The sequence below is a fragment of the Chiloscyllium plagiosum genome, unplaced genomic scaffold (genome assembly GCF_037043375.1).
Source record: "Chiloscyllium plagiosum isolate Xiang-an unplaced genomic scaffold, Cpla_swu_hap1 HiC_scaffold_7, whole genome shotgun sequence".
NCBI classification, from domain to species: Eukaryota; Metazoa; Chordata; class Chondrichthyes; order Orectolobiformes; family Hemiscylliidae; genus Chiloscyllium; species Chiloscyllium plagiosum.
This window is the reverse complement of record NW_028270145.1, coordinates 2,979,183-3,051,271: the sequence shown is the minus strand read 5'-3', so window position 1 is coordinate 3,051,271 and position 72,089 is coordinate 2,979,183. Positions and strand designations below refer to the sequence as shown.

The window sequence follows — 72,089 nt, the reverse complement described above, 5'->3', positions numbered from 1 at the left end:
GCGAGATCATGCAATCAACTTCACTTGAATTTTCCCTACAAGCCACCTCCTGATTTGGACATATCCTTCAAAGTTGTTAGGTCAACATCCTGAAATTCCCCACCTCACAAAGTTTGTGGGTATACCACTGGTTTAAATCTGCAAAAGATTAAGTTGAAGACTTACCTCAACTTCTAAGGCCAAATAGGGATATGAGTTAAATGTAACTTTTTCACAACCCAACTACAAGTAATAAATTCATGGTCCCTATGGAGAGAGAAAACATTAGACAGCAAGTGATTTCAGGCTGTTGTCATGTACTTCCTGAAAATTGTTTCTGAATCATGATTCATGGTTCAGGCCAAAGACCAAAGGAAATTTGAGGAGATGGTTCAAATTTAAATGACTTAAAAGAAAACACCAAGACACAAAATTCAATAAATATTGCATATTTTGAATTGCCACCTTTTATAATGTACTTGAATTGACAATATATACCTAACATTTGTTTCTGATCAAAAGAATTTCAAGGCAAGTAGATGTTGAAGGACAGAAAAAAAGAAAAAACTACCAACTCTCAATTATTTAAGAACATGCAAACATAAGAAATAGGTAAAAAAGTAGGCCCTTGAACTTGCTTCACCAATTATGAAAATAGTTCATTATCAACCTGAACTTCACTTCCTCTGTTTACATAGGTTGAAAAGTATATAATCTTTGCAAATCTTATTTATAACTATTAATATTTCCTAAATATTGATAACTCAGCTATTGGAAAATAATTTTAAAAACATCATTTTTTAAATTATATTCTTGGACTCCATAAATTCTACATTCCACGAACAGCACCTCATACTGTTAATTACTCACCAAAAGTTCCAGGAGCATGTCCAAACATTCATAGAGGTTTAAGTACTAGCCTGACTTCAGAGTAATTTATTGCACTGAGGACATACCACTTCCTTAGGTATGTCAATTATATCACGGTAACACAAAATATCATTTGAGATCAAGTAATTCAATGTGGCCTTTTTAGCCTGAATGATAATGAAACATTTAAGCAAAAATCTCCGTAAATCTAAGCAACTTTCTGAAAGCATTGAAATCTCCAAGTCCATTCCAATTGTGTTTCCTTAATATATTGCTTACAATTTATTACTGCCCTGCTCTTACATAGAGCAATGTTCCAGCCACTGCCAGAAGTTGTGTTCACTTATGTGCCCTGTCAATGAGCTGCCATGCTGTCATAGAGTCTTAGAATCATAGAATCATAGAGTCATAGAGACATACAGCATGGAAACAGACCCTTCGGTCCAACCCGTTCATGCCAACCAGATATCCCAACACAACCTAGTCCCACCTGCCAGCACGCGGCCCATATCCCTCCAAATCCTTCCTATTCATAGACCCATCCAAATGCCTTTTAAATGTTGCAATTGTACCAGCCTCCACCACTTCCTCTGGCACGTACCACCCTCTGTGTGAAAAAGTTGCCCCTTAGGTCTCTTTTATATCTTTCTCCTCTCACACTAAACCTATGCCCTCTAGTTCTGGACTCTCCACCCCAGGGAAAATACTTTGTCTTTTCATCCTAATCATGTTCCGGGTGGAAATGTTTGATTAAAACAATTTTATTTTAAAACTCAAAAAAGCTTGCTGCTGAGAAGACATACTTTTTTGTTATAAATGCACAGTTGTAGTGTATAGTTTGTAAAGCTTATCTATCTTCAAAATGGACATAAGTAATCTTACAAAATGGCTCCCAGAAACCTCATGACTACATGTGTGCATTCCATTGGTGTTGAAATCTGTACTTAGGGTTGAAAGATTTTACTTAGGTCCAGAAGAATCACAAGAAACCCTTTGAAATCACAGACAGGCATACCCTCAGAGTGATGCTCGAACTACAAATTTGCATGAGCTCATATGTAGCCCTCCTTTAATTTACTAGTGTTTCAATTTGAAAATAACCAGTAGAGTTTTGGGCTTTAAACAAGATTTAGCTTTGCTTATTCTAATTATCAAATTGTGCTTCCATGTGAGGTATTGGGTTAAATCAGCTTCGGAGTACTGATCCATCCATTGTCTTTTAGTTGGAGTAATTAGCCTTTCAGCTGTGCCAGCATTATTTTGGAAGTTCCTCATTCTGTTGCATTTTTGATGAGCTACTTAACCTTCCAGGAAAATCATTGTTATAGAGTTTCTGTTCACTTGTGTCCATTTTGTAGATAAGTGAGCTTGACAAACTATATATTACAACTGTGCATTTATAACAAAACAGTATGTCTTCTCAGCAGCAAGCTTTTTTGCGTTTTAAAGTAAAGTTTATTTTTATCAAAGACTTCCACCTGGGACATCATGGTGGCTCATTGGTACTACTGCTGCCTCACAGCACCAGAGATCCAGATTCCATTCTGCCTTGGATGACTTGTATGGAATTTACACATTCTCCCTGTGTCTTGTGGATTTCTTCCAGTCCAAGATGTGCAGGTTAGAGGATTGGCTATGCTAAATTGCCCTGTAGTGTCCTGGGATGTGCAGGTTAAGTGGATTAGCCGTGGTAAATGTGGGGTTACAGGGATAGGGTAGGGGGTTGGGTCTGGTTGGGATGCTGTTTGTCGGGTCAATGTGGACTGGATGAGCTGAATGGCTGGCTTCCACACTTTAGGGTTTCTAGGATGCTTAAAGTATTAGTCTCATTCACTTGTCTCACACATATGACCATGCACATGAAGCTTGGTTACAGATGAAGGCAAACAATACGAATATCACTAATGATTATCTCAGTCTCTTTTGTGACAAGTATGCAGTTTCTTAGTTGAGTGTTTTAATTGAAGGTGTAAAGCAAGTGTTCTCAATCAGCTGTAGTCTTCTTTGCAGACAGTTGACCCTCAGGTAATTCAAAGTTGGAACAGGATGGGGAAGTACTTCTAATACTTTCAAGTTTTTGTTATGATGGTGGATCAAGCTGCAAAATATTTTGGACATCTTTTATTTTTAATTCCAAAATGTGGAATTAAAGGAGGACAAAATACTGTTGATATAAATTCAGTGACTGTTTGGCAAAGTCCTCTGCAAAGCCAATGGAATGTTGCATATAGAAGTTGTCAGGAGAATTCAAAGAGGGAGACACTTAACAAGAAGGGGTAACAAGGGGACTACCTATCCTCTCATCAGAAAGCTACATTTTGCAGACATATTTTTTGTTGTCCAGGAATGCACAAGAACAATTAATAAAAAGCCAGTTTCAACTCTATGGAAGTAAACTACTGGGTCTAAATACTCTTGTATGTACCAGCCTGCACTCAGATGTTGGAATGCTGTGAAGGTCACACTCAAATGACTACCCTGTGGATACCACAGGTTACAGGTCAGACATTCTCTCACTCTGTGTGCTAAACCAGTAAAGAGGGACTAGAGTAAAGAAGTTTCATTCAACTTACAAAACCAAGAATCTCACAAATATGACTGTTCACCTATCAGTATCAATGCTACTGGTAACTAGCAAAGGACTCAACATTCAACTATCTGTGATTCACGAACAACTCAGAGACTGATCAATATATCTTTATTTTTCTAACTTTTATCTTTTTGGAATCATTCCCTGTTTCTAATCTATGTGTATGTGTGTTGCATTACTAATTCCTCTCACATTTAATAATTAATAAACTCTCTTTGTTAATTCAAGAAAGCCTGGTTAAATTATTTCCTTTTAAAGCATAAGTTTTTTTGAGTCCGAAAGAAAGGTATCTACAAGGGAAAGACTCCTTTTAAATTGATCGAGCTGCAACCAAATGAGGGGGTGGATGAATAAAGAAAGGGAGCCAGTTCATCCCTTTTCAGCTGGCTATCCAATATGTAGTAAATTGGGGAACCTCACTGGGGTCTGTTTGTAACAATATTGCTTTTTCTTATCTTGGCTACTTGGGTGACTTGTAACTGACTTGATGGCCTTCTGTTGCAATTTTGTCTGCAAAACAGTTTCTTGTTGTTTTATAAATAGGCAGAAGAAAATGGTTGTCTCATCATGTGATCTGTTACTAGTGCAAGTTTCTTTTCCTAATAATGTGGATGGTTAGGTTGACTGTATATCCTGTATTGTGAATTTCAGAGTTGAAAGTTTGCATAGTCCATATCTTTGAACCTGAAAACCCCATTCAATTGGTAATAACTTTTACAAATGTTTTCAGAAAAAAGCATGGAGTCACTATTAGTTTGTAGAGATATTGTTTGTTCTTTAGCTTGGTTCCAATCCACAAAAGAAGTAAGATGCCACTAGAGCAGCCATTTTTGTAGTCTTTTGTGGTTAGAGATTTTAAAAATATAAAAATCAATTTGAAGTTCAGAATACACTGAGTCATAACGTTGCAATGTCTTCAATTTAAAAGCCCTTGTATTTGTCTTATGACTAAACTTGTGTAGGGTTGAGATTTTTTCTCAGAATAGGGAAAAATTGGAATATAAGAATATATACAATACAAAAAGACTTGGCAATCCTTCTGACTTGTCAAAAAGAAATGTTTCTGACTCATTGATAAAAATGACCAATTCTCATTTAAATTATTCCTTGCGGTCTACTCATTGTCTACTTGAGCACATTGGTGCAAAAAGGGGAAGAAGGAAGAGCAGTTCTGTCATAAGAGAGACAATTTAATAGTTTTATTTATATTTTCAGATAGAGGTTCTCAGGGACTGGTACTGTGAATATTTTGCATGACACTGTACTTTTGCCTGTAAAACCCTTAACTTCCCACCCTTTTTATGAGAACTTGAAAGAATCCTGTATAACTTCAGATAATCAGTACACCCATATTATATGCTTTTTACCAATTACATTGCTAACAATAATTGTGCAGTAGAACTCATTGTAAGGTTTCAAGTTCAAGGTCAAAAGGCTCTATTCACGTTCATAAAGTCTGTGAAGGACACTTTTTGACGTATCCTATCCATGCCTGTTCTTTGAAAAAGCCATCCAATTTTGACCCATACTCTATAACTCAGAAGTTCATCCTCTTGAAGCAAAATTCAATTGTCTTTGAAATTTCTTATGAAAACTGCTTCCACAACCACTTCAGGTAATGCATTCCAGATTTAAAAAAAGACCAGTGGGAACTAACCTCATATATCTTCCTCAAGGCATTCTAACTCTAACTAAAATATGGTGCTCAGAATTGCAAATAATACTCCAATAAAGGCATATATTCAGTGAATAATAAAAGCTTCGAGGAGAAAGTGAGGTCTGCAGATGCTGGAGATCAAAGTTGAAACTTTATTGCTGGAACAGCACAGCAGGTCAGGCAGCATCCAGGGAACAGGAGATTCGACATTTCGGGCACAGTCCTGAAGAAGGGCCTGTGCCCGAAACGTCGAATCTCCTGTTCCCTGGATGCTGCCTGACCTGCTGTGCTGTTCCAGCAATAAAGTTTCAACAATAATAAAAGCTTGACTTGACTTGTTTACATACTCAGTCTCACCATGAACAAATTTATATATCCCAAATGTTTTCATAATTGCCTCCTTCAAGGGTCTGTCTGCTCTTGTATCCATTCAAAATTGCTCAAATACAGAAAAGGGAACATCCAGCAGCTAGAATGGAGAGAGATACCAAGTTAACAATTCATATTTTCCAATCAAGATCCTATTTCTGAATTAGATTAGGCTAAAAATTGCCCACTACTTGTAAAGGCTATTTTCTGGAATAGAAACCCCCACAGTCGGAACAGTGCTGTCCTCTCCTGGAATCAACATAGACAGGAGTGGAGTGGATTTACTCAGAAACTATGTCCCCTTTGCAGGAATAGTTGTCATATTTCCTAATTTGAGAGATGGTAAGTGTGCAAGACAAGTGAGGATATAAAATGCCAGGTGGGTTAGGGGAAAGAGACTGGTGGGTAGGGAGCCATGTGGTGAGAGTGCAGGGTCTCTGGTGGCTGAAGAGTTAGAATGGCATGTTGTTGGGTGAGGGATTCAAATGTAAGTAATAAGTGAGTACAGGAGTTGAGAGGTCATTTTGCAGCTGTACAGGACATTGGTTAGGCCACTATTGGAATATTGCATGCAATTCTGGTCTCCTTCCTATTGGAAAGATATTGTGAAACTTGAAAGGGTTCAGAAAAGATTTATAAGGATGTTGCCAGGGTTGGAAGATTTAAGCAATAGGGAGAGGCTGAGGGGTGACCTTATAGAGGTTTACAAAATTATGAGGGGCATGGACAGGATAACTAGACAAAATCTTTTCCGTGGGGTGGGGGAGTCCAGAACTAGAGGGCATAGGTTTAGAGTGAAAGGGGAAAGAGATAAAAGAGACCTAAGGGGCAACTTTTTCATGCAGAGGGTGGTACATTTATGGAATGAGCTGCCAGAGGAAGTGGTGGAGGCTAGTACAATTGCAACATATAAGAGGCATCTGGATGGGTATATGAATAGGAAGGGTTTGGAGAGATACAGGCCAGGTGCTGGCTGGTGGGACTAGATTGTGTTGGGACTTTCATTTGGCATGGACGAGTTGGACCGAATGGTCTGTTTCCATGCTATACATCTATATAGCTCTATAACTCTAGTAGATAAAGGTGCATGGTGGATGGAGGATGTATACCAGTTAGGTGGATAGGGGCAGGGAGGCTAGTAGCTGGAGGGGTAGTGTGGCAATGAAGTAGATGAGGGCTATAGGAGTATGTTTGGTATGGGGCATAGGGATTAGAATGGGTCCAACCTGGCGATAGGTTGTGAGCACTGGGAGAAGGGAGGAGAGTTAGGTCAGTGGGTGGAAATTGGGATTATTAAGGTTGTGGGACAGAACTTTGCAGGAATAGGCTTTTTTGATTTTGTGGGTCAGCGTGTGTGTCAGGTCTGAGGGTTTGTGATAGATTGGGAGGCAAATCCAGTGACCTTGGTAGGACCAAGGGATAGGTCTGTAGTGAGTCAGAGCTCAGTTTTATTGTTAGACAGGAGTTGAGCAGATTTCAATTATTTTCATATATCTTGGGTAACTACTAAAATAAGCAAGTTGAAACCCTCTGAACTCTGAGACTCTAATTCAGATTTGGGTATTTCTTTATTTGTTCCAGACGTTGGATATTTGCCCACCGGAAGCTTCAATTTCCTAGGCAAGTACTGAAAAGTCAGCTGCTTCAGGACTTTCCCATGGTCATAATGTGCAATTTCTGTGCACATTGCTTCAAAGATTATCTTCCAGTTGGAAGATCTGGACAAATTAATCAAATTGGTAACCATATTTGTCCAACCATATTTGGAAAAGAGACTATATCTTGTGAAAAATTACATAAGGCAGAAAGAGACAGTAGCAGCAAAAGGAATGGCAGTAATATTGATGTCTTAATAATCAGAGGCTGTAACACTGTAAACTCTGTAAATCTGGTCTATTCTTGGTATGCCAATTCAGCAAACTGACCTCCTAGTAACAAATTTGGAAGGAAGTGATTTGTGATCAGTAGAAAGTCCATCCCTTTGACAGAACCCTAAAATGACTTGGACATACAACTTAAGTTGTTGCATCCACCTAAACTACACTTCAGAAGATTTCATCTTCATCAGGCCTGCAGCATGTATTTCCAAAGCAAGACATTCATAATTTATTATTTTTTTTAAGCAAAAGAAGTGCATTAATGTCTTCAATTGTATTTTCTTTGAGTTTGTTTTTGTGATTGACTTTGTGAATGAGTGCAGCAATGTTAAATTTTGGAGTGAGGTTGCAAACAAATTCTTCTCTTTAACTAAACCCATGAAAAGTTTGCTGCTGTTATTCAAATTATCCACATATTTAGGGCTTAAAAACAATGCATTTTCCTCTCAAAAACTTACTGACTGCAAACAGTTTGAAGGGATAAGCAACTCTCTCTGATCCTGTCTGCAACAAATGGTGATATAGGTGAAGAAGAATGGTAATCCTCATGCAAGAACACAAAAGATGTCTGGAGAAAGTTTGAAGGACATATGAATGTCAATAGCAAAAGATTATCAACAGCTGCCATCCAAAAAAGTGGGAGTAGTAATTATCTTCTGAAATTGTTCAACTTAATGTTGAGTCAGGAAGGTTGTCTATCTGAAAGATAAGTTGTTGTTCGTTGAGCGTCTGTTAAACTTCATTAGTAAAGTGTAGGAGGGCAAGGGCAGAGTGAGTGTGGGAGGAAAAATTAAAACGGCAGAAGTTCAGAAACATACGTACAGAGGAAATGGAGGTGTTTCAAAAAGACATAACTTGATCCGCACACGAAATCCCAAATGTTAAGGAGACCACATTGTGAACATTTAGATTTATTGCTACTACGTTTCGTTTCCTGTAAAGTAGGTAATTTCATAATTAGCCATTAAATTTACTTTTCCACGGGTCTCTTTGCTTCACCTGTATGTCCATGTTCTTCAAATGTCTATTACTATTCTCACTATTTACTTCACTGCAATGTTTTGTCCCATCCACAGATAGTGGACAGCAAAACAGACAATTGCTGCAGTGTTCTGTGTGGGTTAATTGTACATCATCTGGTCAAGAAGAGGGCAGCTTCTCAACTCACTGTTGTCATTAGCAGGGAATAAAGCAGAGACTACCATGGCAGAGTGGGGCTCCTGAGCCAATCCAAATGATGTTTACACTGATTTTCCTTCATTGACCTCATAACTTCATCAAAGGGAAAGAAACAAACCTTGAAATAGTGGAATTCATGGAAAGTTTGCCAAATAATTTCACAGAGATGAAAATAACTACCTGTAAAAAAATTATTTGTTCAGTTATCTGCAATCACAACTTTCTTACAAGTAGAAGAAACTATTTTGTTGCCATTTTTGTTCTCATCAATGATGTCAATAATTATCTCCAAAATCATTGACCAAACAAATGTTTTGGGAGTCGTAGAAAGAGAAATTCATGATTTAGTTATTAAAGACACAAATTCGAATAGAAGCAAAAAAATCAATTAAATTACGCTATGTGTTTGTTGTTAATACACTGCTCACACATACTTTTCTGAAATAATGATTTTTGAATATTGAAATGTATTTTTAATCAATTGGCAGACTATAATGCACAGAAATATTGCTTCATTTCAGTTGTAGTTCATCTTCAAAGAAAAGGTTTTCTCAACGTCAAGCAAACTGTTATACTTTAAACAGGAGGCATTATGAGTCTGCTGTCCATCAGTTGTGTGACTATTGTAACCTCAACTCTTTTTGATTGCTTAGGTGCTAAGCTTCAAAGAAGTTTTGTCGCTCCTCATAAAAGTGTATATGTGTTGACAATCTTACCATCAAAACATCAAAAAGGGTTCATAATTATGATGCAGAAGAAACAGAAATTGATGTTTCATTCTCAAGATGTATTGGTTATAACAACTAATTACTCAAAAGTATCTGAACTTTCAGGATTTACAAACATATGGTGGTGCATTTAATTTTGAGGTTGATTGCATTAACAAGTGCTCCAGAGAGCATAATGAACCATAGTCTTGAAAACAACTTCAGGTTGACCATGTCAGATATACGACTACCAAAATGTTTTGTTCTATCCTACAAATGTAACATTTTAGAATCAATCATGTGTTGAAATCATTTTAAGTTTTGCACTGATATGTGGAATGAAAATAGGAATGTAGATTAGTTAATTGTGCATATTTTCCTTGTCATCTGTTTTGGTTACTTTTAGTACTTTAAACATCTTGTAAAGAATAGTTTTAACTGGATTGAATAATTTAGTTTCATAGACATGGATGAACTTCTGGGGAATTTATTTAAGAGAGCATGGATATGGGGAGGAAAATAGGCATCACTGTCTAGCAGTCCATTCCATGTGTTCAATGGAAAGTTGCATTTCATTGGGGAGCACATACTGAGATCTGATTATTAAAATTTGACACAATTGTACTAAACATATTTTAAACAATGAAATCCAAAACAGTGCCCTGATTTGCTGCAGGCAAAGTTAGAATAAGCTGGCAAAATGAAATAAAACAGCAGTCATTCATCCAGTATTGGTTAGTTTGTTTTCATTTAGTCCACTTAAAGCTCATTTGCTCTGCTTGTGGAAAGAACTAGGTTGTGGAGAAGATCATGAATACTATGTGAAGAAATTGGATTACATTAGATCCCATGTAAGCTTGTAGACATTTTTCTAACAGTAGAATCAGCAGATGACTGACATGGAGAATATTGTTGGAACAAACTGTTCAATTTGATTCATCTGATAGAATTCATAAAAAGGTTTATTAATTTCTTGGCCTGCTCAATATATTTAAATGATGCATAATGACTGGTAGAAGTTGGATTTCTGGCTTGAGAAGATGGTGTTGCCACATTGCCATCTTCTTCAATTCAGGAAAGGTAGAAAACAGCTAGCTCAGATCCTGGAAAGGATACATTAGAGCATGATGACATTGTTCAAAATAGAATGTATTGGCCCCAAATAATGATTGCTCTGTTCTGAAAATTAATATTACATAGATTATAAAATGAAACAGCAACAATGTTCTGTTAACAGTTATATTGATATTCACCTGGTTTCATCCGTGAATAGCCACATCTCAAAAAAGAGAGTTGTGAATGCATGGAATGCGTTGCCAGCTGTGGTGGTGGAAGCAGAGTCATTGGGGACATTTAAGCGACTGCTGTACATGCACATGGATAGCAGTGAGTTGAGGGGTGCTTAGGTTAAGTTACTATATTTTACATTAGGATTTAACAACAGCATCACATCGTGGGCCAAAGGGCCTTACTGTGCTGTACTTTTCTATGTTCTAAAAGCATTTGATCCATAAATGTTAGTTTATTTACGAGTGATAGAAATGTAATCATTGTTCTTTTGTTGGATTTTTGTTCGTAGGTGAGGGACAGAGTAGGTTTTTTTATTTTCACAAGTAGAACGCTACTTCTATTTGATTTGATGGATTTGACTTGATCTATTAAGACATGTGCCTAAGTACAGTGAAAAGCTTTGTTTGTGACTGGTACAGACATATCATAGTAAGCAAGGACATATAGATCATAGGGTGAAAAAAACTTGGACAGAGTAAGGCATATAGGTTGTACCGCACAGGACATACGCGAGGCAAGATCAATATTCATAAGATCAGGATTATTTGAAGATAGAAAGTCCATTCATCAGTCTAAGATGGCAGGGAAGAAACTGTTCTTGAACCTGTTGGTGCATGTGTTCAAGCTTCTGTATTTTCTGCCTGACGGAAGAGGTTGTAGGAGAGCATTACCAGTGTGGGAGGGGTCTTTCATTATGTTCATGATGTTGAGGAGCCGGTGTTGGATTGGGGTGGAAAAGTTAAAAATCACATAACACCAGCTTATAGTCCAACAGGTTTATTTGGAAGCACTAGCTTTTGGAGTGCTGCTCCTTAACCATCTGAAGAATGAGCAGCCTCCGTAAGCTATTGCATCCAAATAAACCTGTTGGACTATAACCTGGCATTGTGTGATTTTTAACTTTGATGACATTGGCAGCCTTTGACAGCAGTGAGACATGTAAATAGAGTCCATGGATGGAAGGTTGGCTTCTATGATGGTCTGGGCTGTGCACATAACCTCTTGTTGTTTCTTACGGTCCTGGGCAGAGCAGTTGCTGTACCAGGCCATTATATACCTGGATAGTACGCTTTCAGTGGTGCATCTGTAAAAGTTGGTGATGTCTCTTATGTGCATGCCAAATTTCCTGAGCTGCCTGAGGAAGAAGAGGCACTGTTGTGCCTTCTTGACGGTCACATTGATATTGGAAGTCCAGGACAGGTTGTCGGTTATTGTTATTCTTGGGAATTTGACTTTCGCTACACTCCCAACCTCCACTCCATTGATGTATATGAGAACATATTCTCCTCCTTTCTTTCTGAAGCCAATTATCAGTTCTTTAGCTTGCCAACACTGAGAGAGAGGTTGTTTAATTTCATTCATTGCACAACGCTGACAGTTCTTGATCAAGAAGACTCAATTTTCTATCGGATGTCTGTATCTCAAATTTCACAAAAAGAATCTCTCATTACAACTCAGCTCTGTATTGTTACCATTACGGCAGACACTGCCCAGTTTGAAATATGTTCTATTCAAAGAAGGGAGGAACAGGGAAACTATTTTCGAAAAATTAAAGCTACTGTATGTCTGCAGGAGATAAAAACACCAGCTGTTAGTCTCAAGAGAGAAATGCATGAATCATTTTGGAAAGTAATGACATTTTGAAGGCTCCATTGGTGTTTGAGCATATTAACCCAATTAGTGCTTGTTTGGATGAGGTTGGAAATGACAGTGAAGATTTCTCTGAGAATACAGAGGATGTTCTGGATGCAGGAAATAAGAAAAAGAGGTGCATTGGAGAACAAATGTAGAAGGAAACCTGCCTAAATTTATTCTATATCAACTAATTATGGGAAATAAAATGGGACTCTTTGCAGGTGTATGTACTAAGTCTCAACATTTACCAATATTTGCTGCACTGAGATTATTCATTGTCCAGGATAATAGTTAAAGAAACATTTGCTTCACAATTTAAAGCTCCTGTGATCAGAATCAACCAAACGTGTTCCCAATATATTCGAAATAGGTAAGTTTTGATTTTGTTTTTCATTTGACACTATGCTTCCTGTGTTGTATGGCCATGGAAGTTGTGCCTTTTAAGTTTGAAATCATTTCCAAAATATCTGGAGATCTCCATTATCAATCAATAATACTAGATTATTTTATTTCAAGTATAACTAAAATAAATAAGTTAAAAATCACACAACACCAGGTTACAGTCCAACAGGTTTAATTGGAAGCACACTAGCTTTCGGAGCGACGCTCCTTCATCAGGTGATAGTGATGACTTTGTACACCCCAGTCCAACACCGACATCTCCAAATCATAAAATAAATAAAGTATTGTATTAGAGCCCAATTACTGAAGTTTTAGAAAATCTTCAAGCGCTATTGGTTGACAGATTTTGAAAAGTTGCAGGTCATTTCTGTCAACATGATGTAATTCATAAGAGTCATAGACATGTTTATCAACGTTGTCTATGTTGAGGTGTCACGTATTTTTAAACACATAAAGATAAAAATTTTGACCAAGCTTTTGCTTTGAAGATCAGAGCAGCATTTTAAACTGATCCAATTACCAATATTCAAAATTAAAGTATGCTTAATTTAAAATTAATAGAAATGTGTTCTTCAAACTTCGAAAGACAATAATGTACAAGTTTAAATCTTACATGCAGTACTTGTAGTAATACATATAAAGACGACAAGAGATCACTTCCCAGATTGTATCCAAACCTCTTCTTTGACATTATATGATTATTCCATTTCCTTCCCACATTCTTATGATACAATTCTGTTAGACAATTGATGTGATAGTGTTCAGAATGTAAGTGATGAATTAGCTCATGTTCAGTAGAATGCTAGTTTGATCTTAAAGCCTTCACAACATAAAATAGAGATTTTTGCTGATGATATACAGAGTTCAGTGCAACAAGACAAGGACAGTATTCAGGCTTGGATTGATAAGTCAGAGTCAATCACCATGTCTAACAAGAGAGTTATAACCATCTCTGATTGGCATTCAATAACATTTTCATTAATGGATCTCTGATCATCCTGAGGGTCACATAGAAACTAACCAGATCAACCATATAAATATTGTGGCTCCAAGAGCAGATCAGAGGCTGGAATTTCTGCAGAGTGTAATTCTCAACCTAACTCCCAAGCCTGTCCACTATCCACAAGGCACAATTTAGGAATCTATTAGAACAGTCTGCATTTACCTAGATGAGCACTACTGCAAGTACATTCAAGGAACTCAACAGTATATCCAGGACAAAGCAGCCTACCCTATCCACCACTCAACAATTAATCACACCATCCTCCACTCTAAGCCAATGCACAGGGGAAGCAGCATGTTCCATGTGCTTGATGCACTTGCAGCAACTCACATTCCTTCAAAAGTACCTACCAACACCTTTACTATCTAGAAAACAAAGGCTGGCAATGCATGGGAACACAACCACCTGTAAGTTCTCCTCCAACCTACACAACATCTTGACTTAATTCCTTTACTGGTACTAGGTTAAAATTCTGCAACTCCCTTCCTAACAGTACTATCCATGTACATGCAGCACATGGACTGCATTGGTTAAGAAAGCAGTTCAATGTCATTATTGCACAATTAAAGATCAGCAAAAAAAGTTGGTATTGTCAGCAATACCTACACCACAGGAATGATTAAAAACAAAGACATAGTGACAATTATCCTGAGCAGTGGAGAAATTATTTCAACATAATGAAGTGTTTCAATGTGACACTCTCCAGTAGAATTGGCTTATTTCTGAATCACATTTGTCTGAGACCTCTTGGTGGATCTGCTTCAATAGCATGCGGTTAAAAAGACAAAATTATATTGATTTAAAATTCGGCCTATTCTTTGCAGCAAATAGATTAGTGCAACTACATATTTAACATTCTGAAAGTAGAGTCTGGCAGAGAAATCGAAGAAGATTTAAACTAATGTTGTTCCAATAATGGAACTTTGTAATCAAAAGGTCTGAACCCAGCATTTCTAACTCATCCCAATCTCAGATGTAGAGAGAAATACAGGGACAGAACTTTCAGAGTTTCTTGCTAGTACAACATCAAGAAGAAAACAGATTTTATTGAGTTAGGTGATTTCAGGTTAGGCATTGAATTCTATATCAGTATTCTATGGTTAAAGAGCAGAAAATTGATCAGTGTTCCAAATCCTGAATTATTACCTAGTCATGTGCTTGCTAGAAATACAAATAGTAATGGGCTATAATGATCTGCCCTGTGAAATAGCTAGTTAACACTCAATATTAAAGGGTCACTAATGCGCAATAAGCTGTGAAGTTCTGAAGGAGTCAACATTCCAGCAGCTTCCTAGAAATGACAAAGAGAAATAACTACTATTTTAATTCCAACTTTCACACCCTTGGGATGAGCAAAAGTGATTAATTATTTTTAAAATGTTGTTACTACTAATAGAGTCAAAGAGATGTACAGCCCAGAAATAGACCCTTTGGTCCAACTTGTCCATGCCGACACAGACGTATGCAAATAATCAAGTCCCATTTGCCAGAATTTGGCCCCTATCCCTCTCTACCTTTCCTATTCATATACCTAAACAGATACTTTTTAGGTGTTGTAATTGTACCAGCCTCCACCAGTTTCTCTAGCTGTTCATTCCATACACGCACATCCTCTGTGTGAGAAAGCCCCCCCTTAGTTTCCCTCTCACCTTAAACCTATGCCCTCTAGTTTTGGACTCCTCTACCGTAGGGAAAAGACCTTGTCTATTTACCTTATCTATGCCCCTCATGATTTTATAAGCCTCTACAATGTTACCCCTCAGCATCAGAAGCTCTGGGGAAAATAGCCCCAGCCTATTCAGCCTTTCCTGATAGCTTAAAACCTCCTATACTGGCAACATCCTTGTAAATCTTTTCTAAACCCTAAATGAATCTTATGAATAGAAAATGGTGTAAATAAATGTAACAATATATTTAGGTGAGAATTTATCGAAGGATTAATGTTGCTCAGTACATTAGGAGAAGTAAGGGTTCTTAAAAAATGCAGCATGAACTCTTCTATATCTGTCTAAAGAGGCACATGAACATTTGTTTAACATTTCATCCAAAAAGATCTCAAAGAAAAAACAAAATAGCATTCACTCAGAACAGTACTGAAACAACAATTTAGATCATTTGGTTGACAATGATGTTCCAATTATTGTAGTGCTTCTGGCCAGAGGCGAGATCAGTGACAATTCCTGAAAGTTTTCATTTACCCATGCAATTCTAAAAATCAGATGGGGCTAGATTTATGATAAAATGCAATGTCTCTGAATTGAAGATTCAATATGAAAATGTTTCAAAAAGGTTTAAAAATAATGTGTGCCCAAACCAATGACCTTCTGACTCAGAGATGAGAATTATATTACTGTACCAAACTGACATCTCCACCGAGCTACATTAAAGGCAACAATATTGGCAAGAAAACAAAAGTGAACTCAACACTCAATTGGAGACTAGAGATCTTGTTTTAACAAGAGTGTGTTTATGATTCTGAGCCATTGAATATGAGAAAGGAGATGGGGACTTTAGTGGGAATGCAAATGGATCTATTCACTGCAATTTTGTCAGAGCTCAGCAGGTTATATTGTCAGGAGATAATATAAATAAGACTTGCATTCCCAAGACATTTGATTCAAATTTTTTGGATTTTGAAAGCTTTTGATAAAGGTAGATTGAGAGAAAATTCTTCTATTGGTGAAGAATCTATTCAGAGACATAACATTAAAGTTTGCACTAGGTCGTGTAGAAGGGATGTTAGGAAACATTTTAAGGTGAGATGGTGGCTTAGTAATGTCACAAGACTAGTAGTTATTAGATTCAGGCTAATGGTCAACCGACATGGGTTCATATCCCATTATGCTTGCTGATTAAATTTAATTTCAGTGACTTAACTGTGGAATTGAAAAGGAATCTCAATAATGGTGTCAGGAAGCTATCAACACTTGTCAAACTGCTTCAGTAATATCCATTATTGAATGAAATCTGCCTTGCTTACCTGGCCTGATTATGTGTAAATCCAAATCCAGAGTAACATTGTTGACTCCTCTCTGCTGTTTGAAATGGCTTATCAACCATTCATTTGTAGAAAAACTGCAACAGATACTAGTATGGCATTGCAGTGGTCTGGGAAGGTGGTTCATCGTCACCTTCTCAAGGGTAAAGTAGGGATGGACAACAAACAGCAGCTTAGCCAGTGATGTTAATATTCCATTTTTAAAAAAAAATAATTTTCATGAAAAGGGTTGTTAAAGTGCGAAACTCATTCCCACAAAAAAAGCAATAATTGTTTCTGTAATTAATCTTTAAATCTGACACGAATAGATTTTTGTTTCTCTAGGATACGCCAAGGTATGAGTCAGAAAGTGTGTTGCTTCTAGGGAAGGCCCACATCTCTTGTTCCACTCTGGCAGTTAATGGACCAGCAGTGGACCTTCCCCCAGGATCAATAACTCCAGTGGCACCTTTCTCGAATGGTAGAGCCACTGGGAATATGGAACCGAACCAAAGGATAAGTAGTCTACCTATGGGCCTCAGATTGGCAGTGGAACTGGCAGGGAATCCAATAGCCTTTCTGCTATTGGATTCTACTGGTGAAGAATCTAATCAGATACATAATATTAATCAGAGTAAAGGTGGAAAGGTGATGGGGTCCTTACCCTTCATGCACCCCCCGTCACCAAATCTATCATGGAGGAGAACAACAAGATTCTACCCATGGAGTCAAGGAAGCAGGAAGAAGTTAAGATACAGTTCAGCCATGGTCTCACTCAACAAACTAAAGGGGATGAATGATCTATTCTCTTTTTCTAATGTTTCTTTTGTAAGTGGCTAAAAGCAGATGTCCTCTGTATGTAGCTGAGTTTACATACTTTAGGCTACATTGTACAGAAATTTATTCTGGCAGGTGAATAACAAAGCATGTAGCAACAAAATGATATATAGTCTTACACAGGAAAATACATTCCAGATGCTGGAAAATCTGAATTAAAAACAGAAAATACTGGAAATTATTAATAGATCAGGCTATAGAGAGAGAAATAATGTCAACGCCTCAGGTTAGTGACTTTAAAGGAAAGCTAAACCATTTGTCCATGATAAACATTCATCTTTTAGATTTAAGGGATTGGAAATGGCACTGCAGAAAGGGAACATCATTAATAAGGTGGAGTCAGGGTTTTACTGGGGACATGGGCATTAGATTTGAAGTTAAGGATGTGAATGAGCAGTTTGGTGATCATGTGAAATATTGTGGCAAATGGCAGAACAAAGCCATTTTATGTCACTTAAGGGAGAGTTTTTCCAGTGCCAAAATGCAGAAGAAGTGATCATAGTCAGTTTTATCTGCAATTGCTGTGAACAAAGAGTCTATGCAGTATGGTGCAACAACACATAATAGCGCAAAAGAGAACATTCAGGAACCTCACACCTAAAGGTAGATCGTGGTGGAAAGAGAGTTCTAGGCCTTGATCTATAAATGAGCTCAATAGCTAGATGCCAGAGGGAAATGAGAGAAGTTCATCACATGATCAGCTCCAATAAGGCCTAGAAAAAAAATGAAGCCAATAGCACCTATGGAAATAGCTCTCCAATGGCTAAAATAATGCCTGACGCACAGAATAATGGTTACTGTTGTCAAAGAACAGTATTCTGCTGCAGACATCACAGTGGGGGTTCCTCAGGAAAATGTTATTTGGCCTAAGCACATTCATCCATGACTGTCAGAGACAAGATATTTGTGACAGGTTCATGCTTCCATTTATAAATTGCCAGATATTGAAGTTGCTAATTGTCTCAGACAATTTTGTAGATTAAACCAAGAGTTAACAGGTAACATTAAAGCTGTGTCTTCACAAGGCAGTCATTATCTCAAATGCCCAGCCACTAACAATCCCTAACAATCAATGACACCAAATTATAGAGTTTCCCATCATCAACATTTTGTGATCGACATTAACCAGAACTTTAACTGGATCAACCCTATCGACACTGTGACACTGTGAATACAAGCAGAGCTGAGTATCCTGTGATCAGCTGTTTACCTCAAGATACCTCAAAGCAAATCCACTATCCATAAAATGCAAGGCAGGCCTTAGATTGATTATACATCATTTTCTGGAGTACTGAGAAGAAATTCAACAGCATTCAGAAGAAAACAATCCACCCAAAACAATCAGCTACTGAACATAGTAATCATTTGCTATGCTATCAGGACATGGTCGCTACAGCATGTTCCATCAGTAGGATATGCTACAGCTCCTTATTTAGGCTAGTTCAACAGCACATCTGAGCCATATAATCTCGATTACTGAGTACGACTAACCCTTGATTCCACTATCTTTGAGAGCTCTATCCAACTCTTTCTTAAATGAATCCAGAGACTGGGCCTCCACTGCCCTCTGGGGCAGAGCATTCCACACAGCCACCACTCTCTGGGTGAAGATGTTTCTCCTCATCTCTGTCCTAAATGGTCTACCCCGTATTTTTAAGCTGTGTCCTCTGGTTCGGCACTCACCTATCAATGGAAACATGTTTCCTGCTGCCAGAGTGTCCAATCCTTTCATAATCTTATATGTCTCAATCAGATCCCCTCTCAGTCTTCGAAACTCAAGGGTATACAAGCCCAGTCGCTTCAGTCTTTCAGTGTAAGGTAATCCCGCCATTCCAGGAATTGACCTCGTGAACCTACGCTGCATTCCCTCAATAGCCAGAATGTCTTTCCTCAAATTTGGAGACCAGAACTGCACACAGTACTCCAGGTGTGGTCTCACCAGGGCCCTGTACAGCTGCAGAAGCACTCTTTGCTTCTATACTCAATTCCTCTTGTCATCACTTGGACATTTGTTGCCAATAATTTACAGATCCTTACCTAAAACTGTTAAGCAACAACGTGAGAGCTACAAGATGGTGATTTACCATGAGTTGCTCAGGGTTACTGGAATTGAATGATAAATGCAGCCTTGTTAGTTTTACCCACCCTCTTATGTAAAAATGTGATCACATGGCAGATGTTAAGAAAACTTTGACCACTGATATAGAATAGTTAATAAAGAAGGCGATATAAAGCAACAATGTCTGTTTCTTTGGTCAATTACTACCTTTGGTCAATTACTCAATTTTGTGGATTAGCTGTGCATCAAAATCGCTACCTGTCCCTGCAAAATCATTTGGTATCTCTTCTCCATTCCAAATCTTTTAATTGTCCAATGAACCTTGGATTACACCTAATATGGCAGATCATATGTCAATGCCATTCTGCAGAAGTCCATCAGCTTGGTAGCAACTGTTTGATTAAAGGCCAGACTTCATGCATCAAACTGACATGAAATCATTTGTTCCTGGAAATATGTTCTGACACTTAAGTTTGAGACCTCCTTTGAAAAATTAGATTCTTTAAGACTGCAGCATGCTGCGGTCAGTCTTTTCTGGTGTTTGACAGCCAAACCAGCCATGTTCAAAAGGAAAGGTAAACTTTTAATATCTTGTTATTCAATTTCTGTGGAGCTAAGCGGAGCTGAATCATTGTTTCTGCTTCCAAATTATACTTGAAGCCTTATATGACTCTTCTAATGATCTTGTCCAACTCCTGAGCCAACAATTAAGGAACTGCTACATTAGCTCCACAGAAATTGGATAACAAGATATTAAAAGTTAACCTTTCCTTTTGAACATGGCTGGTTTGGCTGTCAAACACCAGAAAAGACTGACCGCACCATGCTGCAGTCTTAAAGAATCTAATTTTTCAAAGGAGGTCTCAAAAACTATCAACCCATCATGCTCTTGCTGGATCGTCTAAGGAACAATTCATGACTGACTCCCCTGCCTTACACTCACATCACTGAACACTCGTTTTTAGATATTAGAACATCTATAAATATAGAAAAAAAGATGAAAGGAGGCCACTCTACCCATTGCATCTGCACCAGGCTAAAAACAATCTATGCAGATTACTCCCATTTTCTGGCATTTTGTCAATACAATAAACACGGAGGACTTCAATATGCAAATGGCCTGGGAAAATCAGGCTGACAGCGGATCTCACAAGAAATTTGTAGCATTCTGGAGGTTAAGGATTTGTGGTGGATATCTAGATACTGCTTAAATGAGTTGAGAGTTTCTGCTGCTACTATCTTGTCAGGAATTCCAGTCTCAACCCACCGTGTGGTTGAAAATAAATGTTTAACTTTCCTTCTAATACTTCTAGAAATAATGGTACACCTATCCCCTTTAATCAGTGACCCCTCTGTATCTTTTCACTTATTGTGGATCCCAATGACCTGTTTGATTGCCCCAAACTAGCACCTCACTTCCCTGGGTTGATTACTAGTTACCACTTTTGTTCTTCGCCTGACTGTGTCTTTATTTTTCCAACCAGCGTGCATAATCACACACTTTTCCCACATTGTATTCCATCTACCACTTCTTTGCCCTTCCTTCCAGACTGTCCAAGTCTTACTCTAACCTTTTGCTTAACACTCAATACTACCTGTTCCTCTATCTTTTTGTCATCTGCAATCTTAGCAAAAATATCCTCTGTTCCTTCGTCCAGATCATTAATATATCATGTGAATAGTTGTGATCCTGACACTGACTCCTGCAGATTTCCACCATTAACCAGTGGTCATCCTGAAAAAAGACCCCTTTATCCCTACTCTCTGCCTCCTGCCAGTCAGCCAGTCCTCTATCCATGCCAGTACCTTGCTCCTAACACTGTGGGCTCTTAACGTATTTGGCAACCTCCTGTGCAGTACCTTGTCAAAGACCTTATGGAAATCCAAATAGATCACGCCCAATGGCTCTCCTTTGTTTAACTTGCTTATTACTTCCTCAAAGAAATTCTACAGATTTGTCAGGCTTGACCTCTCCTTGACAAAGCCATGTTGTCTCAGCCCTATTTTAGCTGAAAATGTGTTGCTGGAAAAGCACAGCAGGTCAGGCAGCATCCAAGGAACAGGAGAATCGATGTTTCGGGCATAAGCTCTTCTTCAGGAAAGCCCTCCTTCCTGAAGAAGGGCTTATGCCCGAAACGTCGATTCTCCTGTTCCTTGGATGCTGCCTGACCTGCTGCGCTTTTCCAGCAACACATTTTCAGCTCTGATCTCCAGCATCTGCAGCCCTCACTTTCTCTCAGCCCTATTTTACCATGCATTTCCAAGTACTCTGCAATCTTGTCCTTAATAATGGATTCTAAAATTTTACCAAAATTGAGTCAGGCTAACCTGCCTATAGTTTCTTGTCTTCTGCCTCCCTCCTTTCTTAAACATGGGTATTACCTTTGCCATTTTCTAATGTCTTGGGATCCTCCCTTACTCCATTGATTCCTGAAATATTATCACCACAGCTGAGGAGATTGTGGTCCGGGTGATTCATCCACCTTCAGATCTTTCAACTTCCCCAGCACTTTCTCCTTAATGATGGCCATTACACTCATCTCTGCTCCATGACTGTGTCTTGAAGTTTTGTTATGCTACTGATGTCATCCACTGTAAAGGCTGATGCAAAGTGTCTATTCAGTTCCATCGCCAGTTCTTTGTACCGTATTCCTACTTCTCCAGCCGCATTCTCTAGTGGTTCAATATCCACTCCTGCCTCTCTCATAGCTTTTATATATTTAAAACAAACTCTTACATAAATATTCTTTTATATTACTAGCCAGCTTACCCTCATATTTCATCTTCGTCCCATTATTGCTTTTTCAGTTGTCATCTGGTTTTTAAAATTAATGAGCTATTAATTAATGCACATTAATTTTCACTATATTATAGGTCTTTTCTTTTGCTTTTATGCTGTCCCTGACTTCACTCGTGAGCCATGGTTGCCTCGTCCTCCCCTTCGTGTTTTTACTTCCTTGGGATGAATTTTTGCTGTGTCTCCAAAACTCATGCTATTGCTGCTCCATGATCCTTCCGGCTAGGCTCCCATTCCAAGCAACTCTGACAGCTCCTCCCTCATGTCTTCATAGATACCTTTACTCAATTGTAATACCATTACATCTGATTCAAGCTTCCCCTCTCAAATTGCTGGGTGATTTCTATCATGTTATGGTTACTGCCCCCTAGGGGTTCCTTCACCTTAATCTACCTAATCAAGTCTGCCTCATTACACATCACCAAATCCAGAATTACCTGTTCTCTAGTGGACTTTACCACAAACTGCTCCAAAAAACAATCTTCTAGACATTCTACAAATCCCTCTTGAGATCCGCTATCAACCCGATTTTCCCAGGCCACTTGCATATTGAAGCCCCCATGTTTACTGTAATAGTGTCTTTCTTATATACTTTTTTATATATCTTGATTTGCTTTCTTCCACACATCATTGTGCAAAGAGACCTGTACATAACTCCCATCAGGTCTTTTTTCCTTTGTTGTTTCCTTAGCTCTACCCACACGGATTCCATGTTTTCTGAATCCACATGACTTCTTACTATTGATTTAATTGAATTTCTTACTAACAAGGCAATCCCTGTCCCCCACCTCTGCCTGTCCTTTCTCTCATATCACCTTAAACTTTTGTGTTATAAATATAAAATTTTCTCCATAGTTCACATCATTCTGTTGCTTTTTTTTGTTGACCCTTCCCCTTTATCTTTTTAAATGCAGTCATCAGTGAGCCAGACAGCCTCATTCATTTTGTTTAAACAAAAGTACACCACTATAACACATTTACTCACTATAATACATTTTTAAATCAGTTTTCAGGATAAGGGAGTATCTTATATTGAGCATTGCTGCATTCCCCATGTGCCCTAGCAAAGCATTAGAATTCAGCATATAAGTAATGTTGCCACAGTCTTATGTTATAGAAAAACAATGAAGCCACCCAATGTGCTATCAGATTAATCCATGTCTCATAATGGCATAAGTCAAAAATGTTACAAATCATTATCAAAACCAGAAACATTTGCTTGTACCATTGTCTGCAGAACACAAAGTCTGGACAATGTAGCAAACATTTAACAATAAAACAGTTCCTATGGATATGTGCAAACCCACACTATTGTAGAATATAAATGCCTTCGTGGCTCACATTCAATGTCAAAATGGCTCTCACAAAAGATTAACATTGTATATATCCCCAGCTTAAGCTTACTGAGATGTAATGAATTGTTTTCACTTCCTAACATGCTTCTGGGTTTTTTTATTTGCTTTTTTAAAATTTTTTTTATTTGCTGGAAAATGCACTAGATTAGAGAATATTATCAGAGAAACATGTTGAATTGCATATGTTAACTCTATTGAACTTATTCAGTAGTCTTGATCTTAGACATCAGTTTAGAAATTGTTGAGTTTTATGACTTTTTTACCTTCCTTACAAGGTATGTCGCTTTGCAAGCATTTTTTAAAAAGGTTTTCATGCATTCTGGTAGATAATAAGCACACATCAAAGTCAAAATATTGAATAGTAGAAATATTGGGTAAAATCCTAGAAAGGTCTGAGTGATGTGGGCTATGTTTACATTCATGTCAGAACTGTACAAGAGTCCAGTGAGGCACATCTTGATGTCAGAAGCACCTCACTTCATCTTTTTGATATTTTTCTGATCCATTTGTTCAAAGATGCTATTACACATCCCTAGAGCAGGTGGGACTTGAACTTGGGCCACCTGGCTCAGAGATAGGGATACTACCACTGCACCACAAGAGCCTTTAAAACTTTGATATCATTTCCACATGCTTTCTGTTCAATCTGTTCAGAGATGTTATTACACACCTGTGAAGCAAATGGGGTTTGAACCCAGGCCTCCTGCTTCTGAAGTAGGGGCATGATTCCAAAGTAAATGGTAAGTGAGGAGTTTCTGTATGCAGAGATTTGTAAAGGGACAGACTGTGATGGCTGAGAATTGAACTTAGATGATCTACTCGGAGAGCAGCCATACTCTAAAATAGCACTATTGTGAGAACTTGGTCTTGTAGATATTTTCTAATTAACCTGTTCAAAAATGTTATTACACCCTCTGGAGGAGGGGGGACTTGAACCCAGACTCCAGGATCAGTGGTAGGGACACTACAACTGTGCCACATGAGCCCCACTATTTAATCACTGAGTTTATCATAGAGACATACAGCATGGAAACACACACTTCGGATCAACTTGGCTGCACCAACCAGACATCCTAATCTGACCAAGTCCCATTTGTCAGCATTTGGCCCATATTCCTTTAAACCCTTAGTATTCATATACAGTTGCCTTTTAAATGTTGTAAATGTACCTATTTTCACCATTTCCTTTGGCAGCTCATTCCATACATGCAAATCCCTCTGCACGAAATGTTATCCCTTAAGTCCTTTTTAAATCTTTCCCCTCTGACCTTAAACCTGTGCCCTCTAGTTTGGATTCCCCTACCCTGGGAAAAGGGCATCGGCTATTCATTCTATCCATGCTCCTTATGATTTTATAAACCTCTGTGAGGTGACCCCTCAGCTTCAGGTGCTCAAGAAAAAAAGCCTCAACCAATTCAGCCTCGCCCTATAATGCAAACTTTGCAGTTCTGGCAACATCCTTGTAAATCTTTTCTGCATCCTCTCAAGTTTAATAATATCCTTCCTACAGAAGGGTGACCAGAATTGTACACAGTATTCTAAAGGTGGTCTCATCAATGTCCTGTACAACCATAACATGATGTCCCAACTCCTATACTCTGTGCTCTGACCAATGTGCCAAATGCTTCTTTGTCTGATTCCACTTTCAAGAAACGATGCACCTGCACCCATAGGTTTCTTTGTTTGGGAATACTCCCCAGGGCCATACATTAACTGTGTAAGTCCTGCCTTGGTTTGCCTTACCAAAATGGAACACCTCACATTTTTCTAAGTTAAACTTCATGTCACTCCTCAGCCCAATGGCCCATCTGATCAAGGTCCTGTTGTACTTAGGGATAACCTTTCTCAATGTTCACTGCACCACCTATTTTGGTGTCATCTGCAAACTTATTAGCCGTACCTCCTATATTCACATCCAAATTATTTATATAAATGACAAAAAGCTGTAGTCATTGATCCTTGTGGCACACCACTGGTCTCAGGTCTCCAGTCTGAAAAACAACCTCTGCCATCACCCTGTCTCCTACCCTCAAATCAATTTTGTAGCCAATTGGCTAGATCTTCGTGGATCCCATATGATCTAACCTTACTGATCAGTCTACCATGTGGAACCTTATCAAAAGCTTATTTCCCCAAGTTTGCTACTTTCCATGTCCTTCTTCACAGTAAATACTGATGTGAAATAGTTGTTTAGAGTCTCACTCGTCTCCTGTGGTTCCACACATCGACTCCTATTCTCTCCTTAGTTACTATTTTGCCTCTAAGGTAGCATCTCTTTGGATTCTTCTTAACTCTATTTACCAAAGCTAACTTATGCCCCCTTTTTTCCCTCATTTCCCCCTTGATTATAATCCTACTGCCCCTATACTCCTCCAGGGATTCACTCAATCCCAGCTGTCTGTACCTGATGTGCACGGCCTCCTTTTTCTTGACCATAGCCTCAATTTCTCTAGTCATCCATTATTCGGAAGAACAAACAGAAAGGTCATGGAAATGGATGTATCTCTAATATTTAATGATGACATCAGGGTGGTAGTGAGAGATGTTATAGGCTCTATGGAAAATAAGGTTGAATCCATTTGGATGTAAATTGGAAATTCTAAGAAGAAAATGTCACTGATAGGTGTAGTCTATAGGCCACCAAATAATAACATCACATTGTTTATTGCTCACTCCAAAGAAATAACTAATGCCTGTAAAAATGGTACAGCAATCACGATGGGGGATTTAAATCTGCATACCGATTGGTTGAACCAGCCTTGAGGAGGAGTTCATTTAATGTATCCATGATAGTTTTCTTGAACGGTATGTAATGGAACGGATGACGGAGCAAGCTATCCTAAATCTGGTCCTGTGTAATGAGACAGGAACAATTAATGATCTCATAGTTTGGGATCCTCTTGTAAAGTGTGATTTCAGTATAGTTGAACTTAGAATACGGATGGAAAATGAGAAAATAAAATCCAACACCAGGGTTCTGGAATTAAAAAATGGAGACCACAATATGATGAGGGAGGAATTGGCTAAAGTAGACTGGAAGCAAAGACTTTATGGTGGGACAGTTAAGGAACAGTAGAGGACTTTCACAGCAATTTTTGAAAGTGCTCAGCAAAAGTATATACCAGTGAAAAGGAAGTACTGTAGGAAAAGGGGTCATCAGCCTTGGATATCTAAGGAAATAAGGGAAGCTATCAGATTGAAAGATAAGGCAAAGTGGCAAAGACCAGTGTGAAACTAAAAGATTAGAAAAACTTTAAAGGTGAACAGAAAGCCACAAAAAAGCAATAAAGAGAAGTAAGATAGATTATGAGTGTAAACTAGTTCAGAATATAAAGGCAGATGCAAAAGTTTCTACAATTATATAAAATGAAAGAGTGGCTGAGGTAAACATTCATCCTTTAAAGGATGAGAAGGGGGATTTAAAATGGGAATTGAGAAAATAGCTGAGGCATTGAACAGGTATTTTGTGTCGGTCTTCACAGTGGAGGACACAAATAACATGCCAGTAATTGATGTCAAGAAGACTACGGTAGGTGAGGACCTAAAAAAAATCATTGTCACGAAAGAGGTAGTGTTGGACAAGCTAATGGAGCTAAGGGTAAACAAATCTCCTGACCCTGATGGAATGCATCCCAGGATGCTAAAAGAGATGGCAGGAGAAAAAGCAAATGCGCTGGTGATAATTTTCAAAATTCACTAGATTCTGAGGCAGTTCCAGCAAATTGGGAAATAGCAAATGTGATGCTGCTATTTAAAAAAGAAAATAGACAAAGGATAGGGAATAATAGGCTGTTCAGTTTAACTTCTGTGGTGGGGGAAAATACTTGAATCTATCATCAAGGAAGAAATAACAAGACATCTAGATAGAAATTGTCCCACTGAGCAGACACAGCATGGGTTCATGAAAGGTAGGTCATGCTACATAATTTACTGGAATTCTATAAAGACATTACTAGCACGGTGGAAACCAGGGACCCAGTAGATGTGGTGTATCTTGATTTCCAAAAAGCATTCGACAGGGTGCCACACATAAGGCTTGCTATATAAGATAAAGGTACATGGCATTATGGGCAATGTATTAGCATGGATCGAGGATTGGTTAACTAACAGGAAGCAAAGAATGGGGATAAATGAGTGCTTTTCTAGTTGGCAATCAGTGACTTGTGAAGGGCCTCAGGCATCAGTGTTGGGACCACAATTGTTTACAATTTACGTAGATGATTTGGAGTTGGGGACCACGTGTAGTGTGTCAAAGTCTGCAGATGACACCAAGATGAGTGGTATAGCAAAGTGCGCAGAAGACTCTGAAAGTTTACAGAGGATAATAGTTTAAGTGAGTGGGCAAAGGTCTGGCAGATGGAGTACAATGCTGATAAATGTGAAGTCATCTATTTTAGTAGGAATAATAGTAACAAGGTCTATTATTTGAAAGGTAAAAAGATTGTAACATGCTGCTGTGCAGGCAGACCTGGGTGTCCTTCTGAGTGAATGAAAGAAGGTTGGTTTGCAGGTGCAACAGATAATTAAGACGACAAATAGAATTTTGTCCTTCATTGCTAGAGGGATTAAATTTTAAAGTAGGGAGGTTAAGTTGCAGCTGTATAGAGTGCTGATAAGAGGCTAAACATGGAGCACTGCATGTAGTTTTGGTCTCCTTATTGGAGAAAGGAGATCCACTAGGTTGATTTCAGAGTTGGAGAGGGTTGGTTTATGAGGAGAGATTGAGTAGACTGGGATTATATTCATTGGAATTTAGAAGAATGGGGCGGGGGGGGATCTTATAGAAACATATAAAATTATGAAGGGAACAGGTAAGAAAGAAGCAGTGAAGATGTTTCCACTGGCAGGTGAAACTAGAACAAGAGGGCATAGCCTCAAAATTAGGGGTAGCAAATCTAGGACTGAATTGTGGATGAACTTCTTCACCCAAAGTGTTGTAAATCTGAGGAATTACCTGCCCAGTGAAGTAGTTGAGACTTCCTCATTGAATGTTTTTAAAGCAAAGATAGATAATTTTTTGAACAGTAATTATTGAACAGTGGAGTGGGCTCGAAGGGCCAGATGGCCTACTCCTGCTCCTGGTTCTTATTCCCTACATCTACCAGCCTTGCCTTTCACGCTAACAACAATAACACTCATTATTTCATTTTTAAAGACATCCCACTTCCCAACCATCACTTCCAAGATGGCAGTGGAGTAGCAGCGCAACATGCAGACTCCTCACCCCAGGAGCCTGGAGTTCATCCATTCCATGCACTAAGTTCATCTGCTTTACCTGTCAGGCCTCTTGCATTGAAGTGAATGCAGTTAATCAGTCTTACCTCATTCTCTGCCAAGGTCTTGCCTGCCTCGACTATTTGACTGGGTCCTCTTCTCAACTGTACCAGCCTCAGACATACCTGTTTCAGCACTATCTGTATGGGTCCCACCCTGCCATTTACTAATTTAAAGTCTCCTGAGTAGCACTAGCAAATCTTCCTGCAAGGATGCTGGTCGCCTTCCAATTCAGGTGGAACCTGTTCCTCTTATATAGGTAATTTCTACCCCTGAAGAGATCCCACTGGTCTAAAAGTAGATAGTTTATCAAACAAAAATAAATTGGTTGAGGAACTCAGCAGGTCTTGCAGCATCCCTGGAGAGAAAACAAGAGTTAACATTTCAAGACCTGTGACCCTTCTTTTGAGATCAAGTATCTTCTACACATTAAATAGATCATCTATTTCAGTATTATTGAATTTGAGCAGATTAATCTCAGCAAGTCCAAAGATGTGCAGGTCAGGTGAATTGGCCATTCTAAATTGCCCATCGTGTTAGGTGCATTAGTCAGACAGGAATGGTTCTAGATGGGTTACTCTTCGGAGGGTCGGTGTGAACTTGTTGGAACAGATGGCCTGTTTCCACACTGTAGGGAATCTAATCAAATCTAATCATTAGTTACATTTACAGTAGCACAACAGGATTCAAAGTTCAGAAATAATTAATACTAATCTGCTGTTCTCAAATGTCTAGGAAATGGTGGAAGCTGGTACAAATACAACATTTAAAAGGCATCTGGATGGGTATATAAATAGGAAGGGTTTAGAGGAATACGTGCCAAGTGCTGGCAAATAGGACTAAATTAAGATAATTGGTCAGCATGGATGAGTTGGACCAAAGGGTTTGTTTCCATGTTATACATCTCTGTGACTTTAAATGGAAGTTGTGAGTGAGGCCTGTATGTGATGTGAGTGCTATATGAATGTGCATCTTATATGACGTTTGTATTTAAAATCGGTGTCTGATATCTCTTAATAAAGTCTGGTTAGAACAATTGTGCAATGTTGAGGGCAATTAAATGTTTTAATTTCACGGTTTTGGATCCGCTGTTAGCAAGTCTGATTTGTTCTGGCTTGCTATCCCAGTATTGTAACAGTTCCTTCAGAGATCGGAGACTGCACTGACCTGGGCGGCAACCTTGGACTAGGTTGGCATGGTTTGGTGTTGTAGCCTCCACTGCTTGTCCTAGAAGTAGTGAATGTTCAGTCTCTGCACAACCCTGGCCTGCTGAACCTTCAGGTCCCTGCCCACAAAATAGGCACTAATTTTCTTTTATCTGCCATGTCGCAGCAAATATCAGAAACTGTGCAGGAGAGCTTTGGACCGACAGTATTTGTTTGGGTGCTCATATGCTTTTAAAGTTGCCATGAGTACAAAAGTTGCTGGTGAATTCTGGGAAAACGGCTGAGTGTTGAGTTATCCCTGGGAATGGGACATAGGAAGTTAGAACCAGAATTGGACGTAAGGGATGCTTATTGGGATGGGAAGACAAGTTTGGAAACACATGACGAAGAAACTTGCTAGATCTCACAGTGGAAATTTCTCCAAAAACAAACTCAATGTTACTCAGACTTAGCCGACAAAACTTAAGTTCATCCCATTGTGGGGTTATGTTTCCTATTTGAACATCAGGATAAAATGGATTGCTGGCACTAAGTGGAATGAGCTTTGTGTTACTTTACAGTTGAACTTTGCTGTTGTTCTTTTCGGAATTGATAAAGGACCATAAAATTGCATGTTTACACTTTTCCATCAAAGAAATCTCATCCGAATCATTACAAACATAAAGCATTGACAGATGTCAGATAAGATATCCCAAAATTACTAAAGAACCAAAAGACTCCTGAAGCACAATAAGCCATGGAACACCAAATTAGAACTCCAAAAATATATTTTAATGTTTATATAACAAATTAAATACATTAGTGTTTATTCAAACAATCTAGACTGTATTTTCAGACCACTCAGAATATTTAACACTGGCCCTTTGCCATTTAAGTAGCAATTTCAAACAGTACAGACCACTAGAACAATCTATTCTCCCAGACATCCTCTGACCCTTGTAATGTTCTTTAAACTGAATTCCAAACTGAAACATTAATACTAACATATTATTGGTTACATTATTAGAGTATGTGTACTGTTGATCACCACTTTACAGTTTCTAACATTTTACAGATCAAAAGGGTTGAGGGAGGCACAGTTTAATCTATGTTCTAACATACTTTTGGCTAACGGTCAAGACATACTAAAGACAGTATTATAGCAACATCAGTACATTACAGGTCGAAGTTCAAGAGAACATTTCATGGCAACAAAGTACAACACAGTTTTCAAATTAGTTGAATTGTACCGTAGGGAATTGAGAGCAATTCCCTTTAAGAGCTAATCTGCTACTACAACAGAGTAATACTCTACAGCTATTCTTCAGTTAACTACAGGTAATATAAAAATGATACTCGACTTTGACTAAAATGTAATATGCAGCTAACAAAGTCAAATTACACATTTTGAACAGGAATGTACAATCAGCTATTGGAATCTTCTGTAATAATCAGCATTATTTATGTAATTATTGCATTTTAATCTGGGGTCTCCTCTTTAATGCTGTATTTATAATGAGTTATGGTCTGTCTGTAGTAAAAATACTACAGGGCTTTGGCTGCCTGTATGACCAGATTAAAATATCTGGACTTTAATCAATTAAATTCTCCACAACCAAAATGCAACATGATTTCAGACAGAAGGCACAGTGAACAAAGTAGAAGCAGAAAACAAAGCAAAAAGAAATAGAATTAACAAAGCAAAAAGAAATAGAATTTACAAATCTTTAATGCAGATTTGAATCTCAGCATTATCACTGCTGTATCCAATAGAAACGTTGCAAAGACAACTCTTCTGACTAAAGTCTGTGTCAACTATTTAAAATCAGTACCCCATCACATTTGAAGAAAAGAATGAGATGCAGCAATATTTTGGGAAAAGAATATTAGTATAAACTATGCAGTAATTCAAGTAAATCTAAGTAAAAACTTCAAATGGACAACGTATATGAACAGAAATAACTAATAAGCAATTCTGCATTTTAATTAGAAATGTTACAAGTTATGACCTATCCCCCAGTTTAATTAGGAATGTGAGAATTTCCTGATTTCTAGTCTGCCAACCAACTAAATAAAAATGCAACTTCTTGACATTTATTCTATTTAAGTAAGTGCATAGATACAATGCTCAAAATTTCATCACCACTTCAGATATGTGTGGACAGCTTTAGCAACCGTACCTGAAATATTTGGCAGCATTTGGAGCAACCTTTCATACATTCATTCTTTCCCCTTTCATACATTCATTCTTTCCCCTTTCATTATACTGAGATTCAACAGTTGTACTTTTTTGTGGCCCATATTGGATTACCTCAACAAGATTAGTTCATCAAACCTCAGTTCCTTTATCCAATTCCACCCCACATCCCTTAATAGTGATAAACAAACATGTAAAGTTTTTGATATTATGTGTACTGCATCCCATTTTAGATCTGAATAAAAGTATATAACTATCAATAAGGGTTTATTAAACTATACGCTAGACTAGCTTATAGAGAAAAGCAATACATCATCTTAAGCTGATGCCTATTAAGAATTTTCAAGACTGGGTATCAATTTCTTCATTCCCAATCATTAAATAACATTAAATAGATTATTCATTAAGCTGTTTTTCTCACTGCTAAGACCAGCTGATTTATAGTATTTATTGAACATTTAGTCAACAATGAATTACCAGGTTGGAAATTATGCTGCTGAACTATCAAACCATCGTACACAGTAACTTTGACAAAACAGAAACCACAATAATGGAACACAGACGAGGCAACATTGGTCATTAAGGCTCTTGTTAGGGTGCTTGCTGATGCCATTTTGAGAAACAGACAAATCTGGAGAAGGCTATCTGACATCTTCAGGCTCTATTTTGATAGGTTTGAATGCTTCATTCTTCTTTTCTGTGTGATTTAGGACTGTCTGACAAAACTCCTTCAAGGTGCCTATGTTTTCTGTTAAACAAATAAAAGTTTTTTTAGCAGTCTGGAGATAGATAAGCATCAATTATAATATGCATTTCATACAAGAAATAATGTCTGCTTCCACTGCCATTATCTGTGTAGACTGGTTGTAGCTTTTACTCATAAGTTGACATTTAAATGTTTGTGGTCTAACCACATTTAAAAACTCCCTTTTCTCCCCCCTCACACCACAAGTTATAGAATGTACATAAAATGTTATATTAACATAAACTGTTTATGCCATTATTTTTAGAATGCTAATAAAATGAACAGCAGTGTCTCAATTATGTAACATGCACTTAATTTAAATTTGCATTAGGTGGCTTTGGTGTTGATAATATCAAAATTGATTCAGTTTTGACAGAATTACTGCATGCTCTTTGTTTATTACTGTTTTCTATGCATCAAAATTATTTTTAGGTTAGTCCAGTAATCTCATCTGCTGGAAGATACATCACTTGTCCCTCTTCATCAATATATATTGCTCCTTTAATATTACTGAAAGTATGATTTGCACTGGACTGCTTAGACCATTGGGCAAATACAGCATATAAAGTTGATTCAAAGTTTCATTCACAAATTTGCTGGTGTGAATGGGAGAGCTGAGGTTAATACATACCAGTAGTGTTAAGAGCACATTCCTACCATAAGCAAACAGCTGAGGAGTTGACCTATCCCTGACTGATACCAAAAAGAGGTAATAGGATAAAATGCTCACTCCAAATCATTTTGGAAATACTTTAATTGTGCTTTTGACTCTGGGACATGGAAGACATGGAGTGTCATTTTAGCTGTCATTAGAAAAAAAAAATCATCTCAGTCAGATTAAGATGGTGAAATAGTGGCAATGGCACAGATTGGTAATCCTGAAACACAGACTAGACTGGTGTCATGGGTTCAAATCCCACCACAGCAGCAGATGAAATTTAAAACTAATCAATAGCTTTTTTTAAAAAAAAAATCATTTGTTGTAAAATCCTATCTGGTTCACTAATATCCTTTAGGAAGGAAATCTATCATCCCTACCCAGTCAGATTTGTGTGACTGCAGACCCATAGCAATATTTGATTAGATTAGATTCCCTACAGTATGGAAACAGGCCCTTCAGCCCAACAAGTCCACACTGACCCTCCGAAGAGTAACTCATCCCTACCCTATATTTACCCCTGCCTAATGCACCTAACACTACAGACAAGTTAGCATGGCCAATTTACCTGACGTGCACATCTTTTGGATTGTGGGAGGAAACTGGATTACCCGGAGGAAACCCACGCAGACACGGGGAGAATGTGCAAACTATGGACCCAGTTTCCTTAATTTCTGATCATAGGAGTCCCACCATCGTAGGGTTAGTCTGCTGAATCTACATTGCCCTCCTCCTGTGATAAATATTCTTTTGCACAGCGACCAAAACAATACACAACACTCCACGTACATTATGGCGCTATATAATTGCAACATAACATCTTTACTCATGTACTCAAATCCCCTTGTGCTAAAGCTGAACATACCATTTGTTTTCCTATTTGCTTTCGACAATAGCATTCTAGCTTTAAGTAACTCATGAACAAGGATACTCTGGACCCTTTGAACATGAACATTTCCTAACTTCTCACCATTTAAAAAATACTCTTTTTCCCCCCACCAAAATGGATAATTTCAGTTTCTCACATAATATTCCATCCAAAATGTTCCTGTATGTTTACTTAGCCTCACCAAGTCCCCTTGAATTTTCCTTACAACTTACATTCCCACCCAATTTAATAGCAGCAAACTGGCAATATTACATTTGATTCCCATATATAAATTAATTACATAGATTATAAACAGCTGTGGCCCCAGGGCCAATCCAGTACCACACTAGTAAGAGCCTGTCATCTTGAGAATGATCTGTTTACTTGCTACTCTGTACTCTTTCAGTCTGCTAACCAATTTTCAAAGCATGCCAGCAGATTACCCCCAATCCTTCTGCTCCAATTTTCTTCATTAAATTCCTGTGTTATGAAAAGCCTTCTGAAAGTCCATGTTCACCACAGTTTTGGTTTTTCTTTCTCTATTAAGGCTGAGATCAGCAGTTTTTTTTGGCCTTTCGGAAAATCATGGAATGGAGAGTAGGTGTGAAAGTGGAATTGAAGCCAAAGATCAGCCATGATCATACAGAATGGTGATGCAGGTTTAACAGCATATGGTCCACCCCTGCTCCCATTTCTTATTTTACATCCATTAAATATCAATTAATTAACTGGCATCATATCAGCTTATTTACATTACCTGAAGAGTGAGACTCTCTTGGATTGCTAGAATAAAGTCTGCTTAATTCATTTGACACTTGCTTAGCAAGCTGTAGATCTTCTCTGGATACCATTTGCTGCATTATTTGCCGACTTTGCTGGTCAGCAATCCTGAGGTTCAGTGGTTTTTCAGCTGAAGATAAAAAATAACAATGTTGAGTCAATTAGTTGACCTTATTCTGATGTTGACCTTATTATTGAAAACAATATAACAAAAATGAATTACTATTACTGCTGCAAATCAAATATAGTTTGATTACTATTACTGCTGCAAATCAAATACCTATCCTATTTCGTTTGATAGGTAATCAAATACAACAGGACATAATTAAAAATTAGAGTTAGACTGGGAGTAGAATCAGGAATCACGTTGTCAACAAAAGTGGCAAAAATGTGCAAGTTTTCCCCCAAATAGCCATGGGTAATTGAAGTTTTCAAGACCAAGAGCGAACTAATTTGTCAGATGGAGTTACAAAGAAACAAAAATGCAAAGATGGGTCAATAAAGTTGAAGTGCAACTCAATTGTGATCTACCTGCACAATGAAGCAGCTCAAGGGCCTGAATGACCTACTCTTGTGCCCAGTGTTAACATTAGAACAGTTCTGAAGAATAACAATCAACATGAAACAATGCCTGACAGACGTGTTTCCAGCATTTTCTAGTTTTATTACAATATTTTAGCTGATGTAACCTGCACTTGTTAGGTTATTCCCATGATTTTCATTCTCTACATTGTAAAAACTATATGCTTTGTTAGACAATTAAGATATTTTTCATTATATTTTGCATTTGCAATATCACATCTCTCAGTTCCCAGTTCTCATTACAAACTGCTGCCTCAGCTAAGCAGTCAACTCACCCAGCCACAATGGCTATTGCTTTCTCGCCAATTGAAATAGTAGCAACAGTAGGGTGAGATAGAAAGCTAAGGTAATTAGGATATTTATTTTGAAATTACAAGGCCCTGTTTTTATTTAAAGTTTCTACATGAACTTATGGTAATTTGTTCCTCACATGTATTGATACCAAAATAGCCTAGGAACTCAGTTGGCTAACTCAGTTCTTCAACCACTAATTACCATACATATAGTCACAGTAGGAAGGTCTGAAATGCAAACTTGTCCAATTTTAGGTGTGCCTCCTAAAATGCTAAATGCTATGCCTGTAACCATTTATTCTGATGACACGAGAGGTATAAAATCGTAGGGGCCAGCACAGTGCAACAAGGAACAAGCTGTGCAACACAGCAGTAAGATGCAGGTCACACTTCAGAGTCTCCAGCTGCAATGCAATTGTAACTTATTTTAAGGTGGAGACATGGAAGACAAATACAGTACTTACAAGTGAAATGGCAAAGGTCTTTCGCAAAGTATTCGTAAGGAGGAAACTTCAAAATTACCCATATATACAGTTTTATTTCATGTGTACAACACCTTTAGCAGAACACTGTAAAGCGCTTCAAACAGAAATGGGAAATGGAAAAATTATAGAGTCAGAGAAGGCAGTTTATTGTCAAGGAATTCAAGAGCAATGAAAAAGAAGAGGGTGGATATGGTAGGTGTTTGATGTTCAAGGCAAATCTGATTGTGGAATAACAAACCAGCCATGCAACATATGCAGATGAATATTCAGCTCTCAGGTGTATGAATTTGAAGAGGAAACCTGTACTGTGGAACTGCACAAGTCAGTTAACCACAAGTGATTTGGTAGGAGACAATGATGTTAAAGGTTGACCGAACAAAAAGTCATTTTTTTCCTGAAATGAGGAATTATTCTATTTCAGTTAATGTGTATGTTCTCAACCTCTCCCCTCACTTGAGGCATGGTGATCTTGAGGTTAAATCACTACCAGTGATCTCTCTCTAATGAGAGAGCAGATCTATAATTCAGTAGAGCTATGGTGGCTTTACCTTTTCACCTGACATTGTTTTCACACTAAACCTAAATTGACACTAAATGTTGTCAATTATCTCAAGAGGGTTGGAATATAAAAGCACTGATGTGCTACTGATACTTTATAAAGCTCTGGTTAAGCCCCATTTGGAGTACTGTGTCCAGTTTTGGTCCCCACACCTCAGGAAGGACATACTGGCACTGGAGCGTGTCCAGCGGAGATTCACACGGATGATCCCTGGAATGGTTGGTCTAACATATGAGGAACGGCTGAGGATCCTGGGATTATATTCATTGGAGTTTAGAAGATTAAGGGGAGACCTAATAGAAACTTACAAGATAATACATGGCTTGGAGAGGGTGGACACTAGGAAATTGTTTCCGTTAGGTGAGGAGACTAGGACCTGTGGACACAGTCTTAGAATTAGAGGGGGTAAATTCCGAACAGAAATGCGGAGACATTTCTTCGGCCAGAGAGTGGTGGGCCTGTGGAATTCATTGCCACAGAGTGCAGTGGAGGCTGGGGCGCTGAATGTCTTCAAGGCAGAAATTGATAAATTCTCGATGTCACAAGGAATTAAGGGTTACGGGGAGAATGCGGGTAAGTGGAGTTGAAATGCCCATCATCCATGATTGAATGGCGGAGTGGACTCGATGGGCCGAATAGCCTTACTTCCGCTCCTATGTCTTATGGTCTAAACCTGATAATAAAGTGAAGACCACAGGACTCTGGGTATGTAGGATAAAGCTTCAGAAAATGTTTCCATATTAGATAACATGGACATGAATACACCTTCCTCCTCTATATTTGTTTTTGCAAATTATAGGAGTACAGCTGCAGTGAATTTATCCATTCATTACTCAGTACCCCAAAATTATGGGTGGTGCTAAGGGAAAAATGAGTCACATTTAGATCATAAATCAGAGATTAGAGTTGGGCAAGTATCAGGTTCACTCCGAAGTTTGCTGCTACACCCACAAGCAAATAAAAGAACTAGTATTAAAATTAGTTATTCATTTAATAAAATGTGTATTATTGAGAAAAATCACAATACATTTGGTTTTGATTTAATGCTGGAAAATGTTATTTTCCTATTTCATCAAAAGCATATGGTGTGCAGTTTAGTTTTATGCAGAAGACTTATGTGGTAGTCAGTTAACCAATTAGATTGTGTACCTTGTCCATCCATGGTATCTGCAGGAGGGCTTTTTGAATTCTGCTCTTCAGAATACAACCTACAAGCTGTGGTAGATGGATGTCTCTCAGACACTTGAAACATGTCCCGTCCTGTTTGCTCACGTACAAGCATTATGTACTTTGCAGCTATTGATTCAAGTTGGACCTAAAAGAAATGAAAGAAAGTTTAATGATGTTTTAATATATTTCCTTTGCTTTCTAAACAGCATTTCCTTTTAAAAAACTATCTGTGAACAGAAAAACTAATCCACATCACAATGGATGGTCTCAACTGATTGCCACATTCATTCAAACTGCATTTTGAAAAATATTTTATATGTACTCCTGACACTGAGACATTTCTCATTCCCAAAGTATGCATAGAGTCAGAGTTATACAGCACAGAAACCAACCCTTCAGTCCAACTCTTCCATGCCAACCAGGTTTCCAATACTAAAAATTTTCAACTTACATATTTCACAATAGCATGATCAAATACTGAGCTCATTAATTGCTTATCCTTCTTACTAGGTATAATGTATTCTACTCAAGACAAAATAATTGTGTAGGTGGTATTACGACTTGTTCCGTCAGTACAGTCTATTCTTGGAGCAGAAAATTGCCAGGATGTTTTTGGCAAATAAATTGTCCTTCAGAACAAAAATTGGTGACGAGCCGGGCTGAGAGTTGGAGGGGAAGCATTTCCCACAGCCATTGTGTACTGTGTACAAGCTAAAGTAGTGCAGAGTGCAACTTCTGCATCTAAGAGGAAGTAGCAGCCTCTAGAATTGTTGGCTGCAGCTCCAACAATCCCAGCACACCAATGTTCTATTGGGCACTGCCATAATTGTAGGCAGCCCATGCAAGAAGCCTGATGGATCCTGCAGTGAAATAAGTCAGCGGTCTGTGGCCAAGGATTAGGAAGTTAGGAAGAGTAGCAAGGTAGGCATTTTTAAAGTACATGGAAGAGGATACTGTCTTCTCATGGCGTTTCCAATGGGAAAAGGTCACCTTCCGAATTAGTACCTTTCTCCTTCCTGCCACTTTAAACACATTTCTGAAAAAAAAGAATCCCATTCCTGCTTGCAATCAACTTTTTTTTATGGGCTGGGCACTGGGTCAAATGAACTTTAAACAAGTTCAATTGTTCCTTAAGTTATTCAGTTGCATATAGTTTCAGGCAGCCAATTTCAGTGCCTGTTCACTCTCTATGATGAGGGCAAGCACAGGGGTGAGTAGGAAGTTGGTGGGATGCTTAACTGTCTATAATACATGGCCCCACCAAGAACACATCAAGTTGGGTCATGCAATATCCAACCCTTAGAACAGGACCTCAGGTAGGTTTTAAGGTTCCAGTTTTTATATACCAAGTGCAGATGGAAAGAATATTAAAGTTTATATGAAGGAAGAAAGGAGGGTGGTGTCTTTTGCACAGTGAAGTGCCAAGCCTCCTCCATGCCTTCCTCAATGCTTGGCCTTTAGAATCTACTCCATTATCCCCCATGACTTAACTGGGTCCATTTGCACTTAGTTGAACTCAACAAAATAGACGACAACTATTCGCTGGCTCATTTCTTACCGCTATACCTTGACTTGAGTTAACCTGCCTGGTTTAAAATTTGAACAAAGCCTGCACTTAACTGGTGCATCCTCCAGTGCAATGCCTCAATCAGAGTTCACATGCCAACCAATCAACACTCTTCTTGCATAAAGTATAAATTATAGTTTTCCCCTTAAATTGTATTTGGATAAATTGTCCCAATGAGTGTAATATCAAAAGCTTTGGAAAAACATTTTTTTCAGTGACTCCGTCAAATGCCGATTTACAGTTTGAAAATTAAAACCAAGTGGATGCATTTGTAACTAAAACAAAATATGGACACACTCGACAGATCAGGAGGCAACTGTAAGAGAAAAACAGACTTGAGATTAAGGCCGATGACTCGACAATAAGTCTAAGCTCAATGGTTTGAAAGATTAACTCTGAGCAGAATTTAACAGGGAGCAGGCTGATCAAAATGCCCCATCTCTGCACCACAGAAGGAAAGTCAATAACCGGTTGACAGACAGAGAAGGAACCTGCGGTACAGCCATGACATGCTATGGGTGGGCTAAGATGATATACAGTGGGATTTCACTAAAATTGGAGTAAGTACCACACTCTTCAGCTGCAGGCCAATCTGATTAACTGGGAGTCCCAGCTGCCCTGGCAAGACCGGATTTTGTTAGTGGATACTACCAGGGCCAGCAACCAGTCCCAAGGAGGTGGCTCAATGGACCCAGTTAAGTCATGGAGGATAATGGAGTAGGTTTTAAAGGCCAAGCATTGAGGAAGGCATGGAGGAGGCTTGGCACTTCACTGTGCAAAAGACACCACCCTCCTTTCTTCCTTCATATAAACTTTAATATAAAAATGCTGCCAAACCAACAGTGGCATGGATAGAGTAACATTGGACAATTTATCCAAATACAATTTAAGGGGAAAACTGTAATTTATACTTTATGCAAGAAGAGTGTTGATTGGTTGGCATGTGAACTCTGATTGAGGCATTGCACTGGAGAATGCACCAGTTAAGTGCAGGCTTTGTTCAAATTTTAAACCAGGCAGGTTAACTCAAGTCAAGGTATTGCGCTCAATTCACCCATAATGATTTCTTTAAATATGGTGTGCAGGTTGCTGATTTCAGTATCGACCCACTCTTTGTATTTGGGGGTCAGCTTGATGTGGGTGAGAACATGATAACCTATGCACCTACATCTTATTTTAAATGCTACTCTGCTAAAAACATTCCTGTCCAAGGAACACAAAATCCAGCCCAGATGGAAGGGCAATTCTGTAAGATTGGGGCACAATGCCTTCAGTGAAATAATTATACGAGTTCAGCTACCCAGTCTTGTGTGTGACCAAATTCAAATTATAGGTGATAAGAGACACTAAGTCAAGTCCAGATGTTTTGTTACACAGGACAGGGCATACCTCATTCTCACTTTGCTTGCCTCTTTAAAACAAGCTAACCATTGCACTGGGAGAGTCACTAAGTACACAAACACAGCACAAGGCCATTGAGCCACTGTGTCTGTTCCAGCTCTTTGAAAGATCTGTCCAATTACTTCAACAGCCAGATTCTGTCTCCACTTCAACTGCTTCTCCAACTTGAAAATTTGGGCTGAATTTGAGCTCTCAGACTAGCATCATTGCTGAGAGCCCAGAAATCCACTGATCTGTTGAAACATCTGATCCCCAGCAAAAACAAAGCTTGAATGACTGCTCTGTCTCTGATCTCTGCTATCAACTGCACAATGTTTATTTACACAAGGTTAGGAGATTTCAAGTACCTGCAGTTAAGAATCTGGATGATTGACACTTTTACTCCACTCTGGTAAATTGACTTGAAATGGAAAGTAATGAATGAATTATGTTTAAAAATCCTATTGCCACTATAAGATTTTTTAATTCTTAAATAATGTGAATTGGTCAATAGGCGTGTCAATAAATTGGCACAGGGTTATATGGGGTCATGGAATGAGTAGGGCAGCATAGCTTGACATAGGGAGCAAGAAGACCTTTCACAATGTTCCTCATGCAGAATATGGTTTCCCCCTCCAATCTCTGTACTGCCGCGAACCAGAACGCTTCAAAAAGATGCCCCAAACATTATGACTTATGAGCCCATGTACAGAATCAGTCCATCTCTTGTCACCGGCTACACAGGCTGGAGCTCCATGTTTCTGCGCTCAAGTGGTGACTAGAGTGACTGAACTACATCTGTGTGGCAGAGAACTATAGTACATTCAGGGATGTAATAACCATAAAAGTTAAGGACAAGCAGACAGATAGGAAATAGGTGACCACCAGGCAGTCTGATAAAACAAGTAGGTAGTACATGAATTCCCCAGAGGACTCACACACTAATTTGTTTTCTGGTCTGGATATTAGTGAGGACAATAGTTCCTTAGAGATGTGAGGAATACCCATGGCACCTGAGGTGGCACCAGCTGTCCAGGAGGGAGGAAGAAGGGCAGTACTAAAAAGTGATTCTTTACATAGGGAAACAGGTGTTTCTTGGTGCCAGGGTCAGGGATGTCCCAGAAAGTGTGGAACATTTTTCTAAAGAAGGGTACGCAGTACACATTGGCACTTAGAACATATGTAAAAAGGACTTGGTTCTGCAATTGGAATTTAAGGAGGTGAGTAGAAAATCAACAAGCAGGACATCTAAAATAGTAATCTCTGCATTACTTTCAATGCTATGTACAAGTGAATACAGAAATAGGAAGATGTATCAAATGAATGTGTCGCCGAAAAGTTGGTGCACGAAGAAGAGTTTTATATTCCCAGGGAACCAGTACTTGTTCTGTGAAAGACAACACCTGTACAAGTCAGGCAGGTTGCACCTGAACAGAGTCAGATTTGAATTCCTCGCAGCATATTTTGCTCGGTCAATTATGGAAACTTCAAACTAATACAGCAGGGGTGTGAGAAACAGGAAAGAATATTCCAGAGTAATACCAGGATTCACAAAATGCTAGAGGCAGATGTAACTAAATTAGAGAACTGTAAATTAATAGGTGGAGTCAGAATAAGGGGGAAAGTAATGAAGACTAAATCAGAGTTACGTTAAATGTATATGAATGCACAGAGTACAGTTAATAACACTGGGAAATTATAGGCACTGATTTCCAAATGGGATTATGTTGTTGTGCCAATAATGAAGACCTGGCTCAAGGGCTGAAATGGACGTTAAATATTCCTGGTTACAATATGTTTAGAAAAGATAGGATAGGAAAGAAAGGAGGGGTTGATGCATTTTTGGCGAAAGGGGCATTGCAGTACTGGAGAAAGATGATGTTTTAGAGGATTCAAGGACAGAATCGATTTGACTAAAGTAAGGAATTAGAAGGATGCAGTTATATTGTTTGGTATAATATACAGGGAAGTATATAGAGGAACAAATTTACAAGGAAATAACAGAAAGGTTTAAAACATCAGAGAGTAAGGCAGTTTAAATACCTGCATATTAACTGGGATAGTGGAAGTATAACATGCAGCAAGGGACAAGCATTTCTAGATTGTGTTTAGAAGGATTTTATACACTAGTATGTGCCCAGTCCAAAAAGAAAGGATGCATTGTTAGACCTAGTTCTTGGGCATGGGGTATACCAAATAGATTAAGCAACAATGAGGAAACATTTATGAGACATGGATCATTGTTTCACAGGGTTTAGGAAGGTAGTAGATAATTATATTGCACATTTCAGGATAGGACTAATTAAGTGGCGAACAGCAGACATCAATGGAGTAAGAACAGAGTTGGGCTGAATGGACTGGAACCAAAAGATGATGCAAAAAAACAGCAGCTAAACAAGAGACTACCTTCAAAGAGGAGATGGTTTGGGCACAGTCAAGGTATAATCCCTCAAAACGAAAGGTAAAACAAACAAATCCAGAGCTCCTTGCATGATAAAGGGGTTAGAAATTAGGTTAAAGAACAAAAAAGTGTATTTTTCACTGTTATCAGGTAATTAAGTCAAACCCAAGCTGAATAAGTAAGGTTCAGAAAGAAGATCGAAACGCAAATATGAGACACAAAAGAGATCATAATAAAAAGACTGGTTGCTAACAAAGGAAATCCCAAAGATTTCTATAAAGACGTCAATAGTAAGAGGGTGGCAAAAAAGTGGGGGCAAATTAGGTAACAAGAAAAAAGGGATTTACACTTTGAGGCACAAGATATAATTTATGTGCTAACTGAATAATTTACATCTATCTTATTTTTTTTTAGATTACTTAGATTACTTACAGTGTGGAAACAGGCCCTTCGGCCCAACAAGTCCACACCGACCCGCCGAAGCGCAACCCACCCATACCCCTACATTTACCCCTTTAACCTAACACTACGGGCAATTTAGCATGGCCAATTCACCTGGCCCGCACATCTTTGTGACTGTGGGAGGAAACCGGAGCACCCGGAGGAAACCCACGCAGACACGGGGAGAATGTGCAAACTCCACACAGTCAGTCGCCTGAGGCGGGAATTGAACCCGGGTCTCTGGCGCTGTGAGGCAGCAGTGCTAACCACTGTGCCACCGTGCCCTTCCTGTCACTGTAAGGGTTTAAACTTGGTTAAAAGGAGGTATTGGGTAAGCTGTCAGTGCTCAAGGACAGTGAAGGAAACAAAACTGGAAATACAGATGCACAGGCATATACTTTCCAATTGCCCCTGAATTTGGAGATGCACCAGAGAATGGGACATTTTCAAACAGGACAATTCTTTCGAAGAAATTGTAAAGATTGGCCCAACAATTACAGACCTGTCATTTTAACTTCAGTATTAGGGAAACCTTTAGAAACAATTATTCAGAATATAATTAATAATCATAAATTTAAAAATGTAGATTGATTTAGAAGAGTCAGCACGGATTTAAGGGAAATTTGTGTCTAACTAACTTGGCTTTTTTTTGAAGAGGAAACAGAGAGGGTTGAAGAGGGGAAAGATTATTCAGCTGGCATACATAACTTCAAAAAAGTGTTTGACACAGTGTTGCACAACACACTTGTGAGGAAACTTCCAGGCTATGGAATACAAGGGATATCAACCGTGTTATAAAATTGACTGAGGGATAGGAAACAGAGAGTAATGTTAATGGGCATTTTCGGTACTAGGAGTTGGTAGATATTGGGAATATTTGTCATATGTATAAATGATTTAGGTCTTTGAGTGCAGGGAACAATTTCAAAATTTGGGGATGACAGAAAACTTGGAAAAATTGTAAGTTGTGAGAACTTTAAAAGGGCATGATGGAGTGGATGGATTGGTGGCAAATGAAGTTCAATTTGGAAAAGAGTGGAGGTAATATACTTTGATACAAAGAACATGGGAAGACAGTATAAAATATAGGTACTATTCAAAGGATAGGCATGAGCAGAGAGACCTGGGCGGGATGTGTGTGTGAGATAAATATGTATATATGGCAGGACAAGTAGAGAGAATTGTTAACAAAGCTCACAGTATTTCAGGTTTAATAAATAGGTGAGTAGAGTACAAAAACAGGGAGGAGTTGGTGTGGAGAAGAGAAGGAAAGGAAATGATGTGAAGTATAACCTTCTTTTAAACAGTGAATAGAAATGACCTGGAACACTCTGCCTAGGGCAGTAGAGTTGATCAATGCGTTCAGATGAAAATTCGACAGGTATGAAGAAAATAAACTTTTATGTTTATACGAATAGAGCATGAAAATGAGATTGATCTACCAAACTCATCTGCTTAATAACATCCTTCTGTGCTGTAAATATCAGGCTGTGTTATTCTGAAGACTGTAACAATCCTCCTCAGAGGATCATGTCACTAATAAACAGTGAAACTACGCTTTTTACGGTCAAGTTCTGTTAATGACTAAAATAGCTGTGGATTAAGAAACAATCTTTGAGAATCACCACTGCACACTTCTCTCCAATCTGACAAGTGTTTCACTAGTATATTCTACTTTTTAGATGATTATGTATCCACAAAACTCATCTGCCTTTAAAATTATTAGCTTTATTTTGCCAAGAAGTCTATTAAATTCTATTTTATCAAATGCCTCCTGAAAATCCATATGCCAATCAACTGCAGCACTCTAATCTCCATTGTTTCAAAGAAAAAGAGGATTAAGTTTATCAATCAGAAATTCCTTTAATAAATACAGGTAGTCCCAGAGTTGTGAACGAGTTCCATTCTTGAGTTTGTTCACAAGTCAATTCGTATGCAAATCTGAACTCATTGCAGGACAATATAAAGGAGCCATAACTACAGGAAATGTTCATACATCAGATCTTTAAAATTACACATAATTGTGCCTTTCACTTATTAGTCCATGTTTTTCCAAATGACAATTTATTTTGTTTGAGATTTGTCACGTAACAAAATACTTTCCCATTTGTTTTTGCAATAACCTATTTTCACTCCTTTAACTCTTATTTCCTTTTTCAGTTTCCTCCTTGTTGATATTAATCAAAATTTTGCTGGGTTAGCCTAAATGAAGTTAAATGAAATGTGGAGAAAAAGACATATGAAGCCTGGTGAAGACCTAATGATTAAAAATATCACTAGTTTTAAGGGTTTCTGTGTTTTCCTAAAGGAATGTGTCCTTGTTTAGATTGGGTATTGTTACTCAACAGTAGTGGACTGAACTATCACAATAACTCTGAAAAAACTGAAGTTTGGTTTAAAACAGACACAGTGAATCAGATGTGATAATGTGGACTACTTATCAGCTGAATGTGATAGTAATAGAATAGTGTGGTGTAAATATCATGTGGTTGATTGGATGATACAAAGCATAAGCAAGAGGTCAAAATTTATGAAAAGAAACAGATAAGCCTCTTTGCAGGCAGAGGCAAGGAGGTCCTATTGAGGTAATTGATCAAACCAACATGGAAAGCATGACACATACCTGTGGTCAAATTAATCATTTGCAGGAGACTACATCATGTGAATATTTAAACACAGCTTCCTTTATAGAAAAAGCATTTAAAAAGTTTGCCTTACTGCACAGTTAACTTGCACAGGAAGGAAAGGTCATCTGACCAATGGCTGGATATTGGGCCAGAACATGATGATCGCCTGTTCTGGTCTGGTCGTTAGACAAGTTCACTGAAACAGATCCACTTGCAATTATTAACACTAAGGGTGAATGTTTTGCAGTTTTGTTTGTAGTGTATTTTGATTTAGTAAACAATATTGAGTATATTTCAATGTTAGAACTACCTTGTGCTATTGCTATTCAGAGTAAATTCAACGGACCAGGGAAAACGTGAGAATAAAAGGATTCCAGGGATGGCGGGTCTGACATATGATGAGAGATTGACTAGGTTAGGATTGTTTTCACTGGAGTTCAAAAGAATGAGGGAGGATCTCAGAGACACAAAAAATTCTAACGGGACTAGGCAGCGTAGATGTGGGGAGGATGTTCCTGATATTGGTGCGTCCAGAACCAGGGGTCACAGTCTGAGGGTTCAGAGTGAACCATTTAGGATGGAGATGAGGAAACATTTCTTTATCCAAAGAGTGGTGAGCCTGTGGAATTCATAACCACAGGAGGTAGTTGATGCCAAAACATTGAATGTATTCAAGAGTTGGTTAGATATAGCATTTGTCAAATGGGATCAAAGATTATCGGGAGAAAGCAGCATTAGGCTATTGAGTTGGACGATCAGCCATGATTGTGATGAATGGCAGAGCAGGCTAAAAAGGCTGAATTGCCTCCTCCTGCTCCTATCTTCTATGTTTTTATGTTATATCCTGTGCTTTCTGTATTCAGCTTGATTTTCATTTGAATTATGATTTTAACATTTATCAGGCTTTTCTGTTTCATTTAAACTACTATGAGGTAGACATGTGGGTTACGCAGTGGCACAAAAAACAGAGTGTGAAACAAAAACAGAAATTGCTGGCAAAACTCAGCAGGTCTGGCAGCATCTATGGAAAGAAACTAGAGTTAACGTTTCAAGTCTGGTGAATCTTCATCAGAACAATGTTTAAATTCTTCATCAGGAAATGTGTGACTTGGCTGCCTGTTGTGTAGTGTCTGATATACAGTTCCACTAGTCAATACCACCTGGATTGCACATCTACAATTATGTACTTCATCATCCAGGGGCTTCTAATTTTTCAGTGCCCTTCTTTTCCTTTTCATGGGAATGTGTCCAGCTTGTATATGATCTATTTTTTTCTTTACAAGCCCCTCCCCTAACATTGCTAATTTACTATTTTTATTCACTTTTGAATGTGGCCCAGCCAGCATTTATTGCCTATCCCCAAATAGTCCTGAGAAGGTGGTAGTAAGCTGCCTTCTTGAACCATTGCAGTCCATTTGGTGTAAGTGTGCCCACAATGCCATTATGGACAAATTTCCAGGTTTTGATCCAACGACACTGAAGGCACAGACATATATTTTAAAGTCTGGATAGTGAATAGCTTGGAGGGGAACTGGTGGGGATGTTTACATGAACTTGGTGTCCCTGTCCTGCTAGATGGCAGTGATCATGAGTTTGGAAAGTGCTAAGGAGCCTTGATGAATTTCTGCAGTGTTATCTTGTAGATAGAGTCATAGAGATGTACAACATGGAAACAGACCCTTCGGTCCAACTCACCCATGCCGACCAGATATCCCAACCCAATCTAGTCCCACCTGCCAGCACCCGACCCATATCCCGCCAAACCCTTCCTATTCATTTATCCATCCTGATGCCTTTTAAATGTTGCAACTGTACTAGCCTCCACCACTTCCTCTGGCAGCTCATTCCATACACGTACCACCCTCTGCGTGAAAAAGTTGCCCCAATAGTGCACTCTGCTGCTTCTGATGCTCATGGTGGACAGAGTGAATGTTTGTGAATATGATGCCAATAAAGGAGGCTGCTTTATTCTGAATGTTATCAAGCTTTAGAATTTTTGGAACTGCACTCCTCCAAGGAAGTGGGGAGCATTCCATCACACACCTGACCTGTGCCGTGTAGATGGTGGACAGTCTTTGCGAAGCCTGGAATTGAGTTGGTCACTGCAAGATTCCCAGTCTCTGATCTGTTCTCGTAGCCACAGTACTTAAAATGACTAGCCCAGTTCAGTTTTGACTAATGGTAACCTCCAGGAGATTGTTAGTGGAGGATTCAGTGATGGTGATACCATTGAATGTCAAGAGGGAATGGTTAGATTCCCTCTTGTTGGAAATGGTCATTCCCTAGAACCTATGTAATGTAAATGTTACTTGCCACTGGTCAACGTGAATATTATCCAGATCTTCTTGTATTGGGCATGGATCACTTTAGTATCTGAGGAGTTGCAAATGGTGCTGAGCATTGCGCAATTATCAGTGAAGATCCCCACTCCTGACCTTATGATGGAGAGAAGGTCATTGATGAAGCAGTTGAAGATGATTGAGTCCAGGGCACCACGCTGAGGAACTCCTGCACAGATGTTCTGGAATTGAGATGACTGACTTCTAATAATCACAATCACCATCTTTTGTGCAAGGTATGACTACAATGAGGTTAGGGACTGAGTGGCTCTGGCAGAACCCAAACTGGGCATCAGTGAACAGGTTATTGCTGAGTAGTTGCTGTTTGATAGCACCGTTGATGACACCTTCCATCACTTTACTGATGATGGAGAAAAGTTGATGGGACAGTAATTGGTTGAATTGCAGTTGTTCTGCTGTTTGTGTGCAAGACATACCTGGGCAATTTTCCACATTTTCGGGTAGATGCCAGTGTTCTGGAATGGTTTGGCTATGGGTGCAACAAGTTCTGAAGCATAGGTCTTCAGTACCAATGCCAGAATGATGTCAGGGTCCCTAGCTTTTGCAGTATCCAGTGCCTCCAACTGTTCCTTCATATCACGCAAGTGATTCAAATTGGCTAAAGACTGGGTAACTGAGATGCTGGGGACCTCTAGAGGAGGCCAGATTTCACATTCTGATCCACCTGATCCAGCCACCTTTCCAGTTCTCAGAACATAGCTCTCTTTCAGTTAAGCATTTTCACATTTGATTTCTCCTTATCTTTCCCAATATTAACTCTAAAACTATTGATAACAATCACTGTTTCGCAAGCATTCTCTCACTGAAGTATGCTTTACTTGCCCCTTTTCCTACCTTGAAATTAGATCTGATGCATACTTTCTTCCTTGTTTGCTTGAAAATACATCAGGAAAGTTTTTTAGTGATAATTTCAGAGATTCCACTTCAGCATTTTCCTGTTTCAAAGTTTCTAATACGTTAACTGATATTCCTCATCATTATTCTATAATTCCTGCGCAGTTCTTTAAAGTGTCTGCAAATTTGCACCCCCACTGGTGGCCTTTAGTATACACTGGCAATATAGCAGTTGTACCAACCAAATAAATTTGTTCATTGGTCAAATGAATCAACTCTTTCTCAGGCTTCTTAATAATGCCTCTCAAACAACCCTCCCCGCTACCTTATTTTCGCATCATTCCTGAATACAGCTACAGTCAGAAATGTTAAGGAACTCCCCTTTTTTGAGCCAGGTTTCAGTTATTTCCAATGTACCATGACCCCACGTGCCGACCTATGCAGGGATATCACTAAGAGTATTTACCATTCTGTGCAATTTCACATAAGCACTGTAAACTCATCTTTGTCTGATCTACCCTTTATGCCACTGGTGCACTCTTTCTAGGGCAATAATCTCTCTCCTGAGAGATGAATACCAAAATTTACAAAAAACAGGTTAGCATTGAACGGCCAGCGTTGCCTGGCTGCTGTTGTGATCTTTTGACAGCCGGGTCAGAATAACACGGTGAAAGACTGCACGTAGGCCCCAATCTCACCTGAACATTACACACGGTCCAAGGAAACCTGCATTCAGAGGGGAAAAAAGGTAGAGAATATTGGGAGTGGGAAGGTTGGGGCAAAAATCTTCAGAAAGGCCCTCTCTATTATTATTTCACCTTAAATTCTCTGCCCATCACTGTATCAACTTGAATGGTTTGGGTCAAAGTGATCACTGTAAACCTACTTTGGGAAGCTGCTCCATTATTTGTGGGGAGAAAGAGTTTCACAAAACATGGGTTGGTGGGATAAATATAGGTGAAGAGTTAGCTATGAAATAAAGTGCATGGATGCTAAGATCTTCATTGAGGCAGCTTTTTGTAAGAAAGAGAAGTGTAATATATACTTATGGACAAGGGAGTAAGGTGAACAAAATAATCAGAAGGAGACTGCCACAGAGCTGTTTAAATTGTGATTTGATTTTGTTTAAAGTTGCAACACTTTTGGGTGACAATGGAAGCTGCAGTTTGTAATGACATATTGGACATGTCATCACCCTCAGCAGCCTAAAGATATGAGTCATTAGAAGAGTGTGACATTTTAAATATCAGCCCAGCAAATTTTCATGATTTTCCTATTAGAGTCATAAAGATGTATAGCATGGAAACAGACCCTTCGGTCCAACCCGTCCATGCCGACCAGATATCCCAACACAATCTAGTCCCACCTGCCAGCACGTGGCCCATATCCCTCCAAACCCTTCTTATTCATATACCCATCCAAATGCCTTTTAAATATTGCAATTGTACCAGCCTCCACCACTTCCTCTGGCAGCCCATTCCACACACACCACCCTGTGTGTGAAAATGTTGCACCTTAGGTCTCTTTTATATCTTTCCCCTCTTACCCTAAACCTATGGTCTCTAATTCTAGATTCCCCCATCCCAGGGAAAAGACCTTGTCTATTTATCCTATCCATGACCCTCGTGAATTTATAAACCTCTATAAGGTCACCCCTTGGCCTCCGACGCTCCAGGGAAAGCAGCCCTAGCTTATTCAGCTTCTCCCTATAGCTTAAATCCTCCAACCCTAGCAATATCCTTGTAAATCCTTTCTGAACACTTTCAAGTTTCACAGCATCCTTCCAATAGGAAGGAGACCAGAATTGCATGTAATATTCCAAAAGTGGCTTAACCAATGTCCTGTACAGCTGCAACATGACCTCCCAACTGCTATACTCAATACTCTGACCAATAAAGGAAAGCATACCAAACGCCTTCTTCACTATCCTACCTACCTGCGACTCTACTTTTAAGGAGATATGAACCTACACTCCAAGGTCTCTTTGTTCAGCAACACTCCCTAGGCCCTTACCATTAAGTCTATAAGTCCTGCTAAGATTTGCTTTCCCAAAACGCACCATCTCGCATTTGTCTAAATTAAACTCCATCTGCCACTTCTCAGCCCATTGGCCCATCTGGTCCAGATCCTGTTGTAATCAAAGGTAACCCTCTTCACTGTCCACTACACCTCCAATTTTGGTGTCATCTGCAAACTTACTAACTATACCTCTTAAGCTCACATTCAAATCATTTCTATAAATGACAAAAATGGCAACCAGCACCAAACCTGTAGCACTCCACTGGTCACAGGCTTCCAGTCTGAAAAACAACCCTCCACCACCACCCTCTGTCTTCTCCCTTTGAGCCAGCTCTGTATCCAAATGGCTAATTCTCCCTGTCTTCCATGAGATCTAACCTTGCTAACCAGTGTCCCATAGGGAACCTTGTTGAATGCCTTACTTAAGTGCATACAGGTCACGTCTACCGCTCTGTCCTCATTAATCCTCTTTGTTACTTCTTCAACAAACTCAATCAAGTTTGAGAGACAGGATTTCCCACACACAAAGCCATGTTGACGTAAATGCAACAATTCCTCTGACAGTGAACTGAACAGAGTGGTCAGGTATCACCAAGTCCTAGAAGTGCAAGACAGTGAACATCAGAGCTGTTTGATAAAGCAACATCTTCAGTAACTACTTTTAATTTGTCAAAGTAGTTAGGTCAGTTTTTTTTTAAATCAAATTTAAACATTTATTTTTCCTAGTAAGTCTTTGCAATTCACTGTTCTTAAATTTCTACTTCTAATAAAAACACCTTCATTGAATGCAGCTGGTTAACAAACTATAGAATGAAAAATGTGAATGCAGTTCAAGCTTTCCTGGAGGGCATGGCTTATAAATCTCATCCATATTTGGAAGTAGAAACTTGGGCTGGGCTTTTTGTGATATTCGTGTGCAGGTTGATGTCAGAGTTGATGCAGCCAAGTTTGGCCCAGCCAATCAGCTGGACCATTGATTAACTGAAGGAAGTGTTTTTAGAGTTCAAAACAAAAAAAAAATAGGATTTCTCAATTTAACCAGTGCATTGAAGATCACATATCAGGATTCCATATCTAAAGACAGAAATGTGATTCTGGAATCAAAATATTTGAGAGCATTGATAACATATTTTGATGAAAGTTGCAACACTTGCAGCATTTGCATAATTCAGATTTATTCCAGTGTTTCAGAATATTAGTTTTAGATGAGATCAGTTTGCTGCTGCTCCTGTCACTAAAGCTCTTGTCTTTGGTATGCCATGCTTGTCTATCTTGCACCATCCTCACACATCTACTGTAACTCATCTGCACTCACTGTCTAACACCTGTCATCCAACCATGCATCAGTCGATACCTCTTTCTGGTGGCTCAGTTTTGTCTTCTAAAAGTAACCTCTGGTAGTTTTTCAGCTCTGATCAAACAGCCAAAATACTGACATTTTCAATTCTGTAGACATTTTTTAAGAGTTGTCTTTGCTCTTGCAATTTCAAGTACCTCGACATTTGTCTTAAGGTTTGTATATGGAATTTAAACATACATCTTAGAATCCACATTTGAAAGGCCTCTATTTTCTTCCATAGAATTTTCCTTATTGTCCAGGATTCTGAGACATACAGGAAAGAGGATAGAATGTAATATCTTATGAGAACAATCTTGAATGTTTTTCTTATTAACATCTTCATAAATTTCTTTCTTTCTTTCTAACTTCGACAAAGCTCTCTGATTGGGTTTGCTTTTCAATACTATAGATGGAGAGCACTGTAACAACTTCAATACAGATATTTTAACATTGTCACTTCTTCAGTCCAGATTGAGAGTTAGTGGATCAACTTCTCAACCCAGCTTTCTTATCTCAGCAATAAAGTGAAGCAGGCCTCTGACGCTAGCAGACACAGATTCAGCACTGTAAACAGGAGCCAACAGTCACTGCTTTATCATGATCTGAACTATGTATCAGACTTGGGCATTGGTTCAAAAGAGAAGACATATGCACCTATCTTAAGATTTACTTAATGAATTTGAAGTCAATAAAGCAAAATTCAGTCAGAATGCAAATTGGTTTGTAAACTTATTTATCAGGAGAAAGTGAGGTCTGCAGATGCTGGAGATCAGAGCTGAAAATGTGTTGCTGGAAAAGCGCAGCAGGTCAGGCAGCATCCAGGGAACAGGAGAATCGACGTTTCGGGCATAAGAAGGGCTTATGCCCGAAACGTCGATTCTCCTGTTCCCTGGATGCTGCCTGACCTGCTGCGCTTTTCGAACAACACATTTTCAGCAAACCTATTTATCACCCTTAGGAACAATATTCTTTATGAGTTTTATCACATTCATATTTGGTAACATATCTACTTAGTGAAGTCATCTGATAAACAGCATTTTCCACGTTTTCATTTCAATTTTTTTTTGTTTACAAATAGAACATTTCTAGACACCTTTAGCTTGGCAAGTTTGAAAGAGGGGCAAAGCATTTTTTTTTGTACTGTATTTCCCTTCTTCCACAACAGAGGTTAATTAATTCTTGACTTTGCTTGTCAAATTTTACAACTGACGTCATCTGTAGATATAAAACTCATACTAAGGGGAGGCATTGGAAATCTACCATCACGTGAGATTTTGAGCATTAAATTAATTGGTGTAAATGTTCCAATCACTAACTAATGCCCCTAATTATTCTGACATGTTCTTCTTCATTTTTCTCTCACCCATTTTTACCCCATTTCACAGTATCTTGATTTATCTTCACTTTTATAAGGAGGTTGGAGATGGAGGGGTTTCACTTTAAGCTAAAGTCTCAATATTTCCACTTCTGAACAATGATTCTGTTATACTAAACATATATCTGATTTTGCCTCAGAAAAGTATTTGTATGGCTCAACTAAAATTCAATGTATTTCAAGGGCAAAAAATTTAATCTTCCTCAAAGTGTAGTGAGGTAAGAATTAAGTGGAACCAGGTTGAAGTGATTATTAATTCTGTGGACCAATATACTGTTCTCATCATGCATGAAGTTGGATGTTCCAATTTGTAACAACCAAGGTCCTGCTAAGAGAAGCTGTCTTTTTTTATTTGTGCATGTGAAGGTGAAGTATTGGAAAAGCTTTATTTATAATGCAACCCTTCATTAAATGACAGCAGAGCCATTCTTTTTTGTTTAAAAAGGCATTATATCAGATATATATTCACATCATGTCGCAAGACAACACAAATATCTGCACAACTTAAGGTTGATATGGCATATATTAATTATGGGCTTTTTTTTGTAAATTCATGAGCTTATCGAATGGCAGAATTCATACGTTCATATTCCCAAATGTTATTGTCTGCACCATTCTAGAGCGCTGCAGCCATAACATATCTCATGGGATCAGTTCTACTTGCTGTTTGCTCACTCCTTAGTGGGATGTACAATTCTTGCAGAAACACGTCATCATGACGCAGTAACTAACTAGCCTAGATTTCAAATACAAGGGATAAATATCTGAAAGCAAAACTTGTGGTCTACACCATTAAGGTCACCATCATCCACTGTCCTGCAGAGGTACTGCAGTGGTGTCAAATCATATCAGAGTTTAACAAGAAAATCAAACCCAAAGGTTCTGTAATCATTTTCATGCTCAAAATGACTGTGTTCGTGACATTTAGGAATAAAAGAAAAAGCTCTTAGTCATCAAAGTTTACATGGAATCCAGGCTAGAACCTTCAGCATAGATTAATCTATCGACTGAGGCACTTATTGTTTTAAATATCTATTCGTATAAAGATTTGACAACAAATACAATTTGTAAGATTTTAAAACTTTGCAATTTATTACCTGAATATTGCGCATCATGGTATCATCACCTTTCATCTTGGCAACAGCCATTTGCTCTTTTAATGTTTCTTGTCTGTGTTGCAAAATCTGCAGTGATTCTTGAATATGTACAGAACCATCCTGCAAAATACAACATTAAATGCTTCATCATCAAAAAGGATTTTCACATCAATTAACTAAAGTTATCAGTAAAGGTAATGGCTTAGATTTTGCCAAAAAAAGAATTTAAAATGTGAAGTCATTGGTGCTCATTTGAGAGAGCAAACAGCACAGCAATTTCCAGCATCTGCATATCCTTTGGTAAATATGGAAATCAAGATTGCTGTCTGATTTGGCCTGTTCTTCCTCAAACTTCACAAGACTGAATCATCATTGAAAGATTTGGCATTAAAATACATAACAGGCAATGAAGAAGTAAAATTTAACACTGAACGTGCCAGGAAAATATTTAAGGTTGGTGCATTCAGGTGTAAGCAAACTTATAAATGTTATGATGAGTCCAATTACTGCCAAACACTTTAATTGTAAATACAATTTTACAAATGTAGAGCTGTTTTCTTTAGAATGTAATTATGGTTGGAAAAGTTTTCTTAAAAAGGATTACATAAAATGTTATTTTTTACTTGCTCTTTCTCAATCAGATCTTTCTTTTGTTTTCTATTTATCATTTTATATCAAATCCATACTTCCTGGTTTAGACTCTGTGTGTCTCAGTCATGATCTTCAATCTAAGTGATTGAAGAAATAAAATGTGCATTCCCGAACATACACACACCAGAGATCTCCTGTACAGAATCCATGCTGAAAACGATTTCTAGAAATCAAAAACTGCAATTAAGAAGCCTAAAATAGCTCTGGACAGCTGTAACCAAAATGAATGGTACCATTTTGTTTTACTGCTGACTAGAAAATCGAAGCCATATATCATGCTTCTATTCTGCAGCATAATTGTGAATTATACGAAAATCCTTCAGAATGCCAAGTTACTTTTAAATAAAATGTCCCACAAAACACAAGAAAAAGCCAAATTGGAAATTTACAGCTGCATAGGTCACGTCAAGTATACTTTGTCTATAAACTTTAATATTGCAATATGTTGTAACATTGTTGCACAATAACTAGATTTCCATCTTTTGCATCATAGGTGGTTACATTCCTCTTTCGTAATGCATGAGATATAGGAGCATTCGGTTCATTGAATGATAGACTAGATTCAATGGCAGCCTCAACTCCACTTTCCTGACTCATCCCTGTATTCCGATTGTTTGAAAAGCTGTCAACTACAGCCTTGAGTATACTTAATAAATAGCCTATACAGACCTGTGCAGTAAAGAATTCCATGAATTCACTACTCTCAGGAAATGGTTCCTCATGTGTCTTAAACAAACAAACTATTATTCTGAGATTATGCCTCTGGTCCTAGAATCTCCCACACTGAAAAACAACCTTTCAACATCTACCCAGTCAAGCCCCCTTCGATCTTACATCTCATAAGATCTCCTCTCATTCTTCTAAATTCCAATGAATACAAGACCCAACCAAGTCAACCTCTCTTCATAAGAAAATCCCTCCATACCTGGATCAGCCTAGTGAACCTTCTCTGGGCTGCCTCCAATGCCAGTTATGATAAGAGGAAGTTGATGTCTGAGCAGAGCCGCGAACGAATTATTATTACATAGGAGGATTCATGCTGTGAGCATATCCAAAATTTCTGCCTGCAGTATTTCACGATCAGGAAACAAAGCTTGGAATACAATTTATTTTGCAGAGAGACAAATTTTGTGGTAGAATACAAACTAAAGTTATTAAAAAAAAAACCCACTCCAACCAAAAACTCGGAAAGGCTCATGAGCCCATCAAAATCACTCCCACCACAGTTCATATACAATGCATCCTACTCTAGATCTTTGGACCATCTTATACATACCCTAAGGGCAATCTTTGCACAGATAATCCAAGTTTCTGACCTTCTCATTATCAAATGGACAATTTTCTTGCATATTACTCATACATAGAAACTATTAATACATTACACAATGAAGATTGTATTGCCTCTGACCCCTGCTTATGTCACGGGCGTGTTTTTTTCCCAGCAAAATCATTAAAGATTATTACTTAATCTGGAACACCAATTTGTGAAAGAATCCTGTCATTCTTCTCTGAACCGATCATTGCCCTTTAGATAAAAGTATTCCAAGTGCAATTACGAGTACAACCTAAGCAAGATTGACAATTTTCTTCAAAGAACTTCATTAATGTCAAACGCAAGATCATGTTTTTAAACTAACATTGTCGACATCGGCTCAAATTGTCTTTAAACTAAGAGAATAAACACCAGTAATGGGGCTATTCATTTTTTTTCCCAACCAAAGTAACAACAGTTACAGAAGTTGAAGACTTTTGTCAAATACAAGCCTGTCAAAGAGAAATGATTTTACATTCTGGTATTACAGTACGGCAAAATAGCCTGCATAAGAACAGCAAAGTAAATTAGGCCTGCTCTGCATATTCCAAACAGTTCCAATTCTAAACAGTATTAACATATGTAAACATAGACATGGATTACCACAGTGCATCAAACAGAATAGGAATTTAAAGCTTGGCTGCTAAGATTTACTATTAGCATGATGCTGATATTCATAGTAGAAATGGAATTCTGCCCAGTGAGTGCAAGGCTCTGGAAAGCTTCTCTTTTAGCTACCCAAACATGAACTGCCAGAAGCACAAGTTTACAACTAGAGTCAGACCAGATAAACGAACCTCTGACTTTTGTTTTTTTTTGGAGTAAATTTCTTAACATTCTACTCCTTGACCAGTGAATGCTGAGAAATTCAAGATCTTCTTAATTTAGAAGTCTGCCAGTCTGCTATCTTATGTACAATTACTACCAGCATTAGTTTCTGATCATTTCTAAACCTTCATTTTTTTGCATTGGATTCAGGTTATTCAAGTTTTGTATTCAATATACATTAGAAGAGGGTCCAGTCTCTTAAATAGATAGTAATATTGAGAAGCATTTTAATATTAAGGCTATACTGTCATTGCTTTGTAGTTTTTGTAGAAACAAAAAACAAAAACATGTGCAATGCTATACAGCAGCTTTACATTGAATTAACAGGAAAATTGCACTCTCATACCAAGATGTGAGATGTACAGTTATGTATTCAGAGAATTAAAAGATATCCTGCCTCACACAAAGCATATTCTATCATGACCGTGCATTAGCTCCCTATTCTACAATCCATCAAGCTTAAAATCTGTGTCTGCAAACTTGCTCAATAGGCTTATCCACCTTACTTCTGCAGCCTGTTTAAACTGTCTGTCCTTTTCCATGCCTTCTAACCCTGTACATTATTGTTAGTATACTTCCTGTTATCTCTTTCTTCCACTATTGATGGCACATCCTTCAGCCACTTTGTCCCTACCTTCTGCCACTCTTTGTAAACCTTACAATGTTGAGAGACTCAATTTTTTCTTCAGGGTTTGACATCCATTTCCATAGCTTCTTCCCCTATCTATATAGTACTTTGGGTCATTATAACATTAAACAAATCACGTAAACAAAAGGTGGTTATCTGTAACAGTTATAAAATGGTAAGTAGTCGTATGAATTTTGGTTAAATTGTAGCTGCAATGGTCCAAGATGTTTTATATGCTGAAGGAAGAAATGCTTGAGTCTGTTGTTTTAGTACAGTTCATTTTGGTGCCCACAGGAACTGATATACAAGCTGTTGGTATAGTTGTGGAATGATCACTGCACAGTTTTAGAAGTCATAAAATAACAATTACCCATGTGTATAAACACTTTGGATAGAGTAGACATTAGTGACTGTCATTTTAAACACTAACACATCTACTTGGATTTTGTTCTTTGAATTAACCACAGCTTATGACAATTACAAATTCAGTTAGAGGGGTATTCTTTATACATGGTAGACTGTGACATTTTAATTGCATATGTAACCTTTGCCCCAGTTGTACTCACAGGATTTCTGATTTTATCAATTTGTATCACACCCATGTTCTTTGGGTGAGCCCCAACTTTATCAGTTAATGTGCACAGAGTCCACTTTCAGCACATTTGCACTTTGAAAAAACAGTCACAGTCATATACATTAGTAACACAGTTAATTATATTAGTAAAAGGGCCGTGAATTTGAAGAATGCGATTTTCCACTTATTCAAAATACACAAAAGCAATTTCCACTTCATGTTTGGCCCATTTTGAGCACTGGCAACATATGTTTATTGAATTGTTCTTTTCTTCAGACACTATACTTCAGCATATTTGCTTCACTGTGCTAGTCAGAAACCAGTGTGCATATTACATGAATGTTTGAACCTTCCTAACATTACTTTAACTTGTAATTGAGTTACAATAACAATCAGCACACATCACTCATGCCTTCAATTAATAAAAAGGGCTTTTAGGAATAGGAAATCTTAACGCAAGGTACTGAATCATGCATTACCTCTGTTTTTATTCTCTTGGGAGACGAGTCATCTTGTTCTGCACATCTAGACCTGCAGTTAAATACACAAGCAGCTTTTAAAAAATCTAACAATGCGAGTGTGAAATGTCAGGTAAAGGAAAAAAATCCAAAACAAATTTCTAGAGTTTAAAAATGAAACCCTCACCTGGAGGTTTTATAGCTGTACTTATAGGTTACCTCACGGGAAACTTGTCGAGCTAACGTAAATAGTTCATCTCTCCGAGTGAGCAATGCATTATCCTTTGTACAGAGTTGAGCAGCTGCTTCATTAACAGTTAACTGTAAGCAAATGTCAAATTATGAGTTGCAGAGCTATTTTAATGGATCACTTCGTTGAAAATTGAGTTGTGTACTCATACTGAGCAGAAAGATTAAATCCCCAGTCTATAATGAGTCAGTGGGTCTCAGCTGGGGCTGTGGTAAAGGGCTACTACAACATCAATAACTGATTTCAACATACCTGATGTGAAATGTTTGAGAAAAATGATTATATTTATTTTTTAACCACTGAAATCGGCAAATGAGACAGGGAAAAGAATCACCATAGCTGAAAATGTGTTGCTGGAAAAGCGCAGCAGGTCAGGCAACATCCAAGGAACAGGAGAATCGGTGTTTCGGGCATAAGCCCTTCTTCAGGAATCACCATAGCTCTCTTTTTCAATTGCTATCTATTACCCCTTTGACCTGAGAACGTGCTGGGCTAAACTGCAATGAGCCTTTTGGGCAATTTGTCAGCAAAACTCAACTCTAAAGTCTCAATAAATCTACTGGATTAAATAATGGCATTGATTGTATGGCCAAATAAGATTTCAATTACATTCAAGGTAAGGAAGGATGGGTAGCAAGAAAAATGCTGAAAGAAGCAACATCTTTTTTAAAAGAAAGCCTTTAACACAGTGTTCAAGAAAAAAAACCTCACCTTTTTGTTCAGATAAATGAATTAAAATAAAAGCAAACAACACAACACTAAACATACAGCGACAAACTCTCATAACATGACAGCTAAACATTATGGCTGTTAGAATGCGTCAACAGACCTGACAACATCTGTGGAGAAAGAAACAAAGTTAACAGTTCAGTTGAAAGGTTACCATCCTGAAGTGTTAACACTGCTTCTCTCTCCACCGAAGCTGCCAGACCTGCTGAATACTTTCAGCACTTTCTGTTTTAACCCAACTTCAATTGTGTTTCCATGGCAAGGTGGCACAATGGTTAACAGGACAGTCTTTTTCTGTCAGCATATATGTATAAATGATTTAAGAGGTCTTTTGGCATAATTGATGTGTCTCTCCCACTTGACCAGAAGGTCTGGGTTCAAGTCCTATTTACCCTTGGGGTGTGGTATAACATATCTGAGCACAATGATTAAAAATACTTTTCTTTCATGCATGCAAGTGCAGCAAGTAGGATTCCAAGGTTGGGATTTATCTATATTACTGGGCAACAAACATGTTGTGTGCCTACATTTGTTTGTATTTTGTTTATATACACTAAAATGTTGGCTTGACTAATGAGAGGAGAGGGTCAAGAACTATGAGTTCTTCAAAGTGTAATGTATTTGAAATAGATTGAATACTTTATGAAGCTCAAATTTTTAAGTTTTACACAAGTCTAATAAATAAATGCAATAGCTATTTGTTATAACTGATTATAACTATTTCACGTAACAACTTTCATAAAGACAATTGCCTAGATTTTGCAGATTAATAACAAGAGTTTAAATGATGGTTGCTGTTGAGTAAAGGAGTTAATGATTTTGCTACTTGCAGCAAGGAAAAGATACCATATGATTTTCAAATCATTGCAAGTTACTGGTCAATTTGAATTCCTCCCTTATTAAACTTTGCAAAACCAGTATCTTGCCCTCAACCTCTCAGAGTTTCATGAAATTACTAAATTGGTGTTTTAACTGACAATTAACTCCGCATAAAGGCTAGCAGTACTTCCTAACAGAGGAATCAACTCTTTGTTCCCAAAAGGAAATTTAGTCAACTTGAAGTTTCATTTCTACAGATTTTTGTTTTTCTTATTTCTCATTTCTTTCTTCACTCAATCTTTACTTTCCTCTTTCTGTACTAAACTTTACTAGAATTTATCCTACTTCCTTCTTTGTTCTTTAACCCATTAGTTAAGGTAGTAGACTATTGGTCCTATTGTTCAATGTCCAGATTCCTGTTCTACTCTTTAAGCTATTAGCATCCAGCAACTTATAGGGCACACAATTTTCGAGTTGACAGGTGAATAATGAGGAGAAACGTGCTCCCTCCAGTAAAATCTGGGCAATGATGAAAAATGGCTTGCTTAGAAAGTGTTCAAAGATGATTAAAATTTATTTAGAAAACAAAAGTTCTTAAACATTTTAGAAATGTTTTCTTCTAGATTTAAACTACTGATAAATTTGCAAAAGTAGAAGACATTTCTTGATCTATTATAATTTCTAAACATTTTAAAATGTGATTAGTTAACACATTTAAAGAAACCAAACACTCGGAAACAATGAAATCTTGACCCATTAAGTACTTAAGTTACAAAATACTGATATCCAAAACTTTAGGCAAATTAGTGGGGTTTTGTCAAAACTGTGACTTTCTTACATCATTAATTTGTAGGGTGTACTAAATCTTGTTAGGGCACAAGTTAACTGAGAATCTATGCAGTTAACCAAGATTATTTTTATTGTTAATTTCTTAGCCCAACTTTTACTGGAACGTAAGCAGAGAACATTAATGACTAAACTACTTGCTTTGCACATTCTTGTAACAGATCTGAGTACCCAAGGCAGACAACACTCCCACCCACTATGAACATATGCATGAAGATCTGTCATTTCTGAACTAGGGCGGGGAACTGAAATTCTGCCCACCTTTGAATACAGAAGTACATGACTTGTCTGATTTTTGTGGCGAAACACCAACATTAAAGAAATATTGGTCTTTACCTGTTTTACTAAAGGATTGCAGAATGCAAAATGCTGTAAAGAGAACATGATAAAAGAATGTAGCATGAGATAGAGAAAATTCTGTACCTCGTGAAGGGTCAGATGCTTTCCATCTTTCCTTTTGGAATCAAATCGACCATATATCGCACTATATTTCCGGATTTCTTCTTCTTTGTGAGGGTCACCATCAGGCATGTCAAAGATGTGACTAATCATTTTTGCTAACTTCTTATTGGTTTTTAAAAATTCTTTAACTTCATTTCTGTCTGCTTTTGGAATGCCTTGAATCAGACGCTCAACAGATTCTGTAATTGCAATGACTGCAGCAGCATCAAGTGTTTCACCGTTCTCTTTTGGTGAAGATGGGGATGCAGGATCTGCAGGAGAAAGACTCTGTTCACTCTCAGTATTGGAATGGCCTTGCCAGAATCGTGGTTCACTACATACTTGCAGTGGTGAATTCACTGCCATGACAGACTTGTTAGGTCCTACCCCCTGACCACACATCACAGACAAACATTTTGGAAACTTCATAGGAGGTTCCCGAAGGTTACTATTTCTTTCATGACTGTTAACATTTGATCCAGGAAAAGCAGCTGAGCCCTCAGCTATTTTATACAGTGGGATGCTGCTGACAGGAAGGGTATTCAGTGGTTGATTGAAGACAGAAGGATTTGTCACCCAGTCTCTCAAAGCTTTTTGCAGTCTTCTAACATGAAGAGGTTTGCTAGCCATACCAACCAGGGCCATGATTTCCAGGAATTCCTCCTCCCCTGCTTCACAGAGCTGCTGCACATCATCTCCCCCTTGCTGAATGAATGCATCATAATAAGACAAGAGGTTTGCTCGTTGTAGAATGCGATAAAGTTGCAATTCACCAAGGGTCCTTGGTAAAGAAGTTGCCATGTCAAAAGACAACACCTGTACTTTAAAAGAAATAATAAATTAATTGAGGTTGAAAACCTTTTACGGAAAACATCAGACTTCAGTTGTTTACACAGTGAATTCTAAATACATTCATACCACACTCCACCTCTGCTATCTGTAGGTGGCATGATACAGGCTCCTCTTGTTTGCAGAATAGACGTTCTCCAACATTTACAGCCTGATGACATGCCACAGTATTATGCTATATTCTGATACAAATGTATCATGGGACTACCAAGTGCTAACTAAAATACATACACTGTTAAAATTTACCATTGCTCTTTATTTAAAGCGAACCTACACAATATATTGTGATGCAAATGATTTTTTTTTCAATATAAAGACATATCAAAAGTATATTATATTATAGTAAAATGTAAAAATAAAGGAATGATAAGATTCCATCCAAGTGGAAACAATAAGCACTCCCAGAACAAAAACTGTCATATTTTGTATTATTCTCATTATAACAATATTTGTGATGACAATACTGGCTGCAGTATTGAACAAGGCACTGCAAACGAAGCACATTTATCACAGAAAGTCATCAATTCAACATGTTTCAGCACTTGGGGCACTTCAACCGTACATATAATTCAAAATCCAGTCACTGTAAATTAATGGAATTTCAATCATTGGTGTCCTTTATTTATACAAAAAACATTTTGAATGCTGTTAGCAAAATAAATGGTGTTGGTAACTCTAAGATCTCAGTAAGTTCTGAATTGGCTACAGCAATTCTAAAGTGATATGTTAAGCAGACCAAGCATGACAATGGGCACCCATTAAGCAAATTTAAGCAGTAATAAAACTTGCATTTTAAAAAAATCCATCAGGCTTATTATGAAGCAAGTTATTGAGGTATGAAAAATATTAATTTTCTACTGTGTCACCAAAAACATCAAATTGTATAGTCAACTCCATCAAGCACGTTATAAAGGAAAGCAAACAGACCATTCAGCCCCTCAAGTCTTGTGTTATCATCACTGTCACTATTTAAACTCCAGACAGCAATGGAAATGGGTAGCAAAACTAATCTGTTAATTTATTCATAAACTGTGGGAAGAGGCACAATTACACTTTTACTTAAAAAGAACAATAGACAAAAATGTTATTTATATTGTATCTATTTATAAAATTCCTTCTTGTACATGAGAAACAACAAGGCACAGATCAGCAAGTCATCTCAGGCTTCTTCTACCAGGATTACAAACTCCTTACCATCTTCCACTCAGATCTCATCAGATTAAAACTGATCATTCTAATGCAACAAACATATTCACCTAAGTAACTACATTAAGCAACATAAGGGATATGCACTAAACATTCAATATGAGATGCCAGACAACTGGAGTTCACATGAATAACGTATCCAAAAAACCATTGCAGCTGAAGTGATAAATTAGTGCATTTTGAGAATATATCCTTATTCTCGTTGAGATTCAGACAGAAAAAAAAATGTGTGTGTGTGTGTATATATATATATATATATATATATAAATAATATATACACACACACATATATATATATACACACATATAGCACCTTTTAAAAACAAACTGATCTGTAGAGTGTAAAAAGTTGCAAGACAAAGTATAAACTTCTCATTCGAAGTTTATATAAAATACAGTTAACAATAGCAGTCCATTGCAAATTCTAAGACATTAAACTGGTAAGGTTCTTGTCATCAATAATTATTGCAGAATATGTCAGTATACAAGGACCAATGTGGCCAGAAGCTCAAAGCTTAATACCCAAATCAAGGACTTGATGGCCAAGGGAGTACATTCATAACAGCCAAACTGGTTAATTATCAATCTCCAAATCTTTCCATCACACACCAGTGGTAGGCAGTAAGAGTGGAAAATATTCTGGATCAACCATATGATAGAATATCACTTCCATCAGCTCAAAATTTCAACAAGCATGTAGCACTGCACATTGCCACAGTAGGTCAGGTTGAGTTCATATCCGCAGTTAATCGATCCTAAGATTTCCTATTTTTTTAGAGATGCTGAGTTTTATTCAGTCAAAAAGATCACAAGGATCCAACCAAACAATTGCAGATATCAAACCTATAGAGTTTCAGCAACTTATAAAGTTTTCAAATCTTTGATGGGTAACAAACTCAAACATGCTCCTGGACAACTTATACAGCATGAACATGTTTGAACATTGCTTTAGCAGCATTAAGCAGCCAACAAAACTGGACATGGTTTCTAGGTTGTCCTGCATATGTAATTCAGTTCCTTGTTCTAATGAAAAATGAAATGAAACAGATTTCTTATAATAAATTCCAAAATTAATGCCAAGTATCACTCTCCTATCCACTATTGAACACATGTCAGCATATTACCATAATTTCATTCTATTACTTGTTCTTTCCTACCTCTGCAACCTTCACTTCATATTATCTTGACTGATGTCACTTCTTCTTTGACACTGGTGAAAAAGCTTTAATGTACCAGTGATCATAGTTTAATGATGAGGACTAAGATAAGGAGCGATATCTTCACCCAGACAGTGGAATTCTTTACCACAGGAAGCAGTTGAGACCAAACCATTGAATGAATGCATTCAAAGAGTTAGACATAGTCCTTAGGACAAAAAAAAAATCAGAGTCTTTGGGTAGGATTGAAAACAGGACAGGGTACTGAATTGGATAATCAGTTATAATTATATTGAATAGAGGACAAGCTTGAAGGATTAAATGGCCTACTCCTGCTCTTATTTTCTATGTGTCTATGACTCAAGACAAAGTACAGCCTTCAGGAAGCATGGCTTTAAAGGATGGAGATAATGGAAAACTTCGTGAAGACAATAGGCTTGATTTTATGCAAAGTTAAAAATGAAGCATTAATACCAGTTATGCATAAATACTAAGTGCAATTAGCAGTACCATTATTTTGATTACAAAATCTGGCCCAGGATTTTAAAATGTATTCAGTCTACCAAATTTATGCCCTATTTCTATATTACAATTTTGATTTTATACTGATAGAGTTGTTATTAATTTCAGTTAGTTTCTCATGATTGAATGCACTGACAATTGGTGTTTAAAGGTGAAAGTGAGGACCGCAGATGCTGGAGACTAGAGTCGAGAGAGTGGTGCAGGAAAAGCACAGCAGGATAGGGAACATCTAAGGAGCAGGAGAATCGACGTTTCGGGCAAAAGCCCTTCATCAGGAATCAGGAATTGTGTTTAAACCTCATTAATTATGTAAATAATGGAAAACTATTGGGTTTTGGAAAAAAAAATCCAATTTTGAAAACTTTGCTTTCTAGCACCAACTAAGTATGTTCTTACATTTTCAAATATAAAATATTTTAGTTTAGCTGAAGATTAACCTTTTTGTGCATAATCTTGTGTCATAGCTATTTGTCCATTTATGGTGGGATCTGTACGAATAGATGGTAAGGAAACAAAAATAAAGGAGTCTGTCAGGCAGACAGCAATAGAGCTTGCCATTTCATGACTTTTTTTTAAAACCAAAAAAAAAACTCTGCTAATTACCCTAAGGAAGGTGGTGGCAAGCCATTTGCTTGATAACAGAGCAGCTTGTGAGGTCATTGCAGAGAGCAGTTAAGAATCAACCACACTGTGCTGTGGGTGGTGGGATGGATAAGGAGGCGGGTGTTTAGCTAAAGATGCCAAGTGGATTGGATAATGCAAAGAAACTATGGATTGCATGAATTCACCATGTCGTGAATAAGAACATCTTTAAAAATACAGCTAAACACAAAGTAGAAAACAGCTCTATCAAGCATATAAAAATATAATCATGATTAATATGGATGAATATTTAACAGAAAGCACTCAAAAGGAAAATAAATGTAAAGTTTAATTAAAGAATTATAGAATTAACCATTAAAAGTGAAGTATTTCTTAATGGGAAGTTTATGTTTGAATCTTTTGTCAGTTCATAGGAGAGAAGAACAATTCCTTGGACTCACTGTAAAACTAAATTCCGGTAACTTCTATGATAAACAATTCAATTTATAAATTACTCTGCATAATTCCATGTGATGATAGTATCAATGACAAAAACAGCCTTGATTGTTTGGAACTATGAACAATGTAATTTACGAGCAGGGACAATTCCAGCTCAGGAGTTTTTTTCTTAAACTGAGCTCAAGGCACAGGAAGACACATGATTGAGGTGCCATCACACAGCCATTGCAAAAATAATACATTTAATGTTATATCCAGATGAGCACAATTGTGTAAAAAAGTGACAAGTAGGTTTTCTGGATAGGAATTTTTCAGACTATTTGTAATATTTAAAAGCTTAGATATTATTCAACACAACTTGTTGTTACAAAAGCATTTGCATTTTTGGTGTTAGATACATGTTTTATAATTATTTTAAAGTTTATTTCATCAATGAAAACATGAGGCATTTAGTGTCAAAAAGCAGGACTTATCCTAAGTGAAAAACTGAAACAGCTGCAGATGCTGGAAACCAGAAATAAAAACAGAAATTGCTGGAAAAGCTCAGCAAGTCTGGCAGCATCTGTGGAGAGAAGGCAGAGTTAACATTTTGGGTCCAGTGACCCTTCTTCAGAACAGAGTTCTTTCCACCAAGAACTTATCTTTCTCTCCACAGGACCTATTTGTTGGAAATATAATCATAAGAATTAACTGCGAGAGACAAAGGTTACATCTACTTTTATCAGTTTGAGATATTTATGCCAGAGCTGAACAGCAAGTACAATGCTCAATATTAAGCTGTATCTTGAGAACACTGCAATATCGAACTGTTAAATTTTCCTTAATTTTCTAGGTCATAAGCTGGAAACTCAATAGGCTCAGACAAAAAAAAGCAGCAAAAATGCAGATTAGCTGATACATTATAACATGTTACTGATTCAGAGTTTGCTATTATAAAAATAGAATAAAGTGTACCACCTTTTATTTAAACATGAATAATAAAGCAAAGTTGATGCTTTCTGCACCTAGTTCATTTTGTTCAAACCGTTCAGGTGTCATGAGATTATAATTGGGCCTACTATGACCTGTAAGTAATGGCAACTTTAATGGCTTACTGTTATGTCTGTAGCAGACTCTCAATAAAATATTGGTCAGTTAGTCATTTAGATATTTTTCTGAGCTGGTTTGCATCTCCTCTCTCCCCTGAAACATGACAGCTCACTTTCAGCCTGTCCTCACCCAAAATCCAGTCACCCACATTTCAGCAGGGCTGACTGGATAGCAAGGAGTGGAAATGTGTTGATTTCACCTCCCTTGCCCAGGGACATTAAAGGCTGATAAATACGCCTACCTCCAGTCTCCAGCTGACTCAGCACCAACGTTTAAACCGAGATCCTTCTGGACTGCATGGTGCACTTCCCTGTTCAGCCATCAGGTACAAGATAACTTTACTGGCATATCGGAATGACTTGGGCTTCTGTTTCAGTTCAACTGGAGCTGTCCACTCCCATCCCACTTTCCACAAAGAGAGAAAGAGAGACTTTCACCCCAAGTATGGTTGCCATTCTTTACGCTCAGAAGAGTGTATGTAAATCGTGCAAGCTTACTTTTCTTCTGCCAATTTAGTTGGAGGGTCAGCCTCATCACGGCAACTTGTGCCACAATGTTTGTAATACAGTTAAAAGTTGGTGGGAATTAATTGTCGAATTGGACACAAGTTAACCAACGTGAGGTTTCAGGCTACTGAACAATTGAAGAGACGAATGAATCAAACTTCTTCGGCACTAAGACTTAACACAGCGCCCGCCCACACACACACAGAGGCAGTTGTCACTGCATCTCCTCGTCCCAAGCTGGACCTGTCTGACAAAAATAACTGGGCAGTGTCTTCGGTCACCGTTTCAGGCATCGGCCTCTCCCGCACTTTCTGAAGTCTAATTATTTTCTAACCCACTTCAAACGAACAAGATGAAATTGAAAGGAGCATTCCAGATAGATTTCTTGAAACATCCTCTTATCAAACATTAAACCTCACACCATCAAAGAGGTGGGATTTGGAACATCAAGTAACTGTTCTGGTTTTGTGAAGAGTTATTCAAGAAAACTAACTATGGAGAGAGAAATAGGTTGACATTATGTGGTTTTACAAGAGCAAAGCAACTACTTTTAAACATGTAGAGCGTACCACCGAATGCATATATCTACAAGACAAAGTGTTAACTTGCACTCATGCAGTATTTGGCAAATAAAATGTTTCAATTAAACATGATCCAGCCGACTCTTCCACCAAATTCTTTTCCCTCTCTCTCTCCATCGCACTACTGCAGCTTTCACGCCTACTTGAATCCATAGTATTGGAGCTCTTTGGGAATCACCCACACAAATACGAAATCCACCCTCTCCTTCCGGTATAAAGGACCGCACAAGCCGGGATTTGAAAGCAAAAAAAAGTAAATATTTTAAACACTCCCACCTCCCCTCCAGCGAAATGAGAGAGAAAAAACAAAGAAACACACATCACCCAAACTGTCGGCGTACGTTAACAATATATTCTGTATTTTAGTCTAAGTGACAGAAAGAGCCCCATGTGCAGTGAGTTTGCTGCAGAAATGACGGCGGTACATACCTGGTGCAGTGTACGCTGCCGGCCTTCCTGAGCTTGTCTTCTGTCTCTATGTGTGTTATCTGGAATCCAGTGAGAACTTTCTCTCTTTCCCTGTGCGTGTGTCTGTCCCAGTCAGGACAGTTCAGTCAGGAGAAGGGCTGCCTCAGTCTGACCACACCAATCCTCCCGACGTAGGGGGTGGAGTGGGTTGTGTGGGTGGGGAAGGGGGTGGACTGTGTGTGTTGTGTGTCTGTGAGAGAGAGGGAGGCGGGGGAGACAACTCCTGGCCCGGACTCTTACAGACGCATTTGAACAGCAGCCCGCCTCGCCAGCAGCAGCAACAGCCCAGATGCACAACTTGAGTCCGGGGCTCTCGGTGCTGTGTTTGGATATCTATTCCCCTTCACTGTCTCTTTTTTTTTCGCTCTCAACTTTGCAGTATGTGTGTGTGTGTGTGTGTCAGCCTCCTCCCCCTCCGTCTTCTATGGGATATTCCGGTCTTGCTCATACTCACTCCCACACGGCCAGCGTGACGCAGATCCTGGCGTGGGAGGACGCGGGCCGTGGGAGGCTGGTGGAAGGAATACCAAACATAACTAGTGGAGCGACAAAATGCAGTGAAGTCAGCTTCTTACCAGATGAACATTAGCTGCAGGGACTGCTTATCACTTCTATTTATAAACCTGCTTTTCCGTGAAAGTCAATATATATATACAGTATATATACACACACTCCTCTTCGTCGAGCCGTGTTTTTCTCACGGTCGATCTGCTAACATTGTACATGTGGTAACACCTCGCACTCACAGCAAGGACTAATCTCGAGAGGTTTTTGGGGGGAGGGGAGGCGAGGTCCCCTAGTGATCGACTGACTAAAATGTACAGTTCTGCAGTTGTGTGCGTCCTCATTCTGTAGTTCCTTCTGCAGAGGCGACTTTGAAACAGATGTCCATGTAGCATGCCACGTTAGTATTGATAAACACCCAGAGGAATCACACAGCTGCAGGCGATGGGACCCTTTGAAATGTTTCCGGAGTTAAATTCGCCTTATATTGAAAATGTCACAAACAGAGTTTTCATAAGTGCTTCATTGGAATTCTGCAAAGCATCCATCCCCAATTTATTTCGATACAAAATTATAGAAGATAAAACTGGCAATGTCCAAATGAATGTTGTCGCACAGTCCAGAAGCTATAGAACGCATTTCTGTTATTCCAGCCGTTTGTCAGTCTCATGCTAGTGATCCTAGCTCTTTTTATTGTATTGCCTCTTTTTTTTGCTACTTATCATATAACAGATGAAGAACATATCAGAGAAAGTAGTGCTACAAAGAAAAAATCTTCACTTTCATAGCACCGTGGAAAACCACCTCCTCTCTGTACGGACTTTTAAAAGTTTTTTTATAAATAAAGAGTT

The 72,089-nt window shown here is 38.2% G+C and overlaps 1 protein-coding gene across 5 annotated transcripts; it reads right to left on the bottom strand.

Annotated features, from left to right (window-relative positions):
• Positions 1 to 30,772: 30,772 nt before the first annotated feature.
• LOC122551252 (NGFI-A-binding protein 1) lies at positions 30,773 to 71,111 on the bottom strand. Of its 5 annotated transcripts, none has more exons than XM_043692864.2 (8): positions 70,696 to 71,111; positions 63,298 to 64,136; positions 60,418 to 60,551; positions 60,252 to 60,303; positions 55,780 to 55,899; positions 38,319 to 38,484; positions 35,228 to 35,380; positions 30,773 to 32,947 (listed from the first exon to the last, which is right to left on the bottom strand). In XM_043692864.2, exons 2-8 carry the CDS (start codon positions 64,114 to 64,116, stop codon positions 32,841 to 32,843), a joined length of 1,551 nt encoding a protein of 516 aa, XP_043548799.2. In that variant the 5' UTR covers positions 64,117 to 64,136; positions 70,696 to 71,111; the 3' UTR covers positions 30,773 to 32,840. The 5 variants fall into 5 exon arrangements, with proteins under 5 accessions (XP_043548799.2, XP_043548800.2, XP_087844795.1 ...); XM_043692865.2 differs by having other exon boundaries at positions 63,298 to 64,131; XM_087988669.1 differs by lacking the exon at positions 70,696 to 71,111 and adding an exon at positions 69,677 to 69,703.
• Between the last annotated feature and the right edge of the window lie 978 nt (positions 71,112 to 72,089).

What these genes read in the sequence shown, in the direction of transcription:
- LOC122551252 (XM_043692864.2), bottom strand. Translation starts at nt 64,116, where the DNA reads ATGGCAACTTCTTTACCAAGGACCCTTGGTGAATTGCAACTTTATCGC. An exon ending in CCAAGAGAATAAAAACAGAG is followed by an intron (nt 55,900 to 60,251) that starts GTAATGCATGAT and finishes TGTATTTTGCAG; the next exon opens with GATGGTTCTGTACATATTCA. An exon ending in AAGAGAGTCTCACTCTTCAG is followed by an intron (nt 32,948 to 35,227) that starts GTAATGTAAATA and finishes TTTGTTTAACAG; the next exon opens with AAAACATAGGCACCTTGAAG.